The sequence below is a fragment of the Panicum virgatum genome, chromosome 1N (assembly GCF_016808335.1).
Source record: "Panicum virgatum strain AP13 chromosome 1N, P.virgatum_v5, whole genome shotgun sequence".
Lineage (NCBI taxonomy): Eukaryota > Viridiplantae > Streptophyta > Magnoliopsida > Poales > Poaceae > Panicum > Panicum virgatum.
In genome coordinates, this window is record NC_053145.1 from 42,114,398 (window position 1) to 42,184,603 (window position 70,206).

The following is a 70,206-nucleotide window of genomic DNA, read 5'->3' on the forward strand; positions in this document are numbered from 1 at the left end:
AGATACACTCGAAGCATGACGCGGCCTGAAAGAAATGAAACAACGAGAAGATCTTCAACCTGAGAAGAGAGAGAAGGGACAACACTATTTACGTCCTACTGGCTACACTCTCAGTAAAGAGGAGAAGCAAAGCATGTTTGATTGCTTGAATAGTATAAAGGTACCGTCCGGGTACTCGTCAAATATACAAAGAAGATTAAACATGAAGGAAAAAATATTCACAAATTTAAAGTCTCATGACTGTCACGTCCTGATGACACAATTGCTTCCAGTTGTGTTGAGGGGTATTCTATCGGAGAATGTTAGATTGGCAATCGTGAAGTTAGGTGCTTTCCTCAACGAAATTTCACAGAAGTCAATCGATCCGGAGAAGCTCATACAACTACAGAATGACGTTGTGCAATGCCTAGTCAGCTTTGAGATGGTGTTTCCACCTTTGTTCTTTAATATTATGAAACATCTCTTGGTTCATATTGTCAAAGAGATAAATATTCTGGGACCTGTATTCCTGCACAATATGTTTCCTTTCGAGAGATACATGTCAGTTCTTAAGAAGTATGTTCGTAATAATTCTCGACCAGAATGTTGTATCGCCAAGGGCTATGGAACAGAGGAGGTCATTGAGTTTTGTGTTGACTTTATTGATGATCTTAATCCAATAGGGGTCCCCATGTCACGCCACGAGGGGAGATTGAAGGGAAAGGGCATACTAGAGAAGAAATCTAATATGCACATCCCAGAGAGTGAAATCCGCAAAGCAAACTTCACAGTTCTACAAAATTCATCCCTCGTGGCTCCATATATGGATGAGCACATGAATATCGTAAGGTCTGAAAACCCGGGGAAGCCTGAGGCCTGGATTACTAAGTATCACATTGATAACTTTGTTGTTTGGCTTAGAGCAAAGTTGATGGGTGACGTCACGATTGCAGAGCAACTTCAATGGCTGGCAAGGGGCCCATCAATGACAATCATGCAGTACCAAGGGTATGAGATTAATGGGTATACATTTTACACAAGAGCTCAAGAAGAAAAGAGCACCAACCAAAATAGTAGTGTGCGTATAGACGCAATAGGCAATGATGGAAATAAGGATAGCTACTTCGGAGTCATAGAGGAAATATATGAACTAGAATATGGGTCTTTGATGATTCCTTTGTTTCGGTGCCAATGGGTCAACCAAGTTGGAGGCAGCATAACGATAGACCGGTATGGGATGACAATTGTGGACTTCAAAAAAATTGGATATAAAGACGAACCATTCATCCTAGCCAAGGTTGTCGCACATGTGTTCTACGTGAAGGACATGTCAAGCAAGCCTAGGAAAAATTCAGTCAAGTCCGACGACAAGCCAAAACGCTACATAGTTCTTCCAGGAAAACGAAAAATCATTGGAGATGAGGATATTTCGGACAAGTCAGAAGACTTTGATCAGTTTGATGACCGTCCTCCGTTCTCGGTTGATGTTGACCCAAGCATCTTGTTAGCTAAAGAGGACGCTCCTTATTTACGTCGCGATCACGACTAAGGGACGTTCGTCAAAAAGAAAATTGTAAATGTTCCATTAAATAATGTTGAGTCATAGTATTGTGTATCCATTATGTATTATTTTATTGTCATTTAATGAAGTGATTTTTGTAATATTTATTTGTATTTTGTGATCATATAAAATATAGATTAGTATTGTTTACCTATATATTAATTACTCGTTCAGTGTAATTTTCCTGATTTTTTTAAATAAATAAGTAACATATATTAGCATATATATATATTTTAAATATGTTACACACCAAAAACAATTAAAACGTAAATAAAACAATTTTCAATAATTTTCCAAGATGTAAAGTACCCAACAAAATTTTCCAAGATGCAGTGCCCTACAAAATTTTTGCATGTTCAAAATATTATATCATTCTATTTTTTAATGCCTTTGTCAATTTCTTACACAATAGAAATGCATATTTCGTAAATAAAATAATTGGTGCAAATAAATAATTTTGGAGGTTTAGTACCGGGCAAGGCCTTTGCCCGGTACTAACTTGTCTCCTCGAAAACTTCCCGCCAGTGGGAGCCTTTTAGTACCGGGCAGGACCTTGGCCGGTACTAAAGTCACCAATTTAGTACCGGGCCTTGGTTGCGCTCGGTCCTAAATGGCCCAGGAGCCAGTTTAGTACCGGGCGGAGGCATGGCCCGGTACTAAACTGCCCTCCCTATAAATGGCCTGGGACTTTAGTCCCCTCTCGATTACCCTCGCTCTCGTCGACGCCCGAGCTCGATGACGTAGGGTGGCGCGGCGGCGGTCGAGGACCAGCGGGACGACGGCGCTTCGTCGGTCGCGCCCGCCGCCGCTGCCGCCTCTCGACGACCTCCACCTCCATTGCTGCTGCCCCGTCGCGCGTGCAGGACCTCGACGCCGACCCGACGCCGGACCTCGACGCCGACCCGACGCCGGACCTCGACGCCGACCCGCCGACCGCGCCGCCCCAGCCCCCTGGACGCTGACCGCGCGCCGCCCTGCTGCCTCCCCGGCCCGAGCTCGACTGCCATCCCCTCCCCGCCCCGCCCCGACCCGCGCCGCCCAGCTCCGGCCACCGCACACCGCCGCCCGACCCGCCGGCCAGGAGAACACGTGGGCTGACGAACACGTGGGCTGACGTAAGCCCTTTGCTGACATCAGCACTGCTCAGTGCTGACGTCAGCATTTTTTATTATTTTAGAAATAGTTGTAATTAGATATGAAATAGGTAGAAAATTAGAGAATTAGATAGAAAATTGTAGAAAATTATAGGAAATAGTTTGGAAATTGTAGAAAATTATAGGAAGTAGTTAGAAAATTGTAGAAAATTATAGGATATTGTAGAAAATTATAGGAAATAGTTAGGAAATTGTAGAAAATAATAGAAAAACTACTAGTAATTGTAGAAAATATTTGAATATTATAGAAATTTATGCAAAAATTGTATGACTTTCTAGAAAATCATAGAAAATATATGGAAAATCGTAAAATCATTTTCTTGTTGTTGAAAATTGATAGAGAATCATGAAAAATCATAGAAATTAGATGGAAAATCGTAGAATCATGTTGTTATTGTTGAAATTTGTTGGACAATCATGGAAAATCATAGAATCATGTACTTATTGTTGAAAATATGATGTACTTATATATGAGTTTAATAATTTTCATGTTGTTGCATTATAATGTATTTAACTTATATCTGAGTTTACATAATTTTCATATTTTATGTAAATTTTGTTGTTGTTGGATTGTGTGTCACTTCATGATGTATTCAGCTTATAAATTTAAATTCTAATTTTATCTTTTTTTGTTGCTTTAATTTCATGTAATTCCATACAACAAAGTCGCGTCATTTATAACTCCGCGTATCACACGTAACTCCGCGTATTATATATGTTTGCATAGTGATCGAGATGGATCCCTTTCAATGTGAATTCCAAGACGAGTGCGTCCTCCATGAAATGATCCAGGTAGGCACCGAGGCCTCAGGGTCTTTCCAAGAGGAACAAAATGAGGATGATGGCAGCCAGTATCTCAATGATACTGGAGATGGCGATGCTGAAACTAGGGAAGAAATGCACGTGGAAGATGACATCCCCGAAGTAATCAGAAAGTCGATCACAGGATATGAGAGACTAATGAATGTCAAACGTGTAGTAACATATATACATATATATAATTTCAGGCTTCCAGATCGAAGAGCTCGAAACGTAAACGAGGCTCGAAGAAAAAGATGGAGGGCCGTACCACGATCACCTCGTTGCACCCGGATGAGGAACCCAAGTCTCCCAAGGGGGTTAAGACGACTGTGGTGAATCAGTACGGATGTTATGTCAGGGGGGAGAACATCCCCATTAGCTTTAAGCTCTGGAAGAAAAACAAAAGCATAGATAATGATGCTGACATCGTCCCTGAAACAGAGAAGCAAATGCTATGGGCAGATGTCAAACAGCACTTTAGTTTCCCAGAGGACAAAGTAGAAATCTTTAAGGATTGGGTCATGAAGAAGATGGCTATTTCTTTCCCGACATTCAAGAAGAACTTGAACAAAGACTACATAAAGAAGGGCCGCGTGCCAGACTTCGAGAAGCACTTCAAGAAGCAACGTCCTTTTTGGGATGTATTTGTGCAGTACAAACTATCCGAGACTAGCGAGAAAAGGACAGCACAAGCCAAAGAGAACACGAGCAAGAAGATACACTTTCATCATCTTGGGCAAGGAGGTTATTCGACGGCGATCCCCAAATGACAGAAAATGGAAGATGACCTCACTGGAAGGGGAATCGTACCGGCGACTTTCGACTGGCCGCAGCGAGCAAAGCATTTCTTCTACGCTCATGGAGGCACCCTAAACCCGGAAGATGGCTCGCTTATTACTAGCGACGCCATAAGAGAAGCGGCCAACAGGCTGGATGAGGCACTAAAGGCCGTGTCCGAAGGCAGTTTCATGCCGGACAGAGAGAAAGATGAGCTGACGTACGCTCTCGGGACATTGAAACACACAGGACATGTGCGAGGTATGGGTGTAGTTCCATGGAAGCATGGCTTCAGTGCTGACATTGAGACCTATCGAAGCCGATCCAGGAAGAAGGCTAAATAGGAATATAAGATGCGTGCCCTGGAACAATGGATAGCTTCGATTGAAGGGGTAATGGCAGGTAGCAGCCAGGCACACCAACAAGAAGCCAAATCAACCGCCAGTTTGGAGAACAGCCCCGGCTCGCAACGCCATAGCAGCGTCGCTTCCACGGAGCACCCAGCCGGAGGTCAACCCACAGTGGTTGCGGACGAGTCAGAACATTACCCGGTGGATGACATCAGCGTGAGGACACCCTGCGAGCTTCTGTATCAGCAGAGGAAAAAGATCAAACTGGTCACGCACGGCATTGCTGAAGTGCCTATCCAAGGTGGGACAATTCATGGCAGGCCAATTCCGGAAGGATATGCTACGGTCATGGTCGATCGAGTCGAGCCAGGATGGGGAGACCTCGACCTCGAGATCCCTGGAGGTGACGGAGAAGAGGAACTCGGACACGCCGTACACACATGGATCTGTTGGAACAAGCGGCACATATGATTGGCCTCTGGGATACAATTTGCCGATACATCAGCATCCCAAAGAGGTCCCAGTTAGAGTCCAGCTCCGAGATCACCACCGGCAGCACATAAGAGTCCCAGTCCAGCTCCGAGATCACCATCGGCACCACAAAGGAGTTCCAGTCCGGCTCCAAGCTCAGCACCGGCAGCATAAAAGAGTCCCAGTCTGGCTCCCAAGGATGCAAAGGACTCAAGTGCCAGCTCAAGGCCTTGGATCCCACAGTCGACGCCTCCGAAGGCGAAGAAGGAGAGCGCGAACCCTTCGGTCCCACCGCCACCGCCTCTGAAGGTGAGGAAGAGCACAAAGGTCACGCTGCCTCCTAAGAAGAGGAACACCCCCAAGAAGAAGAAAGAAAAGCCTCCACCACCGAAGTTAGCATATCATAAGACTCAGGAGGAATTGGAAGAAACTGTGCGCGAGCAAGTCAGAGCTCATTTCGCGCCAAAAAAGCCTCCACCGGTGCATCAATGGTCAGAGGCAGATAAGAAATACTTCAGATCTTTACTCCAATCGAAGTACAATGCACCCCTATCGGACTATGACCGCCAGATCACAAAGTCCTGGGAGAAGCCAAAAAACCGTCTGCGCAACCAAGTTCCCCAGCTCGAACAACAGTCAAAGCAATCGATACCCCCGCTCAAAGTCCTCTCCGACCAGGATGCAACAACTGCTCAGTTTGTGCTGGAAAGCGGTTCACAAAAGCTTAGCTGCTCGAAGAGGCTCCAATCGAGGTTCACCCAGGGGCAAATAAAAAAACTTTTGTGTTGGGCGAACCTCTTACGTGGGAAGAGTTGATTCCGACACTACCAACTAGGATGCGTGAGTTGCATGCATGGTATATGAAAGCAAGTGGATCGAAAGATGTATGTTTTCGTGGCCGAGTACAAGATAGGCATTTCCATCGGGGGTTGTATGACATATGGATTTATTTTGAAAATCTTTATGATCTGTACCATCAATACGCCCTAGACAAGTCTCTCCTCTATGTATTTTGTATGTAAGTGTACTTCGTCCTACCATTTGTATATAGTACCATAGCTCTACTAATTATGTGTTTTCTCATCCTCTTCCTTCATTTTTAATCGTGTAGGATGAAGGTTCAAGAATGCCAGAGAAAAGGGATATATCACGTAGGCTTCATAGACCCATGTAATATACATGAGGAGAGTGTCAGGAAATGGCCTAATCGGACTGAGAACAACATACTTAGGGCCTTGCATAAGCAGAATACTTGTCAATTCATTCTGCTTCCGTACAACTTCGAGTGAGTTCTTTATCTTTTTTCTTGACTTCACTGTATATATGTGTATATATATCCAACATTTCTTATACATATATGTGCATGAAACAGGTTTCACTGGATCCTTCTTATTATCGAGATCGATAGATGTCGAGTTCGGGTGTACGACTCTTTGAGGAAGCCAACATATTATTACCAAGACCTCATAAACATCATCCAAAAAACATGGGCTCGCTTCCTCCAAAAACATATAGGAATATCGTCATCTCCAGCCCCGCTAGAATTCACAACTAACTGGCCGGTACGAATACATATCGCACATCTACTGTCGTTTCTTTAATCAACATCAATATTTCATAACCCATATATATATATACATACATACATACATACATACATATGTATGTATGTATATATAGATTTTGAGACAGGCGTAAGGAAACAACCTATGTGGCTACTACGTTTGTGACTACATGATGGATTTTTGCTGCCGCAGCTTGATATCACAACATGAATTCAATGTACGTAGAACAACATTACTAACAATTACTTGCATTTAGTTCCGTCTAGGTACTAATTCAAAATATTGGTGTTTGCACTTGACAGATTTTTTGCATGGAGAATGCCCTCATCCAACCGGAAAGAATCAAAGCAATTCAAGAATCAATCTATGGATTCCTCCTAGATACGGTCATAAATCCAACTGGAGAATTTTACGCGAAGCCTAGGATAAGTGTGGGTCGAGCGGATCCGAATAAGGACATCAGCGATGATGAGGCGCCTAAAGACCCTTAATATCTTGTAAAAATTTGTCGGACAAAAATTATGTGCACGACGATTTGTAAATATATTATGAATCCCGAGTTTATTATTAACATATTTATATTAGAAATACATATAATATTTCAAGTTTATGTAATTATAATAAAGGTATTCAATTGTATGCTAGATACGAATATATACGAATATGTAGACGTGCTAGAATGTGAATACGTAGATGTACACGAATACGAATACACAAACATATACGAATATGAATTAGATGAAACACAAAAAATGGAAAAGCAAAAAAGAAAAAAAGGTATTTAGTACCGGTCGGTAACACCGACAGGTACTAAAGTTCACTTTAGTACCGGTCGGTGTTACCCACCGGTACTAAAGTGTACCTTTAGTACCGGGCGGCCTGACCGGTACTAAGTGGCGGCCCACTTAGTACTAGCCAGGCGGTACCGGGCGGGCGCCCGGTACTTATGCGCTTTTATCTAGCAGTGAACAAAATCGGGTAGTTTCGTTTGTACAACAGCTAGTTCTACGCCTATTCGGATAGTTAAAAGAGAAGTAAGGTACATCTATGAGTTATCCCTGCTTATTCTAGAACATTCTATGTCTATAAGCAGTCCCGTTGCCCCGGGTCTGACAAGCCCCCGAGCTCTTCGTAGCCGAGTCCTGCAGACGTCGAGTACTTGGCTGGGCTTCTTCAAGTACTTCAAGTAGTCAGAACATCCTTCTGGTTGCTTCTGGGCCTTCCTTCAGATACATCGAGTAATCCTCCAAGTACTTCCGGTTGCTCCAAGGCTATGAGGTGCTCAAGCCCCGAAATTTTGATCATATATGGTGCGTGAAGTACTCGTGCTCCATACGGAGTAGCCCCCGAGTCTTATGTTAAATCGCAGAATCAGGCTGAGGGACACTTCAGTCTTTTTCCTTCATTATTTTCCAAAAGATTTAAAAAATAAATCTCTGATGCACATATCCCGCAGCCCCTGAGCCTTAAATCAAAATCCCTTATTCTGCGGGTAGCCCCCGAGCAAAGATTTGGAATTAAGAATCTAAGACGTAGCATCATATTTTATTCTTCAGAATATCTGCAAGTTTAATCTGATCCGGTATCCGAAAAGACCTCTTTTTCGGGTAAAAAATACCAGAAAAATGATTCAATTGGATACGCCACACTGATTGCACCCAAGATATCCTCAGAAATAAAACTCGGGATGTATATCTCTTTACTGTACGCTCACATGGGACTGTACTGTATGGAGAATTATTGCACCCGTGAGTGCTGCCACTGTAGCATCACGGGTTGTCCTCCAGTAAGACCTCTTGTGTCTATAAAAGGTGTATGAGAGGCTTTTGCTAAAAGCACCAACATTCTGAAGCTATGGCTTGTGTTTGGTGTTCTTGCTCTCGCCCTTCTGAAATTTGTATAGTCCTTTCCAGCAAAAGATGCTAGAAGAAAACTTGCGAGTGATAGGAGAAGTCTCTGCTACCTCATTCTGCAACCCCAATGCTCTCATCGGATCCATTCTGGACATCATGTCCTTGCATATTCCAATGAGGTAGGTTCTCTGTGGATTGGTTGCAGCTAATTATGTCGTACTCTTGGGGTTCCCGGGTTGTGAATGCCCAAGAATTGACATCTCTGGTGAGGAGACTTAACCTTGTCACAACGTATTTAGGGAGAAGGAGAAATTTCTCCGCAAGATGCTATAAGAAATCTTGCGAGGCGAATGCTGTAATCTGCCTGCAAACTCTTAAAACTTTTCTCCCAGAATACGAGCATCATTATTCCCTTAATGGGAATAATAAGTTTGTACTTTGTCACGGCCTCGGGCCGATCTAGCTGCAGCAAGCCTCGACTAGAAGCTCCAATGGATCCAGAAGGTGTGTGTGCAGACCCGAGTCGTTGTAAAGTTTTTAGAAGGAAGTACTCGAAATGTAATATCTAGTAGTTGTATTGTGTCGAGTACTTCTCCTTTATTCTGGAATGTAATCCCAGTAGAAGGAAGTAAAGTCGAGTAGTTGTCAAGGGATGTGAGTGTTTTATTTTTCCAAAATGTAATCTTAGAAAAAAGAAATGACCCAGAAAATCCCTTTTTCGCAATTGGTAACTGACTGTTAACCTTCTGGATATTTACCGTGTTGCCACCGCCTACTATAAAATAGAACGGTAACTAGGTTTTTACCCCACCGGCCGCCATTCCCTTTTACTGTTTAGATCTGTTCTTGCCCTCAAGCTTCTTAGATCTAAAATCCTTAATTTGCCTTCCCTGAAGAAGCCTCTTGATACAAGCCAAATTCTAGAATTACTGGAAATGATTGCAAGTTTAAAGCAGAAAGGAATAAGTGGAGAGGCTGTGGCCTTTGACTGGATGAAGCGTAGGATCCAGCTTCTCCAAGCTCGAGTAACTTTTGGCTTCGAGTATCAAGGAATAAATGATGCATCGCGATAATCAGAAAAAGAGATCTCCAATGGAGAAGTTCTTCGTCGAGTGCAGCGACTTTTCGAGAAGATGGAACATGTTCCGCACCTCCTTAACACATTTTCAGTGTTGAATCCTCCGAAGGAGGTAAGTGACAAGTAGTCGATTTGCAATTTTGAGTACTTGTTTTTGTAACTGACAACTTTTCAATTCTTTTGTAGGATGATGTGAATGTATATAGGAGTAGTCCTCCTCTGCCAGGCATATTTCGCCCATCCTACCTTGTTCCGAGTGCTCATGCCGAACCTTTGCCTGGTTTTGAAGATTCTTCAGAAATTGAAGGCTTTAGTTCTGATGATGAAATTACTGATGCAGAAGCTGGGGAATCAGCCGGGGATGATGGCAGGGCGCATAGTCCCAGCCCAAGCGAAGATACCCATGCGGGTCATCCGAAGGTGCTCGTTCGACTGTGAGAAAGCGTAGTAGCTCCTCACAAGCTACAAGCCATAGGTAAGTAGCTAATTGGTTGCAATTGAGTACTTTTGATAAGTTTGTCGATTTGCTTGTTTGATTTGAAACATTTGCTGTGGTGGGACAAGCTGTCCCTTCCACCATAGCGGACCTGTCAAAGGGGACTATTACTACTTGACCAGCGAGTAGTTCCAGTATAGGTGATGCCGGATGTTCGGGTGGCAAGGCCATGATCGTTTGGCCGCCCCCTAAATTCGGCGCAAGGAAGCTTGCCTTGACAAGGGCACCTATGTAAGTTCTTCAAAACTTGTATTTGTAGGGTTGTCTTTGTGTCGAGTACATCCTGACTGATTTATCTTTTCAATGATGCACTCCTGGAGGCTAGAGGGAAAACTGAAGATGATTCAGCCCCCAAGACAGCAATGGAGGAGCCCCCGAGCACTGCAAAAATGAATGCTCATGAGGCGGAGGAATTGGCGAATTCTATGATGCTGAATTCTTCACTCCCTGATGTTGAGAGGGGCAATGAAAGGCTCCCGGAGAGCGGTGGAAGCGACAAGTTTCCAGAGGAAGGAGGCGACAAGAAGGATCCTGAGGAGGAAGACGGCAGAAAGCTGCCTGAGGAAACTCCAACATGTAAACTTATGATGCCTTGTACTGATAAAGTACTTCCCGTCGCTTGTAGTTTTGGTTTAGTAACCCATTTTTCCTCTAGGTTCCCAAAACCTAGGGGATACTGTAGAAAAAGTTGAAGATGTGCCACAAAAGGCAGTCTCTGTGGTGCAGACGACTACTTCCCAGATCTCATCGGGAAGTGTCGTGCCACAAGAGAAGCTGAAGCTTGCCTTCAAGCTGTTGGGGGTAAGTAGTCGCGTATCTCGAGTACTTATGTATAGATCGAATAGTGTATACTGATCATTTTTCTATTACTTCTTGGCAGGAAGTGTTGGAGCAGGGGAGTAGCCATCCCCCGGACAATTCAGAGCTAGATGCTCTGGGAGAGTGGGTGAAAACACTTTCGTCCGAGAAGGCTGCTCTTCATGAAAAGATCAAGAAACTCTCCAAGGCCAAGAAAGGTTAGTCTCTAGCATATATGATGTAATTGACTAGATTGTTCTGCCTGGTGTTTATAAATTTTTCTTTTAATCGAGTGCACAGCTTGCTCAAAATCATTAAAGATTGAGGAAAGCTTGGTACTAGATCTAAATATTCTTATGTACTGAAATGCAGATGAAATCAAGAAGCTTAAGAGGATCAAAGAAGACTCTGACCGGGAGGCGGTGACAGCTCTTAAGCAACTGAAAGACCTGTCAGAGTTTTGGGACTTGATGCAGCATGAGCTCGAAGAGCTTAAAGAGGTGAGGGATGATGCTTAAGACGTGGCAGGGCTTGTGGAGATCCCAGAGGGGAATGAAGACAAACCGCTCATGTTGGCGGGGAAGCTTCGCAAAGTACCCGAAAGCTTCGAAAGGTATGTCTCCACAACCACCCGACAGCACGTGGGACATGTACTCGGGTTGGTGAAGTCTTACTAGCCACGCACTCCTCTTGATCCGCTTAGGCAATGCACGAAGGCTGATTGTACTGATGACCAGTTCAATCAGTATCTGAGAGAGACCTCCCCCATAGCGGACAAGATAGTGGAGACCTTGAACAAGTCCGGATCCCCTAGAGTTGCTCGAAAAAATTGTTTGGCGTGTGGGCCACAAGTACTTTGTACAAATGTTTAATATTTGTGTAATGTCAAGTACTTGTTTTATGGTAGTATTATGCAATCTTTTGGTTTGTCGAGTAATTGATACTCGAAAAGCATGAGTTCTGGCAGCATCGCGCCTACTCAAACTTGATAATAGATACCAAAAATTGTATCAATAAGTGCCTCAAGAGGCGGAGTATTCTCGAGTAGGATCGAGTTGTATGGTTCTAATTTGAACTCTAGTGCTGATCGGTTAGGATTGAATCCCGCAGGATTAACCAAGTGGGAAAAGCACTTTGCGAGAGGGTATTTTAAGCCGTAGCTTAATGCAAATTTCCTTTTGAAAAGAAATGGGTCAGTTAGAGCGGTGCTCTTATGGACTTGATTGTCCAATCAAATAAGGGAGAACTCTTATCGAGTACTTGGAGAGTTAGGAGCTTGAAGGATGTTCTTTGATACATAGGTGAACAGGAGACTCTCAACAACTACTTAGATTACTAAGGGAAAACAGAACACTTTTGGTATCTCAAGCAAGCGAGTAAAACCCGTCAGGTACTCGAGGCAAAAAGTTCCATAGTTGAAACTCCCTTAGTGGTCCAATCAAGTGGGAGACTCGTGTCAACCTATTTAGGGTATCAAGAACTTGTTTTATGCTCCTTGGAATAGCTTTCAAAGTTGGCCGATTAGGATAGACCTTATCTGGTCACCCAAGTGGGAAATTTTTTTGTGAAATTATCCCCAAACTACTCGATCCAGCGAGTAGCATGTCCTATAACAGGACTGGATTGATTTCTAAAATAGACCTGTTAGGATGAACTCCGTCGAGTTATCCAAGATGAAAATATTTTAGAAATATCCCAAACCTACTCGGGCAAGGCGAGTAAGGTGTCCTACCCAAGAACTGGAGTAATTTCGAAGATAGATCTGTTAGGATGAACCCTGTCGAGTTATACAAGACGAAACCATCTTAAAAAATATCCAAAACCTACTCGAGCCAGCGAGTAGGGTGTTCTAACCAAGGACTGGAGTAATTCTAAGGACAAGTCTGTTAGGGTGAACCTCGTCAGGTTACCCCAATATGAAAATGTCGAAAGAATATCCAAAACCTACTCGAGCCAGCGACTAGGGTGTCCTAACCAAGGACTGGAGTAATCCTTAAGACAAGTCTGTTAGGATGAACCCCGTCGGGTTATCCAAGACGAAAATGTCGAAAGGATATCCAAAACTTACTCGAGCCAGCGAGTAAGTTGTCCTACCCAAGGATTGGAGTAACTCTTAAGACATGTCTGTTATGATGAACCCCGTCAGGTTACCCAAGACGAAAATGTCGAAAGGATATCCAAAACCTACTCGAGCCAATGAGTAGGGGTGTCCTAACTAAGGACTGGAGTAATCCTTAGGATAGATCTGTTAGGGTGAACCCCGTCGAGTTAACCAAGACGAAACTGTCGTAAAGATATCCAAAACCTACTCGAGCCAACAAGTAGGGTGTCCTAACCAAGGACTGGAGTAACTCTTAGGACAAGTCTGTTAGGATGAACCCCGTCGGGTTACCCAAGACAAAAATGTCAAAAGAATACTCGAGGTAAACCTTAACAGACTACTCGATTGCTGCTCCATGTTGGGCAGAGTTCCCAGAGTAGTAAAGGTGATGGGGTGTATGTCAGATGAGCGAGAGCGAAGTAGTCGATTTATGAGATAATCAACTTTTATTGAAGAGTTGTCGAAATTATAGTAATTGTAAAGTGACGGACTCTGACTCTTAAGACCTACCCCTTGCTCGTATACATGAGCAATGGTTTACACAACTGAATAAAATTATTCGCGGGTAAACTAATCGATACAGCGATCGACTAGATTTTCGGTAAAGTCTCCTTTACCAGTGGTGCCCCAATGGCTTTGCAGAGTGAGTTGCACTCGAAGATCGTGTGAGAGCTCTTTGGGTGCATGAAGCACTTGCGTAGGAGCGTATTGTTGATCTTGTCTCTGCCAAGAGGTGTTTCCCCATGGTGTTGGGTGCGAGGGCTTACCCTGAGGAAGGGTACTTGCCGGCTTGCGTTTCTTGAAGGACGCAGAAGCATTTGCTGGGATGTGGTAGTTGGAAGAAGGGCTATAAGCCTCTATTTCCTCACGCTCCTTTCTCCTGGAGATGATGACATTATGCGCGTCACGACCAATGTTGATCACATTGCGAAGGTCGCTGTTGGAGTAGTCGTAGTTGTCGCCTTGCTGTTCTTGTTGGCGGTTGGTAAGGCGCTGGCGCCTGAACGCCCTTTTTTGGTTAAGCAGGCGACGATGCTCGTAGAGATCCTCTGTTGCGTGCTACTCCTCCAGTTGGACGGTAACTGTTACTGCTGGAGGAGGTGCAGGAAGGTCTTGCTTGGTAGCAGCTTGAGTTTCTGTGACCGTGGGGGAGTAGTTTCTATGTTGTCGAAAAGATACTCGTCGAAGTCATCAAAATTGTAGTCGTCGAGGTTGAGATGCTCCGTGGAGTCATCCTCTGGTTCGTGAACTTCAGAGATACGAACCATGAGGATTTCACGGCAGAGATCTTGAATTTCTTAGTCTTGGTTGCTTGAGGGCGGGTCTAGTGGAGTGCTCTGCTGGAAGGGAAGATCTGTTGGCTGAGAGCCGAAGGCATTAGGACCTTGTGTCTCCTTCAGATGCACTATCCGTCCTTACGGCGTAGCATATATGACCAAGTATTGGAGAGAGTCCTGGCCGGACATGGAATTCTTGGTCGAGTTGGATTCGACTTCCTTGGTGTACTATATTAGGTCGTCCTGTTCCTCCTCCGGGTCAGAAGAGTATTCGGAGTCGGAATTGGTTAAGCCACCAATTTTAGAGTATGTGTGCTTTGGGTGAGCGAGAAGCCATATGCCCATCTCTATGCGGAGGGCGTTCTCGTTCATCTAATGTAGCCATGATTGAGTGGGAGTCAGTCCCTCAGGCTCCTTAATCCAGGGCTTGTCGAAAATCGACTTGCTAGGATGTTCTGGAGCTTTGGATTTTCCCTTTTTTTAGCTTGGCCAATTCCCAGAGAGCGTTGGCACTCTGGGATGGATGGGCCATAGCGTCCATGAACAAATCGATGTTGTCAGACCACTCTTTTGAGATCATCGAATGGTTCAAAGTTGTCAAGGTTGTTCATGAATTGGTCGAAATCCTGGTCGAATAAGGAATCAGCTGGTTGAGGAATCTGATTGTGAGCAGGTTTCGGTGAAGGATTCTGAGGCTTCCTAGAGAAAGACGGTCCCATCCGAACAAGCCGGGGGTTTGTCCTTCCAGATCTCCCGCAGGTTCTTCCTCCCAATTTATGCTTCTTGTTTTGCAGAGTGCCTTCAACCATCTTAATGCAGCCAACGAGCTTGGAATCTACTCGATCGACCCCTGAGAGTGTATCACCCGACCGTTCTTGTGGTGGGTTCAAAGCTTTTGGGTTGTGCTGTGTTTTGGATGAGCCAAGAGCGGATTCTGCAAGTTTAATGCATCCCTCTATTGATCGTGAAACTCGATCTACTCTATCGAGTAGTTCCGAGTTGTTGATCTCGGGGCGTTTGATTGACTTGAGATGAGTCAGGTATTTTCCGAGGGTTTCAGAAAATTGAAGATTTCCGGGGTCAGAGTTTGTATCGGACTCGGCTAACTCAAGAATTTGAGTTGGAGTCGACACATTTTCTGGAATATCCGATCTAAGCTCGAGTGGAGCTTGCTTTCCGTCGAGTTCTGCAACCTCGCAGACGTCGGTGGTTTGGAGAATGGTTTTCGGTTTAGGCGAGTTGGGCGTGACAAGGTGGCTGGAGAAGCCGCCCGATCCGTCAGCCGTGCAAGCCCAGAACCGAAAACAAGGGTTGTGCCCTCAAGCACGTTGTTGGCGTTGCTTGATCCGGCCATCGAATTCACTGATGAACTCGCCGAATCCCCTACCTGGTGCGCCAGCTGTCGGTGTTTACCGCCAAGCCTGCTCAGGGATACCCTTAGTAGTAAGATTTGTAGGTAGGGATCGACTGCTCTGGAACTACATGGTGCAACGAACACAAAGATTTAGACAGATTCGGTTCGCGAGTTGCGTAATACCCTACGTCATGTGTGGTTGTTTATATTGCCTTAGGTATTGATGATGTTTCAAGGGGGTCCATGCCCGCCCTTATATATCCGAGGGGACAGGGTTACATGGAAAGTCCTAGCCGAGTACAGTTGGAGTCCTACTACAGCACAATCGGGCAGTTTCCTTTGTACTGCAGCTAGTTCTACGCCTATTCGAGTAGTTACAAGAGAAGTAAGGTACATCTATGAGCTATCCCTTATTCTAGAACATTCTATGCCCATAAGCAGTCCCGCTTTTTTATGTGTTTTGCCATTTGTTTTGAATTAAATGAATTTATAAAATAAATTTAAAAATTATTTGTAGAGTCTGTTGTTGTAGTAATTCCGCTCCATTTGTAGCAACGGATTAAATTTTGGTCCGTCCCTAAAAAACTTCGAAGCGTTGCTACAAATCGTTTTTATAGTAGTGGTAGATAGCATTTCTGGGTGGGGTCTGAGCTCATACAACAAGGTTAAGAGCAAGTATTATGGATAGCAGGGATCCAAAGGAATCCGACGAGGGAGAGAGAAATTAGGATAGAGAAGGGAGCGAACACCTCGCGAGACGCCAACCAGAAGCGGGTGCATGCGCACGCGGGGGGCTCCTATTCGCTACGCTGCTGGCCTGCTCGTCGCTTATTGGCCGCTGCCACTTGCACTGCTTGCCGCTGCAACATTAAATGCTGGCCATGCTGGCTTGCTTTTCGCCTGCTGCTGCTGCATCCATTAGCCATGCTCTAATAATACAGCCGGCTGCCGGGTACAAGAATCTCTGTAGCTCATCTCTTAGTCTACTCTTATAGTAGTTAGCTTGTCACCATTCATACATAGCTTGCTTATCTCTCTCATAAAATTTCTTTGGTTTGTATGTCGAAGCGGAATGTAAGCATACAACTCGCTTCTCCTCTGTCTCCCCCCTCCTCTCTCTCCTCCATCTTAACATCCAGCATAGTTACAGTCTGTTATATTTCATCTTAACATTCAGCATGGTTACAGTCCGTTATATTCCATCTTAACATTCATCATACTTACACTCTATTATATTGCTCTTACCAAGAGACAAGGTTGTAATAAATATAAGCATGTGTACACCTACCGTATATTATATAGTACAACAGTGCAATGTACGGACGACGGATCCCAACAGATCCCAACGGCCGCTGCGGCATTCACGGCCTTGATTGCCTGATTCCTGCCGGTACACATACTATATAAGCTGCGAGCCGACACCTGTCGATCTTCCGACCGTTCTTTTTTTTATTTTTAGTAAGTTTTTCGTCGTTTTCTAATGAAAAAAGTTTAGAAAAAATTCAAAAAAAATTTGAGAGCAGAAATTTTTTCAAGGAAAATTCGAGAGCAGAAATTGTTTTCAAGGAAAAAATCATGAAAAAAAAATGGAGAGCAGAAATTTTTTTTAAGGAAAAATTAGGGGAGAGGGAACTTTCAAGAAAAAATTTGATAAAGTTGTACGAAATAAATTAAAAAATTTGAAGAGAAAAATTTTTACATTCAAAAAATAAAAAATCTCAGGTAAAAAATGAATTAAAGAAAAAGAAAAAAAATTGGAGATGCCGGTGGCGGGGAGGCCGCGCCGCTCGTCGTGCCTCCCCGCCGGCGGGGGAGGCGCGGCGGCCCAGGGAGGCGGCGGGAGGCGGCGGCGGCCACACAACCCAGTGGCGGCGGTGGGGAAGCGCGCGGCGGCCCAGGGAGGCAGATCCAGCGGCGGGGGAGCGCGCATCGGCCCAGGGAGGCGGGTCCAGCGGCAGGGGAGCGTGCGGCGGCCCAGAGAGGCGGATCTAGCAGTGGCGGCGGGGGGAGCGCGGGGGGTGGGAGGGGGGAGCGCGCGGCGGCCCAGGGAAGCGGATCCAGCGGCGGCGGCGGCGGGGGGGGGAGCGCGTGGTGGCCCAGGGAGGCGGCGGCAGGGAGCGGCTTCAGGGGGAGGCGCCGAAGGGCCGGTGGCGCCAATCGGATCCGCCGCAGGGGCCAGCTACCCTGCCGCCTCTCCCCCGTTGTCGTAGGAAGGGAAAAAATTAGAAGAGTTAAATACACCAGCGGTCCTCGAACTTGTCATCAGGTGCCACTTAGGTCCACGAACTCACAAAATCAAAATCTGGCACCATAAACTTGTAAAGTTGTGCCACTTAGGTCCATAACCTTTCAAGGGGTATGAATATATGCAAAAAATCTCTTCTTTTTCCCCTCCTCTCACCACGCCCCCTCCCCCATCGGCCACACGCGCACCACTCCTCCCCGCCTCGCCGCACCGGCCCTCCACGCTCCCTCTCCCCCACCGCGCACTCCTCCTCCCTCCCTTGCTCGGTACCCTGCGCAGGAGCAGCGGCCGGGCGGGTCCACTGCGCGGCTGTCGAGATCCGGCGCGGAGGCCGGCCGAACCCCCCCTCTCCGCCGCGCCTCCCTCCTCTCCGGCGGCGAATACAGGCGACAAGGGCCGCGCGCGACCTTCCCGGCCCCCTCGCCTCGAGCTCCGCCGGTCCCCTCGTCGCCGCAGCCCCACCTCGAGCGCACGGCGGCGGCCGTGGCCTGCGTGCGGCATGACCAGGGCCTGCGCGTGGCCATGGAGGTTCGGCGGCTCGAGGTTCGCTTCCCGCTGGGACCAGGCCCCGTCCCTCCGCATGGCGGGTGGATCCAGCGGCGCGCAGGCGGGCGGGCGGAGTGGGCGGCGCGCGGGCGGAGTAGCACGCGTGGCAGCACGGAGGAGCAGGGGTGCGGACAGCGTCAAGCAAGGCGGGCGGTGCGCGGCGTCAGGCAAGGCGGGCCGGCCGGAGGTGAACGGCGCGCTGCCGGAGGCGAGCAGCGCGCGGTGTCAGGTGTAGCAGGCCTGTCGGAGGACGTAGATATAGAAGATGATAAAATTCAAGGGCTTTTTTGCATATATTCATACCCCTTGAAGGGTTATGGACCTAAATGGCATAATTTAACAAGTTTAAGGTACCAGATTTCGATTTTGCTAGTTTGTAAACCTAAGTGGCACTTGAGGACAAATTCGAGGACCGCTGTTGTATTTAACTCAAATTAGAAAGATGAGGAAAGGAAAAGAGAAGGAATGGGGAAGGAGCAGGGAGACCGAAAGGGAGGAGCGCGCCATGGGTATCGACCGTGAGTTTGGAAACTCACGGTCGGTTGTAACACCAACATTGGCCTGCCAGCCTTACCATAGTAGCTTGATCGAATGGGCGGCACAGGGAAGCCCAAATAAAGTGACCTAGGAAAGGACCGTACCGCTGGAATAGAAGGTTATTTGGGTTGGAGCGACGCAAAAGTTTGGTAAGGTTAATTAAGAAAAAGAAAGGGTACAGTACTAATCCTTCTATACTATAAGGATTCATAAAAATTGAAACTCTTTTTACAAAGATTAATCTACTCATACCCCTCACAAACCACCCACCTGTAAGAAACAACGGTCGACGAAAGGTGGTGGCAGACGGATTTTTGTCGACTGTGCCGGACAATCCCGCAGGGTCATCAAATTTTTTGTCACCCCGCCAACCTTTACCCGCCTCCTGGTACCCGCATCCTCATTGGTCGCCTAGCAAATCAGCATGAATCACGCGCCGCAGGACGCCCCGTCAATCACGCGCTGCGCTGCTCCCCTTCCTTCCCCTTCCCGGAGCCCTTCCCCTCCCTGGCGTTCTCCCCAGTCCCCTCCCCTTCCCCGCAGCTGCTCCCCAGTCCCCTCCCCTACGCATGGAAGGGACTATCAGACCATCAAGCCGACTCAGAACAGCTTGAACAGCTTGGCTTTGCTTGTAGGTCAGATTTGGATATCACTTCTGAATTTAGATTTTATCGCTTCACTTCTGAATTTGTATTTCTCTTTCAGTTAAGTACAGTACGGGCAGAAACACATTTGATCTTAAATCGCTGATGGAAACCATTTCTACTCCAAATCAATTGGACACTACGCATTGGTGATGGAAGCCTCTAGGTAAATTCTATTGCCTAATTAAATATGGTTTGCTCTCTGCTACAATTTGATGGATGATGGCTTGATTCTGATGTATGCCTGGGAATTGATGCGTGATGGCTTCATTCTAATGTGATGCCCGATTGAATCGCAGCAAACATCATTGCCCAGCACCAGTTGCTTCGCTGTTCTGTGGTGGCTTGAAGGATGTTTGCCGGTTATCTCTGCCCGAGGGCCCTGCACTAACATTGCTAATCATGCCGCGATGTCAACTCCACCTAACACAAGGTTGGTGATCTGCTAATCATGCACAGTTGCACACCAACCATCGTTAATTTATTGTAGTGATTATCATTCTGATTTTCTCTGCTCACTGTTATTTCAAGATATGCATATTCTTCCTTCCGGTTTTCAAGGGAAAGACATTTTGTTACTAAAATTAAGATTCTAAATGTCTGGGTGCATCCAATAGGTGTGTTGCCATGATCTTTTAGTAGAATCTGACATAGTTGCCTTTTACCGAGCCTTGGAGTATCTATACAGCATGATATCACAAGTTCCTCTAGCGCCATCTGTTCTGGAGCCATCTGACCTATCTTCCACTTATGTTGGGATCCCTGTGATTTCTTGTTCAGATGTTGCTCGTCTAGGGCTGCATCGGCCAATGCCTGAGAAGCACCTCTAGGATATGATTGCATCAGCCACAAGGTACCATTCTCCTGTTAATGTTACTGTGTGAACGTGTCCCAATGGGCTGAATTGAATGTTAGTTTCATTCTTTAATTGCATGGTTTTTGTTCTAAAAGGAATGCAGTTAAGAATAACCAAATTTGAGCTATCTGTGATTCAGATTGAGATTTATGTCTTTGAACCTACCTTTTGGAACAGAATGTGTGAAAGTTTGTTTAAGAGAATTGTTGATATTCATACTTCCCTGTCTCCTTTTTGTTAGTAGTACAAATTAGTCCAACTGCTCTCGGATAATTACTTGAAAAAATATTTCATTAATTGTATGTGACATTAATGGGAGTTTTTTTAGCTATTTATAGTGATTCCTGACATTGCAAGTCACTCTGATGTTGATTTGTAGAGAACAGCTTAACGTGAAGGTCCATCCTAGGAAATCAATTTTATATTAGCTTTCTGATTCGTAGACCGCCTTGGTTTTCTTTGATTTGCAGTGTTGACACAAAATCGCCTAATTGAGGACACTGACCATGAGGGGCTCACGGCTGAGGTATTTGGTTGGAGCAGACAATATCGTCTTGGAATAAATGGCCTGTCTAGCATTGTACCCAAATCATAAAATCTAGAAACTATTTTTTTCTTCTGAAACAATTTTTTATTCCCAAACAATTTTTTTATTGCTGGAACAATTAAAAAATTATTTCGAAACAATTTTTTTTGTTCTGGAACAAATTTGACTGAATTATATGTGTGGGCTTGTTTGTTGGGCTAGTTTAGGCCCAAATCATAAAATCTGGAAACTAATAAATATACTAAATTTTTAGTAGGTGTTTGATACAATTCAGTTATTTTTAGATAATTGTTTTTTAAAACACGTGCCCAAATCATAAAATATGGAAACTAATAAATATATTAAATTTTTAGTAGATACAATTCAGTTATTTTTAGATTGTTCTTTAAAACACGTGCCACCCTACTAGTTTCTTAGAAAAATCCCCATCCTGTACTGTCCTGTAAGGACATGGGGCGAGCAGTTGTTTTCATGGCATCGCGAGAAAAGGCAAAAGGCGCAGCGAGTACTGCAAGATCCGCGCCGTGGCTCAGCAATATGGCGTGCAGGGCTGCAAGTAGACGACCAAATACCCCAACCCCCTCACAATTTCTATCAGCACGATAGTCATCGCACGCACGCACCGTAGAGTAAGGGTAAATGGAGGAAAACCCTGAAAGAAAATAGTCATCGTGCGGCATTGTGTGTGTGCAATGTTATCCTAAACATTAAACAGTAAACAGTTGGTCACCCTTTGTTTAGAGTTTAATCTGTTTAAACGGTGTTTAGACGGAGTTAAACGGCCTAAACGGTTTGGCATAATAATATTAAAATATACATATTTATGTACGTAAATGTCAAAATATGCTAGAAAGTCTACATATTTGCACGTATAAAAGTAAGCATTCTACCAAATAATTTTTTTGGAAGAAATCTAAATTTCACAATAGTTCATATACTTACAATGCTAGTTAGTTCGGTATTGATTGTGGTAGTTGTAATCCTCCTATTGACTAAATTATAAATTAAATGGTCATTTAGCTCATTTAATCATATTTAACTCAACTCTATTTAGCCGTTTTAGATGGTTTTTAACGGTTTAAATGGGTTTAAACGGGTCAACTGTTTAGTTCACCGTTTAGGGCCTAAACAACACGGGTGACCTTTGTTTACTGTTTAAACGTTGTTTAAACGGGCTAAACGGCCGTTTAGGCTAACAGTGTGTGTGTGTGTGTGTGTGTGTGTGTGTGTGTGTGTGTGTGTGTGTGTGTGTGTGTGTGTGTGTGTGTGTGTGTGTTTACAACTTAAGTGGGATCTTTAGGGTTTTTGTTATTGACTTGCTAATATGCCCGTTGTTTTTCTATGGGAGGTCATATAAATATATTGATTATCATAGTATGTGTTGATCGAAGATTTTAGTTTTTTCTATTTTATTTGCCAAACGCTAATTCTAAACAGTCTCAAACCCTTAACTCAACAAACGGTCACCCGGATTCTGATTAGAACTTCAATTGACGGAACAAGAAAATAATCCTTGCTTTAGAAATAGGTAAAGATTATTATATATATACTACACAAAAGCTAGCAATGATTCCTTGGTCCGTCAATCGGAGTCCTAATCCAAATGCCAATCTCGATGACTGTATGTTGAGTTAAAGGTCTGAGACTGTTTAAAATTAGCTTTTGGTGAGTAAAATAGAAAAGATGGAAGTCCTCAACCGACACATATTATGTTATATAAAATACATATGATATATAACTAGTATTTCTCGTTGATTTTATTCCTGCGCTGCGATCCATGGTTGAATAATAAGACATCCCTCTGATGAGGGATGAGGGAGGCATCCCGAAGGGATGGATAGTGGCATCCTGGAGGGATGGTTGCTATTAATAGGAATTCCTCCCTTTGGTCGGATACTTGGATCATCTATTTTAGTGGTGCCTTTGGTCACCTCTAAAATTATAGGATTGTCAGGTGAAATACAAAATAAAAGGGATTGATCTAGGACCCCAACAGGGCTTCTAGCTCTATTTATTAAGCGATCCGAGCATTTTCCAACTCGAGGTACAAACACCTTAGGACCTATCCAAACTCGCGATAGAGAGCTCACTAGAACAAGGCCCTTTTTGGGGCATTTAACCGTTGTGAAAATAGATTTCATTGAAAACAGGCAGTGGATATCAAGAAAAGTCGATAAATCGACGATTTGAGGCCTTACAGATCGGTTTTTCCAAACAGATTGGCCATGAATCAATAACTTAAAGTGGTCTGTGAACCCGATGATGCAACATTGGTTGTTTCTGTTCAAGAAACCGATCATTGGATTTATCTTCCTCTGGATGCCATAGAGCTCGGGGTTCGATTCCCCAAAAGAGGAAAGACCAATACTAAGTTTCGACCTTGCCGATTGCCTAGCTTAGGAAGAGCCATAAGAACCTATCCGCAATCATCCCCCGGGGATAACGGCTATTAACCAACCTCGTTCATCGAGTTATACATTTTTATATGATAATTAATATATTCATTGGGTTCCCATTGCAATACACTGTATTAGTCTCGATGTGTCTGTTCACCAGCAAGACAATGACTACGAATTTGAACAGGGAGCAAACAAGATGCCACAACCACACTCTTGGGTCAAGATTAAAACTGAACACCGGAAAATCATATATAAGACTTATTATCATCTTTTCTTTAACATCCACAGCACTATCAATCGAATCATCCATTTTCAACTCTATACAGGAGCATCACAAGCAGAATAAACCCTATAAAAACAAAACAATAAGCCCTAGAAATAAAACAAAGTGTGAATTTGCTTCTTTCTTCAGTGAAAACTGATGAATTTCCGTAGCTAACAGAAACCTCGTCTCATCCACCTACATAATGAACTCTATCACCTTCAACAAGCTAGGCCCAAACCTTGTCATGTTGAGCACAATGTCCTGTGTGGACATATAGAACTCCCCAACCTTCTCCCATCCACTGTTCCTGATGGCTTCTGGATCTTTGATTACCGTATGGTTCCAACCATACTTTTCCAGCAACGTGCTCTCGTCCGGACTGATGCTGTACTGCACGTGTCTGAGGCCCATGTTCCTTGCAGGTGCACCGTAGAATCCATCAGCCATGAACTCAATCCCATATGGTACAATGTGTACCAACACTGCACCTGACCGCAGGAACACCATGTTAGACAATCCTGCACCGTGAACACCCATGATTGCATCACATGAGTCGACCAAACGCACAAATTCATCAAGATTGGAGTCAATCCTCGGGTCTGCCTTAACCACCTCGAAACCAAACCAATCGAGCCCTTGCAAAACATCAGGAGCATTCATGAACCTCCGAGTCTTGCCCCGGTCGATGAGCAATATCCGAGGCTTCCTCTCAGGGTCATCTTTGTCAGCCCTGTATGGTATATCCACTTCTGGTGCAGGCAATCCATAGGATTCACGGACAAACAAGCGAAAATCCATCATTGTGTAGTTATGTGGCGAAACATTCGGATCAATACCAAAGTCCCGGTGGCTCCAGAGTCCAACAATGACATGTGGATAGCATCTGATCTGGTTATCTGTATCAAAATCAATAATTTTGTGCTTTGTGATGCGTTGAAAGACCGCTGAGTACTTCTTGATGAACCAGGGCTGATTGTTAGTGATAAGTAATTGGACATCTCTGTCAAACTGGTGGGCAGTAAGAAACAGAGGGAGAAGAACATCACTGATGTCATGCCAAATGTTCCCTGTAAACCCACCTAATGCAAAGACAATGGCCGGTATGGCATGCCTGGATGTGCAACTTGGCTCCAGTTGAGAAGCATTTAGGGATTTGACAGTCACCTTTTTGATCCATGGAAGGCTTTTCCGGGACTGTGCCGGAATGCTCCACTCTTCACCATTGGAAGTGAGGGACTGTGGCACATACATTACAGTGGAGGAGTGGCCGATGGTGCGAGCATCACCACAAAGCTCGCAGATATCGTAGCGCTGGTTGGAGAGATCACAGATAGTTGTTCCAGTTCCAGGTGTGCATTTTGTGTACTGAACTAAACCTGTTGATAAATAATATGAAATCAACAGTTTAAAATGTTAGTACCTGTCATTGGGAAATAATTGTGAATTTTTCTGTTTGGACATTCAATGAACAATTGCAATTGCGACCAAAGAAAGTATTTGGCTGCTACAGAGTTGTTCCATTTAAGGATTCTATTATAGGACATGAGTATAAGGATAACACCATATCATGGGAGCATCTAGGGGAAGGAAAAGGAGGAACTAAATGGAATAAGCTGTAATGGTGTATCAGGATAAAGTTGCCATTTACATTAATGGTCATTAGATCATATCAGCAACAAAACATCTGATGGAGCAAGATTTTATTTCATTGTGCAATATCATATGAGATTGTGTCATACTACTGTAAAACACAACCAAACTGAACCAAAATGTACAGCTGGAATTGATTGGATTAATATCTCCAGTGCAAAATACATTTCATCTTTAGATTGTGTGCAATGTAACTTTTAAATGTTGATTGATCGAAAAGCTCAAACTCAAAAGTCCTTCTATTTGACTATGATTTTGTTAATGTATATCTAGATATAGAAATGAAAATATAGAAATGAAAAAAGAGTGAGGAAGTAAACATGTCCTAAACTATAAGAAAATAGAACTGAGTCAGTACCAAAGTATAAAATAAGATTTTACACCGAAACAACTCAAAATGCAATATCCTTTGTATGAGTATATGACACATCAAACAGTGGCACTGATCCCCACACCCAAATTATTGATAGATATTTGTTGGACAGCTTTGAAGTGGAAGGGTGTAAGTTTGCGAAGCCACATGCATTGTTTCAATAAAAGTTTCATGAAAAAGGCATGTTTCATTTGCATCCTTTTGAAATATAAATAGATTAGGAAACATTGAATATGTTAATGTATTTGAAGTAGATCTAATCCAACAAACCAGCAAAGCATGGATGCTACTGGGATCCTACTGGTTGTACAACTGTATATTTGTTTCTTTCAACGAAGCACCATACCATTGTTTGATAAAAATAAATGATCCTATTTTTCAGTACTCTTGGATCTCTGTTTTCCTCTGAACCATGATAGGTGAAGATTGTGCTATATTTAGAAATAAAAAAGAAAAAGAAAAAACAAGCTATGTTTTGCAGTGACAATTTCACAAAATAACTTCATAAAAAGTACATTTGGTTGCCAATCAAACTTCTACTTTTCAATTCACTAGCGACAGGTTAATTCTAAGCATATTTCTGTAAGTTGAGGTTTTCAAAAGGCAACTTTCATATGGAGGATCTCAAGCAAATATAAATCGATCCAGTCATCATATTTAGTCCTTAGAGTAACTAAATAGTCATCCTCAGATAAACAAGCAGACTGTTATATCTAAAGTGTGCTCCCATAGGTAGATATAAAGAAAATTATCACGATCTCATCCTCCAATTCTTTATACAAATGTAGCCAGAATCATGAAACCTATTTAGTTTTCACAGGTATTTTCCTCGAACAAATTCTGGCGGTCTGTAGCACAAGCCTGCCTAAACGTGGGCCTCCAGTACAAACATTGAGCTGCTAAATGTAAAAGAGATCTACACCAAATTCCAAAACCCCTGTGGTCCACCTACAGCATATCACTAGCCTTTATCTTTATCTTTACTCCAGTGCAAGGAAGAGCTTTACCCCCTTCAAGAGACCTTTTTACTATCTCGTGGTGCCGGATAGCACGAGTGAAGTTGGAACACTCTCTCTGTGTTGTACTAGTTCCGAACTTAAGGAGTTACCCAGAAGTGTATTCACAGGCATAGAAACAAACATTACAAAGAAATAGTATATGTACAGTACTTGAATTAGCAGGTGATCCTGAAGGCTGAGGGGAAGATTGATTTTCTCCACAGGTTCTAAATGTGAATCCAAACTCCAAACAAAAAAAAAGGAAGTACAGACAGTGTGACCTGCACTAGTAGCATCTCCAAACTACTTCAGGATCAGATCAGGGATTCAGGGAGACATACCAGATCCTCCTGTGCCTTTTTCTCCTTGGTCCGGCACTGACGTTGCTGTCCCTCCTTCGCTCACTGCAGGCGTGGTTTCTTGGAAAGCTTGATTGGGCTCTACATTTTGCCAATTCACAAGAATCAGAACTTCAAATTACCTAATCCCCTCAGGTTGGGACATGGGCAGTTGTGTGAGAAGTAACAATGCCACACCAGAATTTCCAGCATCGAGTTCTTGATCAGATGTCGATGTTGCAAGGTCCTCCTTGTTGGGAGAGCCTCCGGTGTCTGCATCTTGCAAAGCAAATCATCAAATCCGACCAATCCGGTCTGATTCCAAGAGCCCCCACATAAATTCGATTTTTTTTTCTTGACTTACCTGTAGGTTCCGACGCATCGCGCGCTGGCCGGAGGGTGTTGAACTGCGAGGAGGCTACGAGTCCCAATAAAGATCTAGTAAGAACGCAAATACACATTCGGTGACAGCCTGATAGGGGAAGAAGAAAGCAACAGAAGAAAGATGCACTAGCTGTCATTTAGCTCTGTAACCATGGAAAGCTCACCGCTAGGATCCTGCGCGAACAGGTCGGAGAAGACGACGACAGCGAGGACGGCCGCGACGAGGGCGGCAGAGAGCAGCGCACCGAACCGGCGACGGCAGATGCGCTGCTTCACCATGCTCTTGGCGACCTTGGACGACCCCATGCCGTCACTATTTTTCCTTCCCGACCTCGTCGCTAAGCTAGTCAACTTCTGGAGCTCTGTTCTGTTTCTGATTTTACCTCGAGCTCCTCTGCTTTGATTAGCGTTAAGTCCCTCCCGCAGCCGTCCGAACGGAAACCAGCGCCCAGATGGGCTGCTAAGTACTTTTAAGCAGGGACGGTAGCAGCCAGGGGACGAGGCACATGTTGGTCTTCTTCTCCCCACCTTCTCTCTTGCACCTTTCTTCTACGATTCTTCTCCCAAGACCAGCCAAAGCTCCACGAGAAATTAGAAAGGTTAAAAGTCAAAACAACATGCAAGTCGCAGCAATTCGAGTGTTATCTTTTGGCATAGCAGTATGTGATATTGATGCATGTAAGGCCTTGAATGGACATAGAGGCGCAAATGGGTATCCCTCTATCCATTGCCCCTTTTTAGATCAAAATTTTGTACTAATTATTTAAAATGAAATTTTATTTTGATAAATTAGTCTAATTTTTTGAACTAAAGAGGAGTGGTGGATACCCTTACGTGCACCTATTTGCACCCCTAATAATCTTAATGATTCAGATTAAGAACACCGGAGCTACCCTCATGAAAAAAAAATGATTGATAGATCCTAATCTCAGGCTTGCTTTGATAACCAATTCACCATATAGTTCATCGAGTTTATTTGCCGAGGTGACAAGAGTTGGACTTGGTTGAGGTTAGAGCTGAATAGTTTCATCAAAAAAAGAAGTTAGAGCTGGATAACGAGCCGACTCGGCTCAGCTCGCTCTAGCTCGTTAGATAACAAGTTAGCTCGGTTCGGCTCGTTATTATAATGAGCTAAAACTTCAGCTCAGCTTGGCTAGTAATCCAGCTCGAGCCATTGGCTAGTAATCCAGCTCGAGCCAGCTCGTGAAGCTCGAGCTCGGTGCAAATACATAGTAAATACACAGTACCAAATGTCGATAGAATTTTTAATGTCAAAATTTTCAAGCAGAATACTTATATTGCATCACCAAAAACAAACAACGTTGAAGGGAGTAAAACTTTTCAAATCTAACAAAATCTCTAACATGGCATCCCAATTCTTGAACAAAGAAGCATGCCATCTTGATTCTCAAGCAAACAAGCTAGATGTGGCAGCACCTTCCCCTCGCCGCACAGGGGCCTCAAGTAAGGATGGATATGGATGGCTGAACATTCGAATTATCGTATTCGTATCCGCTTAAAACGTCAATATGGATATTCGTATTCATATTCGATTTTATTATGGATGTATCCGAATTCGATTTTTAGAACTTTTCTCTATCCGATTAAATTTTTGTATACAAGGAATATCCGACTATATCCGTATCCGTAAAGAAAAAGTGACTATCGAGACAATTTTAAACTTATTTCTATACCTAATTACTTAATGATGTGCACTATTTAAATTGTTTAGAAAGCTAGATGACTAATAATATATTTTTTAAATTAGTAATGATATAAACATTAACTTTAACTATTTAATATATTTATTTAATGACACAATTATTTTATATGAGTCAAATTAATTATTTGTTTAATGCTAAATTTTTTTATATATTTAATATAAAAGTTATACATAGATAATTATATTCTTTTTTATTAGCTATCTTCTAATCATTTACTCCCTACTTGTATAATGATTATGATCTACTATAAAATTATTGATAAAATAAATTGATACCCGTGATAGCTGTATGTTTCAAATTGAGAAGATATTCAGATCCGAATCCGGATTCGAACTATCCATTTTATATTGGTATCCGATAAGATTCGCATTCACATTTGTAAACGAATTAAAATGTGGTAAAAAGTGACATCCGGGTATCCATCCTTAGCCTCAAGCACAGAACACCACAGGAATTAGTTGCTCGGTCGGAAGTAGATGGCTAGCCTGGATCAGGGTTCACCTTACCGACGGTAAAGCGATTTTCGCCAACTAGCGGTATCGGTAAACCGGCGGTAAATCGCCGAAAACCACTAGAAACCGCTCGAAATGACAATTCAAATTCAAAAAACCAGTAACCGTTGTTTACCGACCGGTAATCGATGTTTACCGACCGGTAACCGTCGTTTTTAACCGGTAAACACCGTATGACTTTGGAAAATTAAAAATTTTGGCAGCATTTCACCGTAATTTTGTAAATATCATTACTGATGGTATATATCAAACAATTATATAACATTTACACATACATAGAATAGAAGTTCATATCCATAAAAATAGAAATTCACATCCATAGTCCATATAGATCATCACAACAATAGTCCATGCAAATCATCACAACCATAGTCCTCACAAACCATCATCGTCAATATATATAATACATAGTAGTGGTTTCCGGTCCAAATGAACAAATGAAAATATATGTACATATTTGAAATATGAACACACATATATACATATAGCTAAAATGAACAAATTAACATCCAACTACCATGAACAAATGGATCCATATAGCTAATATGAACACATGTTTTTGAATATAGCTACACAACAAACATCTAAAAATCAATGTAAAATCAAGAAATACTCACAATGCAGTGGTTTCCGGTCCAAACGCGCCGATTTCCGCTCGGAAAACGCCGAATACCGCTCGGGATTAGAGGATACCGCTCGGGATTACCGGTCCGAAAGTTTTTTTTATTTTTTTGAGTGCCCAAACAGTCAAATATTTGAACATGTTCTATATTAGAATGATGTATGTCATCTCTACTTTCTTACCATATTTTTTCCTTTTCTATTTCAAATATTTTTGAAAATTTTAAATTCGGGCGAAATTTTTCGAAATTTACCGCCGGTATGGGTTGCCGCCTAGTAGCGGTATCGGTAAAAATCGGCGGTAACCGGCGGTTACCGATCGGTAAAGAAAACACTAGCCTGGATACGAAGGAAGGCGTCAGTTGCAAGCTCCTACGTCGTTGGGTGGGGTCCACACTCCACAATGATGGATGGCCGCATCCAGCTTGAGATTGTGTGCACTCGTGACCCTCTATATCAATCTTGTATATAAAATATTCCGTCCCGTTCATCTAAATTCTTTACCCTATACTCGGTTTCGCTGCAGCCATCTATACTCTATATATTCCTCTATCCCAACTACCCATGAATAAAGTCCACACTAGAACATTGCGCGGCGTTGCCACGCAGAAATATGCCATCCAGTTCAGGTTTAGTTTAAAAAATTGATCTGCAAAAAGTCCGGGGGGATTTTCGTAAAATTGGTAGACTACGGGGGTTATTTGGTATATTTGGTGTCGACGGAGTACCGGTCGATTACTGAAAAGTTCAAGGGGTTTTTCATAAAATTGATGGACTTCAGAATCATTTTAACAAAGTCCAGGGTTTTTTACAAAATTCACGGAGTATGGCACGATTACTAAAAGTTCAGGGTTTTTTTTGTAAAGTAAGACTCCACGAAGTCCGAGGGGTTTTCCGTTAAATTGATGGACTCCATGTTCATTTTAATAAAGCTCGAAATTTTTTTACAAAATTTACGTCCCTATTTATTCCTGACCGTCCGATATCCGACGTGGCCCCTTTCCCTAGCCGCGAGCGCGACGAGGTTTCAGTAAATAAAGATGTCAGTCTCCCCTTCTATTTTTATCTCCTTTCTCTCTCTCCCATCTTCCCCACACGGCGCACCGCCCCCTCCTTCCTCCCTCCTCCTCCCCCGTCCACATCCTCTGCTCCCTCCCTCCCCCTCCTGGCGAACGAGCTCGATGGCGGCGCTAGATCCCCACCCCCACCCCCGCGCGTGCCACCGTGGCGCTCGGCTGGCCAGCGGCGAAGCCCCCCGCGCGGCGGAGCAGGGTAGGGCCTCGCGGAGGAACTCTGGGGCGGCGTGGCAGATCTGGAACGGCGCAGCTAGGAGCTTCCCGCCGCGGATCCACCCTCCCACCGAGCGGCAGAGCTCTTGAACGACGGCGAGCAGCGGAGCTCTGCAACGACGGCGAGCGGCGGCGGGCCCCCTGCGAGATCCATCCTCCCGGTGAGCGACGGAGCTCGGGCTCGGCGGCCTCAGGGCTTGCCGCGTTGGAGGTGGCCCGCCGAAGCTCCAGCTCGCACATGCCGCGGGGGCAGAGGTGGCACGTGCAGGCGCTCGCAGTGAGGTGGGGTGGTGGCAGAGGTCGGCTGGCGGCGGAGGGATGGAGCGACCCTGGCAAGGTGGGACGGCGAGCTCGTGCGCGGCGGCTGAGGCCTGGCGGAGGCCATGGCCGAGCTCGCGCGTGGCAGCGGAGGCCATGGCCGGCGACGGCAACGCGGGCGGGCCCCTCCTCCGGCGGCGTGTAGCGAGCAAGGCAGAGGCGCGACGGCGGCGCGGGCGGCGGCGGTGGCTCCTCTCCTCTCTCTCTCGGGATGACAACAGTAGGACAGGCGATGTGGGACCGGTGCAGGGTAGTGGAGTCCCGCTATTCCGCTTCATTTGGAGGAAACGGGGAGATAGCGGACGGGGTAGAGTATCCCGTTGCAGCTCCTCCGTCCGCTATTGACGTTCTGCAGGAGCCTGCGGGAGCTTTTACCGTCTGTTTGGATGGACGGACGAGTTCATCCGGGTCGGGTCGAACCCCTTTTTGCGTTGCTTGGATGGAGGGTGGGAGGGTTGGAGTGGTCTCGAACCCCTTTTTGCGTTGCTTGGATGGAGGGTGGGAGGGTTGGAGTGGTCTCGTGAGTGGAATATTCCACCTAGATGCGGGTTCACCATGCCCCTCCAAAACTGGCGGACGGAGCGAACCCAGTTTTCTCCGTCGGGAGCGCCGTGTCCTCCGTCTTCTCTACGCGGGCCGACAGCAAACGTTGGCTTCAGCGCGCCAACCTTCGGCCCGATGGCCGACCTCCGCCCCCGCGAGCTCGAGGCGAGCATGGCTGAGGGAGGGCGCGGCCACCGCGCGAGTGGAGGAGGGCGCGTGGATCCGACGGCGGCGGGGCTGCCCCGCGGCGGCGGGCTCGCAGAGGGAGGATGCCGGCCATCGCACGAGACCTCCATTCCAAACCAAACACGAGAGCTATAGCGCCCGGAAAGTGATTAGTGACTCGCTTCATCTTCAACAACCAGCAAGCAGGCAAGGCAAGAGAGAAAGCAAGCAAGCAAAGATGTGCGGTGGTGCGATCCTCGCCGAGCTCATACCGAGCACGCCGGCGCGCCGCGTCACCCCGGGCCACCTCTGGCCCGCGGCCAAGCAGCAGAGGGCCGACGACTTCGAGGCCGCATTCCGGGAGTTCGACGGGGACTCCGACGAGGAGGTGCAGAGCAAGCCACTCGGGTTCGACGCTTCCTCCGCCGGCGCCGCGACCAGGAAGCTGAGGAGGCAGCAGGAGGAGCTGCTGGCCGCGCCGGCGCCGAGCAGGCGCCGCAAGGCGGCGCAGTACAAGGGCGTCCGGCGCCGCCCGTGGGGCAAGTGGGCCGCCGAGATCCGCGACCCCGTCAAGGGCGTGCGCGTCTGGCTCGGCACCTTCTCCTCCGCCGAGGCGCCCGCAGTCGCCTACGACACCGCCGCGCGCAACATCCGCGGGCCCAGGGCCAAGCTCAACTTCCCCTCGCCCGCCGACGCCGCTCCTGCCGCCGGGCGCAAGCGCGCCCGTGCCGACGAGTTCGTCGACCTCGTCGCCGACGAAGAGGACGGCCAGCAGCGCTGCGCGGCGTCCGGCGTCAAACACGAGAGCGAGACCTCCGAGTCCGGCGGCGCCCTCCCGGACTTCTCTTGGCAGGGCGTGTCGGCGTACGACGAGGCCCCTGCCCCGGTGGCCGTCGAGGCCGAGGACCAGAGCCCACTAACGGAGTGAGGGTTGCCATCCAACTCGTATTCCCAATTCCCTCGACCAAACATGTAATGGGTTGACTCCTCCCCAAAATCAGAGCTGCAACCAAACAATGGATGGGTTGGCTCTGTTTTCAAAATGAGGGTTGGATCCAACCCAACCCACTAATCCCGCAACCAAACACACGGTTAGAGTTGGCCGCTGTCTGAGCGCCGGAATGCAGGCGGCGGCGGAGCGGCAGAGAGAGAAGGTCTCGCCAAACGCCTGACTCGAGGATTATCGGGCTGTTTGAGCTCGCTTGTGGGCTGCTGGCCTACGCTATGTCTTGCTTGTTTAGCTCGCGAGCTGTTCACAAGCAGCACGAGCCAGCTCGTTATATGACAACCGAGCTAAAAACATAGCTTTTCTCAGTCAGAAAATATAACAAGCCGAGCTGAGTCGAACCGAGCCAACTACGAGCTGAGCGAGCTAAGGAGCCAGGAACTTTTCGTCCAGCTCTAGTTGAGGGTTTGTTCTGACTGCTCTAGTGTTGACAGTTGTTTGCTTAACAAATGCTGAGTTGGACTTTGGCTAAAGTTCTGTTGTAGTTAGCATTACATATGCACATCTCCTATTCTTCATACGCTTGGAATCTTCAAAGATCTCAGGTGACCGAGGAAAACAGCAAGCCACCAATGGAGGTCAGAATTAGGGTTGATGGGTTAGTGATCCGGAGCAAACGAGAAGAAAAATGGTTTGTTGGCCTTAGAAAGGATGGTTTGGGGCAATGGAGGACCGGCCGCGGTGGTAGCTCAAGGAGGGCGGGGCAGCAAGCATGGGTGGACGGCTAGCCATCTGGATGGGAAAGGGGTGCTATTGTTGCTGAAAGCAAACAGAAAGAATCATCATCCCACTTGTTTGCCCCTGCGCCGTCCTCCTCCACCGTCTTCGGTGGCTTCCACCGCCAGATTCCTCTCCACCAGCTACCGCCATCCTAATCCTCGTGCCCATGCCTAGTCGCCCTCGGGCCACCCTCCTCTATCGTCTCTGGTGGCTCCTGCCGTCGGATTCACCACCATAGGCCACTGCCGCCCCAATCCGACTTTACGGGAGAGCTCACTGTCACGCCCCGCCTCCTCCACCACCCACCGGATATCTCCCACCACACGCAGTCGGTGGCGCCCTACCCACAAGCTATGAACTGTTGGAAATAAATATTTCAGTTAAGATATTGTGATCTTCACTATTAAGGAAGCGTTTAAACCATCTAAACGCGATTAAGAAAACCTAATGATAAAACCCTAATGGGCTGTGATCAGCAGGCCCATTAGGCCCGTTTCCAGAGGCTGGCCCCCAGCCCCACAGTGCCTATAAATATAAGGTCGTGGTTAGCACCTTAAACACTCATTCACGTCATTCTAAAACCCTAGCCACCGCTAGTCTGATCGCTGAAGGCACTGGAGGGGTTTGGAAGGCCAAGCACTCCCGTTTGGCGCCCGGAGGACGCCGATTTGCCGCTGCATCTTCTACACCGACAAGAACGCCTACTTCCTCTACGGATCAGGCGTAAATGGCTGCTGCAACTGCTAACGCTGGTATAATGTTTACCAATTTATTCCGCATTAGATTGATTTGTCATGAACTAGGTTATGTTCAGATCTTGGGTTATTAGCCTCTAATGTTTAAGCCTGGCTAATTCTATCAATCGGTATCAAGAGCCATCTTAACCTAGTCATGCACGGTCAATTTTGAGCCATGTTTACGCCTCTGATTTTCGTCGGTTTAAGATGCAATTAGATCCTGCATAATGGCTTTTATGTGTTAATCATGCGTGATTAGATCTAAATCATGGTTAATTAAGTTTCTGATCACGAGATTAGATCTAATCTAATTCGGTTTAGGTCAAGTTTAAGATTAATCTTGATCTATTAATACTAAGTGTCTCGGATTAGACGCAAATCATTAATGTTTATGCTAATTCATGGTTAAACCGAGACAAATTGATGATTAGCTATGCAATTAAGGTTAGGGTTTGCTGCTACTTAATCTGTTCCTGAAAGGCCCTTGTTTGGTTTTGGTAATTGAGTGACAACTTATGTGGACTAATAAGTGTTTATGTTGAGATACACAGGAGATTAGTCCACACAAAGACACTAGTATGAGCAACATGTGCCATGGAGGAGAAATGACTAAGTGTTGATGCTATGCTCATATAGTGTGATCGAGGAGCTCATTGCATATGAGACATGACATGGAGTTATGTGACCAAAGTGGAGAAGATCAAGACAAGGCTTGGCTTGATGGACCGGTTGCAATGGAGAAGGGCAAGTCAAGACTTTGAAGCGAGGGACCGCGAGGCGGTGAAGCTTGGGCAAAATTTGGCGCCGATGGACCGAGGCAACGGTGAAGAGCGAATAAGGTCAAGATCGATGGACCAAAGAGGTCATGTGATGATATGGAGTGGATCATATCATTTAAGAAAGATCAAGCCAAGTGTTGACTCATGATGATGATCAAAAGGCTTGATGGAGTTTGGTGCTTGTGTGGCATCAACATTTGGGAAGATGAAATGGAATGCGCAAGGCAAAGGTATGACTTGTAGGGCATTTCATTTCACCGGTCAAAGGTTGTGTAGAGAAGTGCATGACCGGATTTAGGATAGATGGCCGTACTATCAAGAGGGGCAAACTTGTTTGCATATCGGTCATCTAGTGCCACTTGAGCGATCTAACATTGCGATGTTGCTAGGATCGAGTGGCGTGGTGAGATCAAGTAAAAATCCTTTGAAATGATTGTGAAATGCTAACACACATGCACATGGTGTTGTTCATGTGGTGGTGTTGGCACATTTGCAAAGGAGAAAGAGTTGGAGTTGATGTTGATCAACTTTGGGAAGCAAGAAAGGTCTTTTGGTTTTCTCCGGAAATTAGGTTGTCTCTTGGAGTGGAATACTGTTTTGATCCATTGTGTTTTGGATCAACAATTCAGTTGGGTTTTGTAGCCCTCTGAATTAGCTTTCCATAGAGTCCAAGATCACCTAATTTGGACATCGGAGCTAAGAGTTATGGCCGTTTTACCGAGGTACATTTCTGCTGGAAATAGACCTGCGGACGGTCCGCCCTAGACCTGTGGACGGTCCGCCCTTGAGGGGCGGACGGTCCGCCGTTATCTCAGTTGAGCTTAAACAGAACCGTTTTTGGCTCTGTGGGTGGTCCAAAATGACCTGCGGACCGTCCGGTCCATGGGGGCGGACGGTCCGCCTTTAAAAGTTGAAACGGGCGCAGAAACTTGGTTGTTCTGTCTTGGGTGCCCAAAATGACCTGCGGACCGTCCGGTCCTTGGGGGCGGACGGTCCGCCTCCTACTGAAATTTCTGGGGCAGAAACACTGAGGTTTCTGTGTGTGCTCAAGTTTTGAACTGCGGACAGTCCGCCCCTGGGGAGCGGACAGTCCGCCGGTAACTTCCAGATTTAGTCAGAGACGTTTGCAAATTGGTTGGTTCGAAGTTTTGAACCGCGGACAGTCCGCCCCAGGGGCGCGGACAGTCCGCCCGGGGCTCTAACGGTCGACTCTGACACATAATCATTGCAGTTCTAGCCGTTGGTTTTAAATGGCGGACGGTCCGGTTTTTGTGAGGCGGACAGTCCGCGAAAACTCAGTTTTCACGGGATTTGAGTGTAACGGCTAGTTTGGGGCCTCCCTCTATAAATAGAGGGTGTGGCCGGCCATTTGTGAGTGCTGAGCACATTGGGGACTTAGTGTCCATATGTGAGAGTGCTTGAGAGCCCTCTACTCACTCTAACTTGATAGTGATCATCCGATTGAGTGAGAGAGCGACTCTAGTGTGTTTGCTTTGAGAGATTGCATCGAGTGGCACTAGGTGATTGTGTTGCAAGCCGGTGCGCTTGTTACTCTTGGAGGTTGCCACCTCCTAGACGGCTTGGTGGCAAGAGGCTCCGTTGAAGCCCTCAAGAAGTTTGTGCGGTGCTCCGGAGAAGAGTTTGTGAGGGGTTTTGTGCTCACCTCGCGGGAGCCGCGAAGAGTAACTCTAGTTGAGCGAGACGTGTAGAGCAACAAGTGGTCCGGCCGGATCATGTGCTAGAGCTCGGTGTGAGCACTCCACGTGGGAGAGTGTGACTTGAGAGTCACCGCTAGCAAGAGGATCGGCGGCAACCTTGGAGCTTGTCTCAACGGGGATTAGCTTGGTGGCAACCAAGTGAACCTCGGGATAAAAATCACCGTGTCAACTTTGTCTACTCTTCTCGGTGGTTTGCATTCTCCAAATCACAAGCATTGTATTTACATTCTTCTATATCTTGTGCTTGTGTAGTTGCTCTCTAGTGATTAGTTAGATTGTGTAGCTTGCTAATCATCTTCTTGCTTGTGTAGCTAGAAGTAGAGATCCTAGTGTATCTAGTTAGCTTGTGTAGCTTTATTAGTTGCTCTTGCTTAGATTGTGTAACTAAGCAAGTTGAGCTCTTGGATTTGGATTGTGTATCCTTGTCCTTGAGCATCTAGTGAGCTTAGGTTGGCTTTGTGCTTTTGCTCATTAGATTTGTGTAGGAGCTCCCCCGGTTTGTGAAGTACTAGTGCTTAGACTTGTGTGACTTGGCATTAGAATTATTAAGAGAGCTCTTACTAGCTTGGCACTCCATTTGCTTTGTGTAGGATCTTTTTGGAGGTGCCTTAGAGTTATAGTTAGAGGGGTGTAGTCTTGGCTAAGCGAATAGTTTCAATTCCGCATAAGTTTCGGTTAGCCGGCGCAATTAGTTTTAGAAAGGACTATTCACCCCCCCCTCTAGTCCGCCATCTCGACCCTACAAGTAGTATCAGAGCCGAGGTCTCTCATTTGTGGTCCTTACCGACCCGAGAGGATGGCGACTTATGGGCTAGATGTTGAGTGTCCACATATTTTTGATGGCACACACTTTGCACGGTGGAAAAATTGGATGATATGCAATTTTAAATTTATTTGCCCTCAAATGTGGTGGATGGTGGATGTAGGTTTTTCTCATGTGTTAGATGAAGGAAATCTAACTCCAACACAAGAGAAATGCCTAGATCTAGACATTTAAGCTACTAACATCTTGTTTAGATCTTTACATAATTGCATTCTTGGTGAGATCATGGACAAGGAAACCGCCCATGAGATTTGGAGTTATCTAAATGAGAAATATGGGGCGGCCTCCGATGATCATGATGATTATAAGACCAAGGAGGAAGTGCATGAGGATGATGAGCACATCCATGACATGGTGGTTGTGGAAGATTGCTCCACCTCATGGTCAAGTGATGACGATGATAATCAATCTACAACAAGTTCACTTGACATGATTGATGATGATTCAAGTGTTGCAAATTATGATTCTACTCCAAGCATACTTGATGATCAAGTTGGCTCATGTATGGATGATATTGCTATGTCAAGCTCATCTCCATCTCCACATTGCTTCATGTCACAAGGTGACACAAAGGTATCAAATTGCAATGTGATTGATCTTAATTCATATGATGAGCTCTTGAGTAGATATGCTAGCTTGACCAAATTATTTGAGGAAGTGTTAGCCAAAACAATCAAATTTGAAAAAGAAAACTCTTTTCTCAAAGACACATGTGAACAACAAAAGCATCTACTTTATGTCATGAGTTGTTCACATGATGAGCTAAAATTGACTCATGAGGAGCTTAGTGTTGCTCATGAGAATTTGGTACTAGACCATGCTTTACTCACTAACAAATTTTCTAGTAAAGGAATTAAAACTAGTGAGAGCTCATCACATGGGTTAAAAGATCAATTGCAAAATGTTGCTAACCCTTGTGATGTAGGAAAGAAACATGTATCCACCTCATGTGATGATTTATTGTCTATGCCATGTACTTCACATATAGATGCTTGTTCTTCTTCTACTATGCAATATGAGACTAAACTTGTAGAAGAAAACAAAGAGCTCCAAAGTCAAGTGAAGTATTTGAGCAACAAGATAGAGAGATGGACAAAATTAAAAGTCACCCTTGAAAGCATAATCAAAAATCAAAGAAGCTTCGGTGACATGAGTGGCATTGGTTCCAACAAGAGCAAAGCCAAAGACAAGAAATGGGGCAAGAATAAATATAATAGGAAGATGAAGAAGCAAGAAGAAATGAAGCTATCTCATTTCATGTGCTTTCAATGCCATGAGATGAGACACTTTCCAAATGGTTGCCCCAACAAAGAAAAGCTCAAGTTGAAGAAGGAAGAAGAGAAGCTTAAACATGTCAAATGCTTCAAGTGCCGCACTTGGGGTCACCTCACCTCAATGTGCCCCACCAAGCAATTGGTGAAGCAACAAGAACCTCAACCAAAACCACAAGTTGAGCAAGAGAAGGTACCCCAACCTCAAGTCAAGATCAACCATGATGATCAAGTTGATGACTTGAAGATGATGAAAAAGAGAACAAGAAGGGGTGGCAAGGCAAGAACAAGGCATCCAACTCATATTCAAGATGCCAAGATGTTAAGCAAGAACAAGATTCAAGATAAGAATCCACATGCTCACATCAAGTGCTATAGTTGTGCAATATTGGGTCACCAAGCTTCGGGTTGCCCAAACAAGCTTGAGAAGAAGGCTCAAACAAACTATGAGAAGCAAGGCAATGAGAAGCATCAAATGAGTAAGAAAGAAAAGGCTCAACAAAAGAGAAGATGCTACTTATGCCGGGAAAGGGGACACATGGCTTATTCATGTCCCTTAGGTAACAATTCTAAGCTTATTTCAATTGATGCAAATATTATGCTTAGAAAGGATGGTAATGGTACCTCATTTGTTACTATTGCAAAACATCCCGCTATTCATACTAAGGCTTTGCCAAAGTATGTTGCTCCTAACTTGAGAGGACCCAACCTAGTTTGGGTACCATCAAAACGTGGATAAATGTGTGTAGGTACCAATGACATTGGAGGCTTGACTCAATTGGTTTTATCTTGTTCATCATGTGATTGAGTCAAGTAATCGAAGCCTAGTGCTATTCTCATCCCAATGTCAAGTCAAAACAATGAAGTCCAAGTTCTACAACATTCAAGTATCTTTTTCTAGTTGTGAAGATTTATTGGAAATATTTGATGGCTTGCAAATTTATTTGAGTTGAATCTCGTTTTTGGATGAAAATCAATTTGCAAGTTGAGAAATGAGCTACTTGTCATTTGACTTCTCAAATATGACTTGAAAACTAATACTTATGGCATTTGGTTCATATATGCACTTCTTGTTTCATTTTTCTGAATTTTTAAGCCATTTATGAGTTTTCATGATTCTACTCGATTTATTTTTGAATTCTTGTTGAAACTTGCTCATATGAGTCTTTTGAAGGTTTTCATGCAATATTTGAGATTTTTGGATTTTTATATGAGCAATGATCACAAATTGAGGTTGGAATTGAGAAAGTTGGAACAAATTCTGGAAAGTCTGAAATTTGGTACTGCGGACAGTCCGCGGGTAAGGGGCGGACAGTCCGCCGTTCATGGGACTTGCTCACCAGAGGCTCTGCAGAGAAATTCTCAACCGCAAAAATACACTGCGGACAGTCCGCCAAAGGACCGCGGACGGTCCGCCTGTGTTGGGCAGTATTTGCCAGAGGCAGTTTCAGTCGGGCGGCGGTGTGAAAATTCAAAGGCGGACGGTCCGCTAGGATATCGCGGACAGTCCGCGAATGAACAGAAAGGAGGATCCTGACAGCTAGACTTATCATCAGCTACAAAGGTATATCTCTAGTTGATCACATTCTTTTGGGTGCATATAAGATATTTGAATTGGATATATATGCTCTTGTTGCTTGCTACAAGATGATTGAATGGATTAAATGGTTAGTAATCAAAATTGAGTTAGTTTGAATGGATATGATCATGAGATGACTTTCAATATGGGATATGATTAGATATATGTCTTGTGAGTTCATTCAAATAAGTTAACATCAAGTTTGATTCAATTTTATGAAGTATAGCTCAATTGCTCAAAATCTGTCCTTTATTGAAAATCTGAGTAAGCTGAGAAGATAGCCATAGTTGGATGATCAAATCTATTTGGACTGGCTTGAAATATGGTATGCATGCCCTACACTTATGATACTAGCTGTTGTACAAGTTTCATGAGAATATAATGAGGGATACTTCGGTTTTGGAGTGGATCTTGTCAATGCATGTGCAGCAGTTTTCAGCATACACCTATGAGGAAGATGTGAAATCTGGTAGCAATCTAGAAATGCATTGAAGCTCAAATTTTTATGGCTGCTATATGACTTAGTGTCACACATCTCCACAAAATTTCGTGGCAATTCAACTTGTACTTTGAGAGATTTGACATATTCTTTGAGAGGTACAAAATCTGCCAGAAAAGTGACAAATATTGGATTGATCTTGAGTCACTTAAATTGAAAGGTCCTCAAGTTGAAATCATCGTTACAAGTGGTTGAGGAACCTAGGTTTGGTTTTTAGAGGAGCTAGAAGTATGACAAGAAGCATGACAAATATTAAGTACAAAGCCATTTGATTGTAGTGTGTATTTATCATATTTTTGGTACTTAAATTGGAAGATCAAGAAAAGCAAGCAACACCCAACATAGAGAGATTCATGATAATTCAAGTGATATTCAAATGGTATTCTCTCATGAAAGCAAGGATCAAAGAGATGAAGCAAGCCAACCACAACAAAATAGTGCATTTCATGATAAGTGGTATTCATTTCATATGGGTAAAGAATGGTTTTCATATTGGTATTCATTGTCTTCACCAAGCTATTATAATTGGACTTCATGATGCTATTTGGAGAGCTACATTGGAATCTAATGACTATCCTCTACTCCAACATAGTAAGGTGAAATTGCTTGACATATGCATTCATACTATGCTAAGGACATGATTAGTGCATATAGTCATATATAGTGATCATTCATGAAAAATAAAATAATTTTAAATGTTTTATGATGCCACTATTGCTTCTATGCTTGATATGATCTAGTGGTAACATATGACATGTTCATGAGCTAGTAACTCAAGTAGTTGATCTAGAAAATGAGTTTTCAAGTGTTTAACTCAACATTGTCAAGATAACCCTTTGAATGAGGTGTGAAGAAGCTTGTCATTGGTTCAAACCGAGTTGAATTATTTGGGCAAGTAGTCTAGATCAAATCAAAGAGAAAGAAACTCATGGAAACAATCTAGTTCAAGAATTGGTTATCAATGTCAAATTCAATAAAGTGGTCCATCATGATTTTACAAGTGATACTAGATTCAACAAAAGGTATATCATTGTATCTCTACAAGTGATATACATGGTCATACAAGTAGTATTCATTCAAATAGATCTAGTGCAATAATGTTGGTTCCACAAGTGATCCTCAACTTTAAGTGATCAATTCAAATCAAGAAAGCTATCCTCATCAAGAAGAGCTCAAGATTCAAGTAGATTGACAAAACACTTTGACATAGGGGGAGGAGCCCCACTACAAAGTATCAAGGTCAAGGATCCTACTAGTATCCTACATGTGGCATTTCAAGGTGATCTTCATGCTTCCACATGTTGTTGTTACAAGTGGTGTCAATTCCAATCAAATTGAAAGTGTCCATCAAAAAATGAAGATTCAAGACTCAACCATCTACCCAAGTCCAACTCTTTGTATCAAACCACAAATGCTTCATATGATTGCCTACAAGGGGTGTTCAAGTGGTAACCCTATAAGTACAAGAGGTACAACCTCAAGTGGTAGCCATTGATCTTCACATGGCCAATTTCATGTGGTTTCGGCCTTTTTATGGTCATTGATGACAAAGGGGGAGAGAAATGAACAAAGATATGAATTATCCTTGGATGACAAAGGGAGAGATGAGATGAGAGTGCGATCATGGACATGGATCAAGAGGAGCAATATTGAGGAGGATCAATATTCTTGGACAAGAGGAGCACACAAGTAGGGGGAGCAAGCTCATGAACTTAGTTGTTTGCATTTGATATGTGCATATTCATGTGCTTGTTTGCATTTGCATAAGTTTTAAAATTTATATATGTATTGCTTGTGTGTGATGTATGCTAGTCATAGAACTTGGTTGATGATTTGATAACTAGCATGCATAGATTGTAGCTAGACTTTTTTTTACAAGTGAATCAAGAGCCTTGCTAATATTGTTGATCTCATGAGGTATCTTGAGTTTTTTTGATAAATGTCTAGTTACTCATTGATGCTAAGGAATGAACTTCAAGGATGCAACTCAAATTGGTATCACGCTTCGAAGGTTTATCCTATATACCTTAGCATCACTTAGTAGTGATAACAATTCCACAAATTTCATATTTATGCATGTGTGGGAGTTTAAAACTAAATCTCTTGAGCACACATGTAGGGGGAGTTATCACTACCAAGTTGGATTTTTATGGTGCTTATCCAATCTTTTACAAGTGGTCTTAATGGTGGATAAGAAACATAAAATCCAAAACAAGTTAGCTATTTACACGTATGTGAAGTGCTAGCTTGGAATATCCTTAATTTCCATATCTTTGTAGAGTTGTCATCAATTACCAAAAAGGGGGAGATTGAAAGACCCTTGTTTGGTTTTGGTAATTGAGTGACAAGTTATGTGGACTAATAAGTGTTTATGTTGAGATACACAGGAGATTAGTCCACACAAAGACACTAGTATGAGCAACATGTGCCATGGAGGACAAATGGCTAAGTGTTGATGCTATGCTCATATAGTGTGATCGAGGAGCTCATTGCATATGAGACATGACATGGAGTTATGTGACCAAAGTGGAGAAGATCAAGACAAGGCTTGGCTTGATGGACCGGTTGCAATGGAGAAGGGCAAGTCAAGGCTTTGAAGCGAGGGACCGCGAGGCGGTGAAGCTTGGGCAAGATTTGGCGCCGATGGACCGAGGCAATGGTGAAGAGCGAGCAAGGTCAAGATCGATGGACCAAAGAGGCCATGTGATGATATGGAGTGGATCATATCATTTAAGAAAGATCAAGCCAAGTGTTGACTCATAATGATGATCAAAAGGCTTGATGGAGTTTGGTGCTTGTGTGGCATCAACATTTGGGAAGATGAAATGGAATGCGCAAGGCAAAGGTATGACTTGTAGGGCATTTCATTTCACCGGTCAAAGGTTGTGTAGAGAAGTGCATGACCGGATTTAGGATAGATGGCCGTACTATCAAGAGGGGCAAACTTGTTTGCATATCGGTCATCTAGTGCCACTTGAGCGATCTAACATTGCGATGTTGCTAGGATCGAGTGGCGTGGTGAGATCAAGTAAAAATCCTTTGAAAATGATTGTGAAATGCTAACACACATGCACATGGTGTTGTTCACGTGGTGGTGTTGGCACATTTGCAAAGGAGAAAGAGTTGGAGTTGATGTTGATCAACTTTGGGAAGCAAGAAAGGTCTTTTGGTTTTCTCCGGAAATTAGGTTGTCTCTTGGAGTGGAATACTGTTTTGATCCATTGTGTTTTGGATCAAGAATTCAGTTGGGTTGTGTAGCCCTCTGAATTAGCTTTCCATAGAGTCCAAGATCACCTAATTTGGACATCGGAGCTAAGAGTTATGGCCGTTTTACCGAGGTACATTTCTGCTGGAAATAGACCTGCGGACGGTCCGCCCTAGACCTGCGGACGGTCCGCCCTTGAGGGGCGGACGGTCCGCCGTTATCTCAGTTGAGCTCAAACAGAACTGTTTTTGGCTCTGTGGGTGGTCCAAAATGACCTGCGGACCGTCCGGTCCATGGGGGCGGACGGTCCGCCTTTAAAAGCTGAAACGGGCGCAGAAACTTGGTTGTTCTGTCTTGGGTGCCCAAAATGACCTGCGGACCGTCCGGTCCTTGGGGGCGGACGGTCCGCCTCCTACTGAAATTTCTGGGACAGAAACACTGAGGTTTCTGTGTGTGCTCAAGTTTTGAACTGCGGACAGTCCGCCCCTGGGGAGCGGACAGTCCGCCGGTAACTTCCAGATTTAGTCAGAGACGTTTGCAAATTGGTTGGTTCGAAGTTTTGAACCGCGGACAGTCCGCCCCAGGGGCGCGGACAGTCCGCCCGGGGCTCTAACGGTCGAGTCTGACACATAATCATTGCAGTTCTAGCCGTTGGTTTTAAATGGCGGACGGTCCGGTTTTTGTGAGGCGGACAGTCCGCGAAAACTCAGTTTTCACGGGATTTGAGTGTAACGGCTAGTTTGGGGCCTCCCTCTATAAATAGAGGGTGTGGCCGGCCATTTGTGAGTGCTGAGCACATTGGGGACTTAGTGTCCATATGTGAGAGTGCTTGAGAGCCCTCTACTCACTCTAACTTGATAGTGATCATCCGATTGAGTGAGAGAGCGACTCTAGTGTGTTTGCTTTGAGAGATTGCATCGAGTGGCACTAGGTGATTGTGTTGCAAGCCGGTGCGCTTGTTACTCTTGGAGGTTGCCACCTCCTAGACGGCTTGGTGGCAAGAGGCTCCGTTGAAGCCCTCAAGAAGTTTGTGCGGTGCTCCGGAGAAGAGTTTGTGAGGGGTTTTGTGCTCACCTCGCGGGAGCCGCGAAGAGTAACTCTAGTTGAGCGAGACGTGAAGAGCAACAAGTGGTCCGGCCGGATCATGTGCTAGAGCTCGGTGTGAGCACTCCACGTGGGAGAGTGTGACTTGAGAGTCACCGCTAGCAAGAGGATCGGCGGCAACCTTGGAGCTTGTCTCAACGGGGATTAGCTTGGTGGCAACCAAGTGAACCTCGGGATAAAAATCACCGTGTCAACTTTGTCTACTCTTCTCGGTGGTTTGCATTCTCCAAATCACAAGCATTGTATTTACATTCTTCTATATCTTGTGCTTGTGTAGTTGCTCTCTAGTGATTAGTTAGATTGTGTAGCTTGCTAATCATCTTCTTGCTTGTGTAGCTAGAAGTAGAGATCCTAGTGTATCTAGTTAGCTTGTGTAGCTTTATTAGTTGCTCTTGCTTAGATTGTGTAACTAAGCAAGTTGAGCTCTTGGATTTGGATTGTGTATCCTTGTCCTTGAGCATCTAGTGAGCTTAGGTTGGCTTTGTGCTTTTGCTCATTAGATTTGTGTAGGAGCTCCCCCGGTTTGTGAAGTACTAGTGCTTAGGCTTGTGTGACTTGGCATTAGAATTATTAAGAGAGCTCTTACTAGCTTGGCACTCCATTTGCTTTGTGTAGGATCTTTTTGGAGGTGCCTTAGAGTTATAGTTAGAGGGGTGTAGTCTTGGCTAAGCGAATAGTTTCAATTCCGCATAAGTTTCGGTTAGCCGGCGCAATTAGTTTTAGAAAGGACTATTCACCCCCACCTCTAGTCCGCCATCTCGACCCTACAGTTCTCCAAATTAAGCCTCTGTTAAATTAATTTCCGCAAATTAGATCCAAATTCATGAGATTGGATGCATCAGTAAGCATGTAGAAGAAGAGGATTGCAAATTTCAGATCGCATTAAGAAAATCTCCAAATCTCATGATGAGCCCTAACCCTAAGATTGAGAAGCACGAGTATTTTACCTGGACCGCACTGCGGGCACGAGAATCACCAAAATCGCTTGTCAGCTGCACCTGCCGCCATGACGAGCACCACAATGGAGCCTCCTGACGAAACCGCGCGCGACTAGATCGCACGCGGCGCCGGCGGGAGGGCCCATGGAGGCGCATTAGCGGCGGCGGTCGCGGTACTGCAGTGGCCACGGGCCTGACGCGGCGCCCACGCGCGCGTGGCTACACCCAGCGCCTGGACCCGCACCTGCAGAGCAGGGCGCGGCGGCTCCCACGGCGCGGCGCGGGCCCACGCCCTCCACGCATGAGGCGCGCAGGCGGAGGCTACGGGCACCCGCCGGCCGGGTCCGCCATCACCCACCGCGCGGCGTGTGGCCAGCGCGAGGCCCGACGCGGGGCACGCGGCGCTCGCGGCCGGAGTGGGCGCGCTGCCGGGCCCGCGCATCAGGTGGCGACGGCCCCAGGCTCCCGCGCGCATGAGCGGGGCGCGCAGCTGCCGCGCGTGGCCCAAGGCGGCGGCTTGCAGGCGCAAGGCAGCGGCGCTGGATCTTGAGAGCCAGGCGGCGGCCGGCCCGAGCGCGTGAAGGGGCAGAGCTGCGGTGGTTCGTGACTGAGGAGAAAAGAGGAGTGAGGCTGTGTTAGGGTTTTCCGACCGGGACTCCATTTATATTAGTTGGCGTCAGTTTACAGCCGTCCGATCGGAACAAATGGTCCAGATCGTTTCACGTTAGCGTTTGTGGGCAGTTGGGCCAAATGGGCTGACTGGGCTTAACGGGCCGCGCGCATGGGATGTTTTTGGGCTGTTTTTTCATGAGTTTTAGCCCATTTAATGTTAAAGCCTTATTCTTTTACTGTTTCTTATGATTTAAGCTCAATTTTAATTGCTGTTATGTTTAAAGGCTTTAATTATTTCTGTTGCACTTATTATTACCAGCATTATGTTAATTAATTTCCATGAGTTATTTAAATGCTTTTAATCATATTTTAATTGCATTTATTCACTGAAAATTATGTTCATCCACCATAAGCAATTAAGATGCACTCTATTTAAATGGAACCATCGGGAAGTTTATTTAGAGCACTTGTAATTAATTCTGACCATCGTTGATTTAATTACGAGTTTTAATGATAAATTTCGTTTGTTTTCCCCATCGGTGATGCAAATTGAAATTTATGTATGATTTTAATCAGACCATCGTAGGGTTAATTTCATACTTTTTATGCGCATCTTAATTGTGAGTTTAATTAAGTTATTATTCTCATGATTTTCAGTGAACACTATGACGGGCTACCTGAAATCCATTGAGCCCCTGAATGGCACCAACTATCCAAGCTGGTATAAAGATGTTCAGGTGGCCATTGCTGTGTGCGAGTATGATCTCGCATTACGTCAAGATAAGCCAGCAGAGCCCGCTGATCCCAATGGTGATCGTACTGCCATTGAGAAGTGGGAGAGATCAGACAGGATGGCTAACATGATCATTAAGAACACGATCACTCCGGCCATCTGTGGTGCTATTCCTGATAAGGACCAGGATGGTAATGAGCTGAGCGCCAAGGCATACCTTGCCAAGGTGGAGGAGAACTTTAAGAGTTCTTCCAAGACTTATGCTAGCACCCTGATCATGAAAATGCTGACTTCACAGTATGATGGGCAAAGTGGAATCAGGGAACACATTATGAGCATGTGTGACATGGCAAATAAGCTGAAGACACTGGATATGGCTATCTCTGATGGTTTTCTGGTGCACTTCATCATGACTTCTCTGCCAGCACAGTACAGTCCCTTCAAAATAAGCTACAACACTCAGAAGTCGACTTGGAGCATGGCTGAGCTCATTAGCTACTGTGTTGAGGAAGAAGAAAGGCAGAAAGCTGAGAGGATGAAGGATGCTGTCAACATGGTCAGCGAGCGCTTTGGGCGTGTTAGCATGAGCAACACTCCTAAGCATCAGGCTGAATCTGGCAGCAGCAGGTAGCATAAGAGAAAGTTTAAGGGCCATAAGAGCAAGGCCGTGTCACATAAGAAGACCTCTAATGAGAGGCTGTGCAAGTTCTGCAAGTCACCTAAACATGAGCAGAAGGATTGCCATGGATTTAAGGAGTGGCTTAAGAACAAAGGTACAATTACTGATTATGTATCTTTTATTGATGAATCATTCTTAGTGAATTTTTCTCCTAATACTTGGTGGATTGACTCAGGTGCCACTGTGCACATTTCCAATTCACTGCAGGTATTCAGTTCGATCCGAACTATAAGAGAGGGGGAGCGAATTCTAAGAGTGGCTGATGGCAATGAAGTGAAGGTTGAACCAGGCGGCTTCAACCTTAGTTTGCATGATGTTCTTTATGTTCCCAGTTTGAAGAGAAACCTTATTTCTGTTTCGCGTTTAGATAAGTCGGGACATATTTGTGAGTTTGGCAACTCTGTGTGCAACATTAAATTTCATAATTTAAGTGTGGGCCTTGGTCATTTGCAAGGCGATCTTTATTTGCTCTCTCTTGATAAAGTTTATTCTGCAATGAATGTGGATGATGTATCGCATAAGCGTAAGCGTGATGATGAGACTTCTTCGAAATTGTGGCATTGTCGTTTGGGCCACATTTCGAGGGGGAGAATTGAGCGTCTTATAAGAGAAGAGATACTCCATTCATTAGATCTCTCAAAATTAGATCAACAATGCGTTGATTGTATTAAGGGGAAATTCACTAAGACAATTAAGAAAGGAGCTACTCGGAGTTCGGGCCTATTAGAAATAATTCATACTGATATTTGTGGCCCGTTCCCAGTAAAGTCTGTTGATGGTTTTGACTCATTCATTACTTTCACAGATGACTTCTCTCGTTATGGTTATATTTACCCCATTCGTGATCGATCCGAGTCATTAGATAAATTCAAAATATTTAAGGCTGAAGTGGAAAATCAGCATAATGTCACTATTAAATTAGTGAGATCGGATCGAGGTGGTGAATATTATGGGAGACATGCTCCATTCGGCCAAGTACCTGGACCATTCGCTAAGTATCTTGAAGAGAATGGTATAAAGGCCCAGTACAGTATGCCGGGCGAACCACAGCAAAACGGAGTTGCTGAGCGTCGTAATCGTACACTAATGGACATGGTACGTAGCATGCTTAGTTATTCTACTTTGTCTGTGGAGCTGTGGATGGAAGCATTAAAAACAGCTGCGCACATACTTAATCGTGTTCCTTCCAAATCCGTGCCAAAAACACCTTATGAGTTGTGGTTTGGGAAGAAACCATCGCTTAATTATTTGCGTGTGTGGGGCTGTCCAGCCGAAGCTAAGTTATTTAATCCACAGCAAAAGAAATTAGATGATAAGACGGTGAGCTGCTATTTCATCGGATACCCTGATAAGTCTAAGGGATACCGATTCTACTGTCCTGATCGTTTCACTAAGTTCGTTGAGACCAGGCAGGCTGTATTCCTAGAGGATGCAGGAATCAGTGGGAGCTTTCCGAGGAGGGAAATAAATCTTGAAGAAATACGGGCTGAGCTTCCCATCCCGATGATTCAAGAAACAGTAACACCTCAGTTAGTGCCGCTGTTCGTTCCTTCCGTTCAGAGTACACCATCTGTTCAGATTACGCCTCCTGTTTAGAGTACTAGCGCTGCTCCGCCTGTTGAAGTAACTCCTGATCCTGCGAGCGAACAACAAGCTGAGCAAATGGCGCCTAATGCTGAAGTTGAGAACCCTGTCGAGGTGCCTCAGACTGCACCTCAACCAGCACCTCAGCCTATTGAACTATTAAGAAGATCACAGCGGGCTAGGAAACAGACAGTTTTCCCTGATTGTGAAACATACTTAAGTGAAGACATGTATGATATTGGGAAAGCTGATGATCCTAACTCATTTAGAGAGGCAGTATCATGCGAGAACTCTGCCAAATGGGTTGAGGCCATGGAAGAAGAGCTTAAGTCCATGAGTTCCAATGATGTTTGGGATCTGGTAGATATTCCTAATGGAGTCAAACCAGTAGGCTGTAAATGGGTCTACAAGACTAAACGTGATTCTAAAGGGAATGTCGAACGATTCAAAGCAAGGCTTGTAGCCAAAGGTTTTACACAAAAGGAATGGGTTGATTATAATGAAACTTTCTCCCCTGTGTCTAAGAAAGATTCATTCAGAATCGTTATGGCGCTAGTGGCTCATTATGACTTAGAGCTACATCAGATGGATGTTAAAACTGCGTTCCTTAATGGTGACTTGGATGAGACCATCTTCATGGCACAACCGGAAGGTTTTGTTGTGAAGGGCAAGGAACATTTGGGATGCAGACTTAAGAAATCCATTTACGGGCTTAAGCAAGCGTCAAGACAGTGGAACCTTAAATTCGATCAAGTGATTAAGAAATTCGGATTTAAGGAGAATGATGTGGATAATTGTATCTACACTAAGATAAAGGGTGGTAAATTTATAATTCTAGTGCTTTATGTGGATGATATCCTATTAGCGAGCAGCGATAAGCGTATGCTGCATGAAACAAAGGGATTTCTTTCATCCAATTTTGATATGAAAGATCTTGGTGAAGCCTCTTATGTTCTGGGCATTGAAATACACCGAGATAGGACCAAAGAAGTACTAGGATTGTCTCAAAAGGCATATATTGAGAAAATGCTTAAGAGATTTAATATGGATAAGAGTAAGGCCACACCTGTTCCATTAGCGAAGGGCGATAAGTTTAGTGAAGCCCAATGTCCTAAGAACCAATTGGAATCAGATGAGATGAAGGACATACCTTATGCTTCAGCTGTCGGAAGCCTGATGTATGCACAGTGACTTGAATGGTTGGGAAGAAAAAGAAAACAAACAGACCATTAGATGGAAATCAGACAGATGAGATTAGGCAAAACAATCAGTCACCTATAAACTAGCATTGAATTTTAATTTTTTATCCTTTATAAAATTTTAATATAAAGTTAACCCACAGGAATAAATATTTGCTTGAAGAAGGCCGTCTCGGAGGCAAGGAGTCGAATGTATGCGAGGGATGAATCGCCGGTGGAGGGCTTGTGAATGCGCTGTCACCATTGGGGGCTCGGCAATGTGCAGTCGTTGCCATTACCTGTGGAACTGGTGGAGAAATTCTCAAATTTTAAAATATATTCTAGATTTAGTTGAAAGTGATTATCTATTTGCTATGGTTTTGAATAACAAAATCAGTATGTGAGTAGGATTTAATTGCATATGAATTAAAGTAGAAGTACATAACAATATAACACCTGTCGACAAAAAATAGTTCGCTGAAAATTAATTAATTTTGAATAATAAAATATAGCAACAATAAATAGAATTGTTTTAAATAAGGAAAATTTTCAATAATTAAATAAATTAATGTATATAGAAATAATTTTATATAGGACAGTGTTCCGTACCCGAGGCAGCCCGCCCACCGTCCGCGCCAGCGCACCGGAAGGCAGGCGAGCGCTGGTTTTCCTCCCTGGGGGCGCACGGTTTTCTTCTCCAGCCAACCGCTCCATGGTTTTCCTCCCCACCCAGCCGCTCCCTGGTTTTCCTCCCCACGTAGCGCGGTTTTCCTCGCCCACGAACCGATCGCTGGTGTTTTCAGATGCTGTATCTATCTCGCAATCGCTGGCGCCCCTGCCAGGGACCGTGGAGGCAGACCCGTTCCTCCCTGGCGCTTCACGCGATCGCCTGCGCCCCTGCGATCCAGGGCCATCAGCCAGACGCCGTGAAGACCGAGCAATCCTGATCTCTCCCGGCCCTTCCCCGCGAGCGTAGCGGAGAGCTCGACGCTGGCTGCCGTCGTTCGCCGAGTACGTAGCGTCGTCGGTCGCCGGAACCTGCGTCCCCGTCTCTGGGGTGCAGCACGCATTCGAACCCCAGCTTCCTGGCAGTGCTGCTGCAGGACGCGCACGCCGACGGCGGCCTGCAGGCACGCCTCGGCGGACGGTGGGTGGACACTTACATCGCCTGCGCCACGTCGGAGAATTGGCGACCTCCTTGTCTCCTCGAGCTGGTCAGCCACGGGCGGTTCGGGAGTAGTGAGCATCGGGTGCTGGCCAACCAGAACCAGATCCCGGCGAGGGTGTCCGTGGCATGCCTCGGCAACACCAGAATTAGCTGCTGAAGAGCCTCCTCCAGCCTCCAGATGGCACTGATCATGCTGCCTTCGAACACTTGAGTCATCTCCATGATTTGGTAGAATTTCGACCCTTTGGCCCATGAATACACCACTTCCATTATGTCAGGTCAGAAAGAATTCACAAAGCTTTCCGCGTCAATTTGGATCTTCCATTAGAACACAGATTCGATATATATACACAGCACTACAAGCTCACATATCTGTCCAAAAAAAAGAAAAAGAAAACGAGGACAGGCATTTGCCATATATGATGAATTACTAGTATTAACTACCTTGCACTCCAGCTGAAGGTTAGCAACCCTTCTCTGTTTCCTGCAATTGGTAGAAGAGCAAATCAATCTGCTCCCTTGGCTTCGGGGCCATCCTGGAGCTTCTTGATGGACTTTATATTAGCTGATAATTCTTGCTTAGCATGAAAGACTAAGTTTTTCCTGGATATGTGCAGAACTATGGTTATCATGCTTCTAAAATAAGCCCTCCAGAGCTTCTATTCTTCTGGTAGCTTTTCGAAAAGATTTTGATTGTATTGTACCTAAAAGGAACATGTCATATTAGAACCGCATAAACAGAGGAAATCTGACAGCATACATCCTTGGTGTTTTCTTACCTTGATATCCTCTTCATGATCCAATAGAGATATCCCATCTTTAGCAAACCTTGATGACACTTCAACTTTTCTCAAGGTGTTTTCTAGAGCTTCTACAGGCAGAAGATCCTCAGGTATGTACATCCAGATGCTGCTTAGTTCTTCAATCTGTTCTACTCAGGTTACCCCCATGATTAGGAAAAGGCAGTTTAGCACAAGATAGAATGATAAGACAAAAACTTCACTGCTGAAATGTGCAAAGTAAATAACCTATGGAAGTGGCGGTGAAATAACAACTGGTTCTCCACGTCCTTTCAGAGGAATAAACTTCATTGTTTTATTTCCGCTGCTATCCTTACTTCCAGAACATCTACTAAGTACATCAACTTATAATCAGAATCCTCAGGCCTCCTACCTGCAAGAGCAACACCAGAAGTAATTAAACGGATATTTTCCCTTTCAGCAATGACCTTTAAAGGCATAGTTAGAATCACAGTAATCTGACTAGTTTTAGGAATGAAAACCAGATGTAATTGCTGCATGAGGTTGAGAATTAAACATCCACTTAGGTATAGTTACATGTTAAAAGCGTCTAAAAGTTCTGCACTTCAAACTGATGAAGTTAAGCCCTACAAATAGTTAATCCAAACCTAACTTAAATCAAGCTTTTTTTAGATCAGCTTGTCAAAAGAAAAAAAAAAGGTAACTGCATCGATGCATCTATATAATTTTCGTTAAGTCCAAATCATTTGAGATCAAAGTGGTTTTACAGAATTATGTGTAACCCTAAAGAGGCACTTGCCTGCCTGTCAATTCATCACCAAGGTAAGAGACCCAAAAGACACTGACAGGGCCACATGGGTTATAACACCTGTAACAACTGGTCAAAGCTCATGAACATGAGCAAACCCTAGAAAAGCTCTGAATGTGCTTCTCTGATCGTCCGAAACTGAAAGCATGGCATGTCATTCTGCAGCTTTGTTGAGGCAGCCAAAATGGGGCCATCTGGGGGACCTGCACAAAGCCATCAAGCAGGTCGAGCCAGCCCTTGTCGCCGGCGACTCGACTGTCCAGTCCATCGGCAACTATGAGAAGGTCTTGAGCCGGAAAAGAAAAGAGAAAATTCCATCACATTCCTCCTCTGTAAATGTTCAAAGTTGCTCATGTCGAGCGATCCGTTGTTTTTCAAGGCATACCTGTCCAGCTACAAACTCCTCCTGTTCAATAGTTGCTGCCACAATAAGAACATGCCCCAAGCTTGGGAGCATTGGGGGGCTTAGGTGCTCATCACAACATTTGTAAGATACAACTACAATTCCCCACCTAGATCGTTGCAGCATGTAATTAGGTGCCTATAACTTTGATTAATTTGTTATCCTACAACGTTGCACGTTTTGTGCAAGCATCCAATAATCTACAGCTTGGAGACCTAACACTACAAATTGCAAATTGAGCAAGGATTTGGAGCCACCATGGGCATCCACTAAATTTGGTGCGGCCAAAATAATGTTCTCTGAAGTTTTTTTCCCAGTACAGTGATGAGACAATGAAGTAGGGGAGGGGGGCTCACTCTGGAACTCCTGGATCTGCTAGGGGGTGAGCTTTGCAGAGAACCTTTGGGCTGCGTGTTTGTAGTGGTAGAGCAGCACGTCCTTGGCCTTCTGCTCACTGCCAAACCAAATCCAAATAAAATCCGTGCATCAAAAAATCCCCATCGTGCCCAACATCAACAAATTGGTAACCCCAGTGCAAATTAGAACGGGTCGAGCCACAAATTTCATCCCAGCAAAAAGGGCAAGCCTGATCTGGTGCCCACGAGAGAAAACATCTAACTTCCCGCTCGAACCGACGATTAACTATAAGAACAGCAAAAGAAGAGGAAATCAATGGGCCGGTGGGGGAATCACCTGATTGGAAGGCAGGCTGGAGGAGGATTGACGGCGACGGGCACCGGATCGGTCTAGTGGGACGGCGACCGGAGGTGTGAGTGGCGTAGGGAACGGGACGACGTCCGGGGACATGCAGGGCCTGGCCAGCGTAGTGTGTGGCAAACCCTGAGTTATTACTACAATAAAAGGCAGCAGTTTAGTTTGGGCAATGCATAATGGAATCTCTATGAAAATATCAACAACTGGCACACCTGTGGCAACTTTGGCCAAGACCAACAGTGTAGCATCTGTCCCAACCAATCATGTTTACGTTCCAGCCTTGGAAATAGGTATCTTCGCACCTTGAAATAGCTTCATTAATAATTGTGACATTTTGACCATGTCGACGGTGCACACTAGAAGTGCAACACCTCATCATGAGTGGGTCTAGAACATGAATTCGCTGCTGCTCAAAGTTCCAAAAGTAGCAGCTGCATCTCCCATCACGAACAACTGGTACAACAAGCTGACAATATTCATGCAGGAAGTGTGGTTAGATTATTGAGGAGGTTGAAAAAAGAAATCAAAGGTTGGTTATTGATGAGGGCATGAGGCTACCATGCTACAGTCTTCAATGTTATAGGTGATGTGGTTCCCAACAAAAGATGAACGGATGCGGTTGTCACCAAGGTAGTTATCTCCATTCAGAGCTAGCTCCTGCATGAATCATTAATATTTTTGAAGAATGTGTTCAAGGATATTGACATTTTTTATGAGTAGTTACCGCAAATGTGGCTGGCATGAAATGCCTCCAACGGTTGAAGCCAGGCTGGTACATTCCATCGTCCAGGGACTTGAAGAGCCTCATAATTGCATCACACATATCGACTAGAACTGACCATCTTCACCCCCTGACCTATCCGAATTAGCTTGATTAGGATAGTTCAGCACACACCAAACAGCAAACACGAACAGAGCAGCAAAAGTGGCAAGTGTCTTGCCCCAGCTTGCCTGAACCTGACGCAAACTCTGCACCTTGTGCTCTGACTCTTGCAGCTTCACTTCCAATTCCTGGACTTTGGGCCATGTTTGGATGAGGGGTGAAAATATTTTGATGAGAGAGAAACGATGCTTTGACCACTAATTAGGGGTATTAAATAAAATCTAATTACAAAATTACCTCCACAACTATGGTACTGTAACAGTTGCTCTAGCTAATGAGGTCTTTGACCGTACGATTAGAGGATGATTGAGCGCGGTTACTGTAGCATCACTGTAGCCAATCATGATGGAACTTGGCTCATTAGATTCGTCTCGAAAAATTACACCCATTTTTTGCAAATAGACTTCATTTAGTACTGCATGTGGGGATTCGTTTTTAGTGCAAAAGTTTTCGTGGATTCATCCAAACACGGCCTTGAGCACCATTTTGACATGCTCTTCCTCAGCTTCCTGGCGGATCTTGTCAAGCTTCTCCTCATTGCTGACCAACGCTTCGCGGGCCAAGGAAAGTTGTTCATGCAGGCAGTCAAGGGTTGAAGCGGTGCAGTACTCCACCATTTCATCAACAAATCGCATAAACACATCCTCCCAAATCCAAAGCTTGCAGCCCTAGTACACGCAGACACAGATCTGGGCTCAGGGGAAAGATTTACAGTAAAATAACCAGTTAACCATGGAGATTCATGCCTTGCGGAACTTACCCTGCCGATTCCTGCCTTGTGGCAGATGTAGAACTTGCGACCAGGATTCCGGAGAGTTCCTGAGGTTACAGAAAAGGCGGGATCCCCACAGAAGCAACGGAAGACAGGTTCTTCTAGGGGCTGCACACAACGGGAGGCGCATCCAAGCCTCCTGGTAAAACTGGAAGAGGAATCCATGGAGATAGTGGGGATTTGGATACTGAAAGGAATCTTGGGAGGGCGAATGATGGGGGGGGGGAGTCTGGTCGGAGATGGGATGAGCGCGAGGAAGAAAGAAAGGAGGGGGCGTGCCGGGGAAGGAGAAAGAACTGACACCTGGGGCCTAGTATGGGGGCCGAGCGTCGAAAGATTCGGCGGGTGGGAGAACCGTGCCCGAAGCGCGAGGCAAAAACAGTGGACCCAACTCTATCACCAGGCACATGCACAGATCTCCAAAAAATGATCGGTCGGTGGAAAAAGTGCCGGCCCGGGCCGGCACCGGCGGTATACATTTCCCTACCCTATAAGAGCTCGCGCTGCTACCCTGCTCCTCCCACCCGGCCACCCCTCGCGTACGCGATCCCGCCACGGCCGTGCCGTTTGTCGTCGTCGCCCTTCCTGCAGCGACACCGCCCAACGGCATCCCAGCCCCACCCGCATCCTCCTCGTCGCGTAGGCGTCGTCCGGGCGGATCCGCGGATGGCCGTGCAGGCGCAGCACCTCGCCCACGCCTTCCACCACCATGACTACTCCCGCGCCATCAGGTTCGTCACCACCGCACGCGCTCCTCGCCTTGCCTCCCCCTCGCTCATGCGTCCTGCGCTCCCCGCCTTCCCCAGCACGCTCGGGGCTATTTATCCGCGTCTCGCGGCCGCTCGGTCGATCGATCGATTCATCGCTTGCGCGTGTCGTGTCTCGCAGCAGGCCAGCAATGGACGACGACGCGGCGGCGTTCCTCGGCGAGCCCGCCGCCGGCCACCTGGTGCTGCGACCCCCCGCGCCGCCGCCGCCGCAGCAGCAGCGGCAGCAGGTGGGCGGCAACACCGTGTTCAGCGACCCGCGCAGCGAGCTCACCTGCAACAACAACCTTCACGACAGCGTCTGCTTCGCGCCGAGGAAGCGCGCGCGGACCGGCGACGTGGCGGACGACGGCCTGACCATGGAAGGGCACCGCGCGCTGCTGCCGGTGCCGCAGCCGCTGGCGTTCGCGCCGATGGACGACGAGCAGGGCAGGGTCCTCTGCTCCGTCGACGCGTCCACCAGCGGGCGCCTGCCCGGCCCCGGCTCCGCGCCGGCCTCGCACAGCGTCCTGTCGCATCTCTACCGCCACAGCGTCGAGATCGACGCGTTCGTTCGCATCGAGGTGCGTTGGCGTTTTGTTATCTCATCGAGGATTCTGCTTGGTCCTCCTGCCGTGAAAGCGTCGTCTACTATTATCCGTTGTGATCAAGCTGGACTTTCGCGCGCGTGCAGAACGAGAGGCTGCGGTCGGGGCTGGAGGAGGCGCGGCGGCGGCACGCGCGCGCCGTGGTGTCGGCCGTGGAGCGTGCGGCGGCGCGGCGCCTGCGGGCGGCGGAGGCCGACCTGGAGCGCGCCCTGGCGCGCGGCGCGGAGCTCGGGGAGCGGCTCCGGCAGGTGGGCGCCGAGGGCCAGGCGTGGCGGGGCATCGCCAGCGGCCACGAGGCCGCGGCCGCGGGCCTGCGCGCCACGCTCGAGCAGCTCCTCCTCCAGGCGCCGCGCGCGGGGGCCGAGGCCGAGGCCGAGGACGCGCGGTCGTGCTGCTTCGGGCCGGCGCAGGAGGGCGCCCAGGCCGCCGCCGGGAGCCGGGGAGCGTGCAGGTCGTGCGGCGCGGCGGACGCGTGCGTGCTGCTGCTGCCGTGCCGGCACCTGTGCCTGTGCGGCGGGTGCGAGGCGGGCGCCGAGGCGTGCCCCGTGTGCGCGGCCGCCAAGAACGCCTCGCTCCACGTCCTCCTGTCGTGACTCGTGACCTCGTCGGCCCCCGCGCGCAGGCCGACGCATAGTTTCGTTGGACTGATCGTGCATTCCAAGGTCGCGTCCTCTTGTTTTTTCGCCCCTCCTTTTTTGTTTCTCAACGTGATGATCAACCAGTGTTCTTTTTTATGGGTTGGGTTGCCTTCAGTTTGATGCCTTTTGCGGTGTTGCTGTCTGTATGGTATCAGTGTGGAGTTGTTGAAATGGTGAACAGATTCGGTCGATTTATATTGGCTCCATCTGAGGCAATCCAATGCGATCACATGGTGCCTCCTGGCCTTTTGCGTTGACGTATACGTACCGTGCGTCCGGGCGTGCAGGTCACCCAACATTTTGTACACTATACAAGATGCAAGAGCAAGGGAGGAATGAGCTACCTTAACAGCATCATCACGGGGTAGTAGTAGGTGACTGGTTGCTGTGATGAACTGATGACATCACTCTGTTCATCTGCCTTGTCAGCCAGCCAGCCAGCAGTGCTTTTCTTTCACAGTAAATCAGTATCAGCCAACAGGCAGCAGCCAATCAACAGTACTTTTCTCTAATAACAAATCAGCACTAGCTACCAGGCACAACCAGCCAAACAGAGCCAATGAAACCCTCGACGCCTGGCGTTTCATCGTACAAGGTACTACAACTTGATTGACACGAGCTTCCGCTGATATGAATATATATGATACCTGCTTTCGCATAAGCCGCCTTTTTCCTTAGAAAGAGTGCCATTTGCAAAGTAGTCCAACACAGGAAGAGCAATAGCAGCAAGTTGGCCCAGTTGCCAGGGTCATGAAACCGCGCCACATGCACGTACAACGGTTGCAGTTTAGTATGGAGAAAGGTATTCGGCCAGCATCTTTCTCCAGCTGCGGGCGCTGTCCTGCGGATGCGGAGTCGACGCGAGCGCGAGCCGTTTCACTCAGAAAAAAAAAAGACACCAGAACAACATGGCATACGCAGCAGCAGTCGCATCTTCGCCACCGACGGATCGGTGGTGGTCTTGCAGCCGGCAGATACGGAGAGAGCAGAGGAGAGGTAGAGCCTGACCTGGAGCGAGACAAGACTCAAGAGGCAACAACTACTACTCTACTTTGATCGACAGGAAAACGTGCGTGTAACTCGTAGCAGCTGCCACGGCCAGAACGGACGGGGAAAATCCGCAATGGGCACCAGCAGCCAGCAGGTGGGCGGGAGGTGGCACCCGATGGACCAGGAACTGGGCGCCCTGCGAGATCCGCTGCTGCCTGCTGTTGGAGATCACGCGCACATAAGGGTGTGTTTAGTTGGTAAACAAATTTGAGTTTTGGTATTGGAGTACATTTCGTTGTTACTTGATAAATAATATCTAATTATGGACTAATTAGGTTTAAAAGATTCAGCTCGTGCTAATCAGTTAGATTGTGTAATTAATTATTTTTTCAACTATATTTAATGTTCCATACATGCGTCCGAAGATTCGATGTGACGGTTGCTATAGAAAAAAAATTTGGAACTAAACGCCCCCTAAATAGCTCCGGCCAGGACGCCGGGGCAGATGCTTCTGTCCCCCACCCCCACCTAGTATGCATCGGCCATGTTTGGTTCGCGCTACAATTATAGCGCGCTAGGAATAGTAATAACTTTGACCAATAATTACGGTGTCAAACAAAGTCTGTTTACAAAACTAACTTCAGAACCCCCGCGCTAGTGACATTGAAGAATCTAATGAGGTCTTTGAACGCGCGATTAGAGAATGGTTACTGTAGCATCACTGTAGCTAATTATCGATTAATTACTGTAATTAGATTCATCGCGAAAAATTACACCCATCCCTAAAAAGATTTTGCAAATAGACTTCATTTAGTACTTCATGTATGCGAGATTCTCTTCTCGAAAAACGTGCGCGCTAGTTTTGTTGCCAAACCAAACAAGGCCATCATCTGGAATTTTTTTATTTTAATTCTTTTTAATCTAATATTTTAATAATAATCCATCCAGATCTAAATTTCTAAGAACTAGCCGTTTTGGTCGCGCCAAGTCCCGTGGCGCGACTCCCTGAAGGGTCACGCCACATGCTTCGGCGCGACCGAGCTGCCACTCTGGCACACGCGTGCCAGCGAGCCTGACTTGGCAAGGCCGAGTCGCGCCACATGCATTGGCGCGACTGAGTCGCGCCATGCGGCGTGGCGCGACTCAGCCTAATACAGATCCACCCGGCTAGCCTTCTCTTCCTTTTTCTCCCATTCTTTTTTCCTCCACTCCCGACTCGACCCGACCTCCATGGCGCCGCCCCTCCCTCTCCTCCTCTAGATCCACTCCATGCTCCACCCGATTTGAAGGGGAAACGAACGAAAACTGATCTTTGAAGGTAACTCATCCATTCTAACCAATTAGTTTTTTTTCCATTTCGCGGATGGGCACCGCCCTGCCTGGGCGGGGGCTGGCACCCTCGCAGAGTATAGCGTGGTGGGGACGGGCGGCACCAGCACGGCCGCAGGCCTGGCCTACCGGTCGCGCGGAAGCGCATCAGGTGCCGCGCGACCATTGTTGGGGACGAGAAGCACCGGCGCGGCCGCGTTCAGGGACGGCGACAGGTCCTAGGCAGCCGCGGCTGGGGACGGGTGGCGCCGGGCGTGCAGCGACGGCCATTGATTTGACGCCAGAGGCAGTGATGGAGATCGGCGAAATGGAAAAAAACTAATTGGTTAGAATGGAGGAGTTATCTTCAAGGATCAGTTTTCCTTCGTTTCCCCTTCGAATCGGGTGGAGGATGGAGTGGATCTAGAGGAGGAGAGGGAGGGGCGGCGCCATGGAGGTCGGATCGAGTGGGGAGTGGAGGAAAAAAGAATGGGAGAAAAAAGGAAGAGAAGGCTGGCTGGGTGGATCTGTATTAGGCTGAGTCGCGCCACGCCACATGGCGCGACTCAGTCGCGCCAATGCATGTGGCGCGACTCGGCCTTGCCACGTCAGGCTCGCTGGCATGCATGTGCCTGGGTGGCAGCGCGGTCGCGCCGAAGCATGTGGCGTGACCAGGGAGTCGCGCCACGAGACTTGGCGCGACCAAAAGGGCTAGTTCTTAGAAATTTAGATCTGGATGGATTATTATTAAAATATTAGATTAAAAAGGATTAAAATAAAAAAATTCCATCATCTGCCATCTCGCGACGACTGCGACCTCTGTTTCTTCTTCAGTTTAGGGTGTGTTTGGATGAAACGCAAAAAAAATTTGCGACGGAATCTTGCTAATTTGAAGTACTAAATGAAGTCTATTTACAAAACTTTTTGCACAGATGTGTTGTAAATCACGAGACGAATCTAATGATGCTAATTAATCCATGATTAATCAATAATTAGCGTATGGTTACTGTAGCACCGCTGTTGCAAATCATGGATTAGGTAGGCTCATTAGATTCGTCTCGCGATTTGCAGCCCATCCATGCAAAAAAATTTGTAAATAGACTTCATTTAGTACTCCATGCATGTGTCGAAATATTCTATGTGATGTTTTTTTACGTTTATGGGGTGAAAACTAAACAGGGCCTTACTCGGCCCGAGTGTCTCCGCCTCTTTGCTCCTGCACGCCAATGTGCCACGCGCCCGTTTTACTTTTACCTCTATGGCTGTGTTCACTTCCAAAATTTCTCTCTCCAAACTTCACTATTCATCTATCACATTAAATCTTTTACCTCATATATGGAGCATTAAATGTAGATAAATAAAAAAACTAATTGCATAGTTTTGATGTACACGACGAGATGAATTTTTTGAGCCTAGTTAGGTCATAATAGGACAACAATTACCACAAACAAACGAAAAGTGCTACAGTGTGCCACAGTGTCCGATGTGACCCTTTTTACCACTATTTTACAGATCTAAACACAGCATATGGGGTTTGGTTACCCCGTACTGTCAGAGGCACTGACTAAAATGGCCTAGGGTGTGTTTAGATCCGTGAAAAACTATTAGAAAAAGTCGCAGCGGATACTGTAGCACTTTTCATTTGTTTGTAGTAAATATTGTCCTATCATGACCTAACTAGGCTCAAAAGATTCGTCTCGCAACGTACATCAAAACTATGCAATTAATTTTTTTATTTACCTACATTTAGTACTCTATGTATGAGTTATTTCTTATATTTAATGTTTCGATGTGATTTCGATGCGATGGAAAGTTTGGAGGAGTTTGGGGGAAGTGAACACAACCCTAGAGTGAGACTGACACAGCCGGCAACGTCCTTTCCTCCTCTCGGCGTCGAGCCCATCCCTGCCTGCCTGCACCGATCGTCTATGCAATGATGCCGCCAGCCCTAGGCGCAGGCGCTGCCGGCGGAGACGGGCATACGGAGGATCGGTGCCCGGGTCTGGGTGAGTTGGTGGTTGCCCGCATGGCCAGTCCACCACCAAGCCATTCTCAAGTTGCTTCGGCCAAAGCTATGCTATACTCATGGACCCTGATCATCAACCTTGGAGAAGACATGCGTGAGCATGGCACTGCCCACTGCCTGGCGCTAGAAGCAGGATTATTACCGGCCGGCAGGCACGGAATCTCACGAGAAAAAGTTTCCCACGCGGGCACGACCCCTTGCTACTGTTCACGAACTCCAGTTGGCCGGTGTTTAGTACGTGGGCCTCACCAATCGAGAGGAGAGCCATTCATCCATCCAGCAGGCGATTATCATTAGACTGCTCAGCAACTACGAGCAGTCTAAAATTGTGCAATTGTATATCTGTGGGTTCAGAAAAAACTTCAAGGCCCTTTGGACTCGAAGTAGTGTTTCACTAAAATTTCATGAAACCTGTGTGTGATACATGTTAGACAATTATTTTAGCAAAATACACATAACCAAAATAGCTCTGCTTCAAGAATGGATGGTAGGGACCGGGGGCTGACTTCCTACCGGCCAGCGTTCCAGTCCTTCTCGAGGCTGGTTTCTCACTGGGTGTTTCCCCATTTCTCGTTGTAGGGACCTCAGGTACCTATGGACCATAAGGGGAGGCTACGCGTCCGTCGCTAGCAAAAGCTAAGGCTTCAGAAACATCTTGTAGGGTATGTGTGGTAGTATAAGGTTCTAGGTCTAGCGTATTACCTTAGTGGTGTGTGTCGCGTGTGTGAGTGCATGTGTTTGGTTGTATATTCAGATACTACAACTTGACCTGGGGAATAAAAAAAATTAGCTCTGCTTCTACACTCATACTTTTCATAATTGTATCCCTGCGTGATACTTTCCATGCACTTTGATAATTCAAGTTGATAGAAGAAGTAAATAATAAATTAATTGTTCCTAATACACTTCTTTACATCAAAGGTAATTGTATGTCGTCACAGGGAAAAGTGGAAGTGTTGCATTGCTCGTCAATGCACGCCTCTGTTGAAATGAATAGAGCGAATAAATACAGGAATCGAATGGAATAGAAAGGAGGGAGCCTACAAGTCATTCTTGTTGCACCATGATCACTCTAAAGAAGAGAAAGAAGAAATATCTCCCATGGTGGGGGTGAAGACAGCAGCAGAGGGAACCCCAAAAAAAAAAAAAAAAAAGAGGAGAAAACGAGGTGGTGGCCAACATGACAAAGCAATGCAACGTGATGCCTCATCAAATTGCAGACGAACTATCTTTTTCTCTCCCATGAGGCCATGCCCCATCTCTTTCCAAGCTGCTGTAACCTAGATTTCTTCATCCACTGGCGTGCAAGCCAAGATGTCATCCATATGTAAACGCACGATGCATGTACATGTGTGCCTGCCGATCGAGGGATGGGAGCCGCTCGTGAAGTTGCAACAAAGCAACGCAACCGCTTTGGATGGATGCAACAAGAAAAGGAGGAGAGGCAGCCCAACCGTGCCCCCACATGAGGTGGCATATTCCCCGTCTGAAAGCATGGGTGTTTGTTCGTGGCCTTTATTTAGGTCAGGCTCTTCTCTGACCAATGCAATGCAGGGCCTGGAGGCAAAGGAAAAGGGCACTTTTGAAGCACCCCAATGCGTGCTTGATGGGCGGTGACTCTTCAACCAAAACAAACAAACAAATCCTGATCTGGTTCAGTGCAGGCCATGGGCAAGCAGGAAATTATTAAAGAGAGCGCGAAAAGTGAGCCGAGGAGATCTCATCTTTTCCAAGGTTGTTCATGCCCCCACTTGAACGTGTCCTGGGCCTGATCATGAGGGCAAAGAGATGATGCCCTTGTTTGTCGCTCACCCACATCGATGATCACCGATGGGCACACAAGGACACACGCACATCTCCTCCATCTTTATTTGCACGTCACTTTAGTGACATGGTTCTTTTGCATCTCGCTCCACCCTTTTCTTTCCAGCTAGTAGCTATTAGCTATTTAGCAGCTGCCTGGGCGCCTGGGAATCTATGCGTCCATCTGCCAAGCAAAAGTCCTTGGAGAGACTATCCATCTCATGATGAAGGATCACACTCACGGTGACACCTTTGCTTGGCATTGTGGTGGTGGTGTCTGGATCCGTTTGGAATTGAATTCCTTGCCTCTTTTCTTGCAGCTGAATACTGTCTCCCAAGGAAGTTGCAGTAGCGTCGTGGTGTCACAGTTCCAACCGCCCCAGACCATACCTCAAAGGTAGTTGTCAGTGCATGTGCGTGCACCTAGGATGTAGGGCATGGACGGAATGGAATGGAGTGGACTGGATTGAGTTTGGGTTCGGGTGCCTAGCTGGGCTCAGGTCATCACAGGCCACTACGGCAGGATGGCCTAACTTGTTCCTGCTCGCAGCTCGCTGGTGGGGTGGTGTTGGTAGCAATCTACACTAGCTAGCATCATCAGCAGGGTGGGGCCGTGTGGAGGAGGAGTGGTGTTGCTGCCATTGCTGCTGCTAGCCACCTTCCATTCTATTAGTTGCGAAAGGAAAAGGAAAAGATGTGCTAGCGCCGAGCAGCCAGCAGCATGTGTCCACTGAGATGGATGGCCTCTCGTGTAGATCGAGTCCTATCCCACCGAAGCCCGCGGCATCGATGCTAGTGCTGCTACTTTCCGTGTTCTGTTACTAGATACTGTGGCCACATTTGCCACGATCGATTACACTGTGCCTGAGACGTCGTGTTTGTTTGATGTACGTGTGTGTGGGTACGGTGTAGCGGTAGTACTTACGGTACTGAGGCAAGGCTGGGGTGTGGATGTTGCGGAGTTGGAGCTGTTGCTATGACAACCTTGGCAACGATGAGTTCCAATGGTCTCTGTCGACGGTTGGTAGCAGTTGAAGGAACGTAGCTAGGTATTGTTGTTTTATATACTTCTCCCGATCCATTTTGAATTATAGGTCGGTTAGTTTTAGTTTTCTAAATATATAATTTTTGCTATATGTCTAGATACATAGTAAAAATATAAATTTGCTGAAACGATCCTACAATTTGGAACCGAGGTAGTCACTACCGGAAACCGGCTCTTTGCCGAGTGATAAGTAGTTTGCCGAGTGCATTCTTTCGGGCACTCGACAAATAATTTGTTTGCTAAGTGCTTCATAGAAGACACTTGGCAAAAAAAAATACACTCGGCAAACTTGCTTATATGCCGAGTGCTAAAAAAACACTGGGCAAAGAGCAAGTTTGCCCGTCTTTTTTAGCACTCGGCGAAGAAATATAATTTTTTCTTTTTCTACCCTTCAAACTTTTCTACTCTCTACATAGATACAACATTTGGTAAGAAATGTTTAAATTTAGTATATTTTTGTATTTGTTTGCTATATTTGATTACTTAATTGCATTTCAAGTAATATTTTGAATCAAGTCAAATTTAAACTGTAAGTGATTCACTAATAGAATAAAAATGATATTCGTGTTACTCAGCGCAGTTTGAGGCCTTACTTGTGAAATGAAAAGAAATTTTGAACATCTTGTTTAGGAAACATGGCCACGAACGTGTGGCCAAATGGTTTTTTAAATTTGAAAAAAAGCAAATGAGGTGAAAATCATAAGATTTGGCATGATGTGATGGTATCATGCATGGAGGCTGTGGTAAACAATTGAGAAGATTTCACACATTTTGTTACGTACGATATTTACAAATCGAAGCATCTCAAAGGAAGAATCGTAGCATTGAGAAGGATTCGATAAGATTTGGAGTCAAATTGACGGTTGAATTGTGATTTGACTACAATTTTTTTGTATAGCCAGTAGAGAACATAGATTGTTTGATGTGAAATTTTGGTAATTATTTGGAACCATTTGATAATTTTAATGTATTAAGTGCAATTATTGAATTTTAATTAATATAAATTAAATTTGATCTATAACTGTATAAAATAATAGAATAATATGCGTAGAAAAATTAAATACATATTGTTAAGTGAATTTGACAAGATATTTTCAAAGTGCATCGTAATAAATTTAGATTCAACACAAAAAAGAAGAAGAGAACAAGAAAAATGAAAAAAGGGTTTACCGAGTGCTACCCGATTGGCACTCGACAAAGAATCAGCTTTACCAAGTGTCTAGACTCAACACTCGGCGAACCAAATTTTTTCCACCTCACACCGACGCCCACGCCTATCTCTCCTCCCTTTATTTCAAAATCAACCTCCACTCCTCCCTTATCCTCACCACCGGCCGCTCCTCTCCGTCTCCACATCGGCGCGGCACGTGGCTGCCCCTCTCCTCCCCCCTTCGCGCTCCCCTCACTTGCTGTAGGGGACGGTGGCCAGGGTAGCCACGACGGCGGCGTAACCCGTTGGCGCGAGGAGCGGCGACGGCGGCGACCGACGCGAGGAGCAGTGGTGGCAGCCGGGCGAGGGGAGTGGCGGCCGAACGAGGGGCAACCGCGGCGGCACCGGTGAGTGCTTTTTTTATTTTTTCTGATTTTTTTGTCGAGTGCTAAATAACACACGGCTAAGATTTTTTGCCGAGTGCGTGAGAAAAAACACTCGGCAAAGAGCTGTTTGCCAACCCTTTCTTTGCCGTGTGGCCTTTGCTGAGGGTGGCCGTTGCCAAACGTTTTGCGGAGTGTTTGTTGGTTTTCGCCGAGTGTTTATAGCACTCGGCATTTTATGGGATTCCGGTAGTGAGTAGTAGATACTAGTGTTTGTACAATTTCCTTGGCCGGTTTCCCTTGTAAACTGGATGACCTCTGCAGTATTTTGGATCTTAAAAAATAATTACATTTGTGTATATTTATAAAATAGATATTATGTAGGAACAAAAATGTAAAATTTTAATATTGGATAGATACAACTAGAGAAGGGCTAAAATGTAAAGTTTCCCCATTCGCTGTTCTTCATGGCTACGATTCCTCTCCATCTCCGATCCACAATCCACCTAATAAACATCAATAATTTATTTTTTTATAAAACACATTGCATATATGCGCATACTCATCCCTACTCTATAAGGACCTCTTGCAAGATCATGATAATTGCAAACCTGTGCTACCAACAAGTGAAACTCTTGATCCCCAGTTGGCCCAGTGCTCGTATAGTCGTGAGGTCTGGCTTCGTTTGCTGCGGCCCTTGGACCTCCAAGCACTGGTTCCTACTTCTGGCACGTTCGCTTTTGTCTGGTGGCTTACATCTCCTAAGCGCTTGCTGGCCGACTTCAGGAAACTTTTTGACTCCTTTGTGTTCCTAGTGATTTGGCTGCTTTGGAAGGAGCGGAATGCAAGGTTTTTCGATAAAAGAGAAGGGATGCTATGGGTTCTTTTAGAGGGAGAGCTGTGCGCATCGGCTGGTTTTGCTGTATTTTGTGTGGCACGTCGGGTAGCTAGATCGCTGATTGGAACCATGTAATCGCTTTGTATGTTTTTTTCACCTCGGGTCTGGTTCATGCTCGCTTTCTTATCGTGTGTTTAGTTGCTGGGTTGGGGTGGGTTGGGACGGATCCAACCAATTGGACCCGGGTTTGATTTGGGGTTTGAGGTGGGTTGGATTGGATTCGAAAAGGTATATTCCATACAACTCCGGGTCGAAGCGAGTGGTCCACCCAAATGGAGCGGACCACCCCGATCCACTTGGACGCCATCCTGACTCATGTCTCGGGCGATCTGTGGGAGTGAGCTGGGGCAGACGGCAGGAGCAGCATGGCGGGGCGAGCGCGGCCTGCCGGCGTGGAGCCATGGCATGCGGCGGGGCCAGCAAGAGCTCGCGGCTAGCGGCGGCGGCTCGCCTGGGTGGAGCAGCTGCACGCGGTAGGTTCAGCAAGAGCTCGCGGCGCTCGCAGCAGTGGTGATTTGCGGCCAACGGCGGTGGCTCACAGCGCGGATAGGGGCGAGCGCGCGGGGCAGGGGTGTCGAGGATCCCGTGCGGCTGATCATGCTCGCGGCTGACGTCGGGAGGATGGATCTCAGGCGGCTCTAGCAAGGGATGAGGCAGAGGTGCTCTGGGAAGAGGATGAGCACATGAAAAAAATAAACTAAGGAGGATGACAGGTGGGGTCGGTGGATGGCTGTGAGTAATAGTGTGAAATCGGCATCCATATCATCCCTCCAAATCACACTAACCAAATAAAAAACTGGGTTGAACCTATCCTTCTAACAAAACACTGTATAAGTTGGATCTAACCGAGAGAAATAGGGATAGATCCAACCCATCCCAAACCAAACGTATGCTTAGGCTGCCTGCACTCGTGATCCTCTATATCCATCCTCTAAATGGAATATTTCATCCTAGTCATCGAGATTTTCTTCTCTATCCCCACTTCTCCCGCACTCGTCGTACTCTATATCTCATCCTCTATATCCTAGTCATCTACATTTTCTACTCAAATCTACCCTACCTAGTCACTAACAGGTGGGACCACTTCTCTCTCCCCATGTCTCTCTCCTCCCCTGTTTTCTCCTCCGCCAGCGCCCATGGCCGAACACTCCGCCGCGCCGGCCTCCCTACCCGCGCCGGCCACCGCACGCCGCTCCACCTGAACGGCTCCTCCCCGGCGGCGCGGTGGTGGCGGACAGCGCGACCGGCGGGCTCGGATACGGGCTGCTTTTCCGGCGGCGGCGCGGCGCGCGTCCTCGCCCTGGGCGTGAAGGCCGGCGGTGCTCGAGGTCGGCGGCGCAGGGCCTCGTGACGGCGACGCGGCTGGCG

The 70,206-nt window shown here is 46.0% G+C and overlaps 4 protein-coding genes and 2 long non-coding RNA genes across 10 annotated transcripts; 3 read left to right on the forward strand and 3 right to left on the reverse strand.

Moving 5' to 3' along the window:
• The first annotated feature begins 19,437 nt into the window (after positions 1-19,437).
• On the forward strand, positions 19,438-21,139 carry LOC120655892. 2 transcript variants are annotated; one of them, XR_005667753.1, is made up of 5 exons: positions 19,438-19,578; positions 19,649-19,753; positions 19,887-20,020; positions 20,368-20,440; positions 20,914-21,139. It is a non-coding gene; the product is annotated as an uncharacterized LOC120655892 (long non-coding RNA). The 2 variants fall into 2 exon arrangements; XR_005667754.1 differs by having other exon boundaries at positions 19,551-19,574.
• A 2,474-nt stretch (positions 21,140-23,613) lies between these two features.
• Positions 23,614-28,045, reverse strand: LOC120655893 (beta-1,2-xylosyltransferase XYXT1-like). 3 transcript variants are annotated; one of them, XM_039933872.1, is made up of 6 exons: positions 27,845-28,045; positions 27,562-27,806; positions 27,378-27,440; positions 27,212-27,286; positions 27,017-27,115; positions 23,614-25,030 (listed from the first exon to the last, which is right to left on the reverse strand). In XM_039933872.1, exons 2-6 carry the CDS (start codon positions 27,701-27,703, stop codon positions 23,850-23,852), a joined length of 1,560 nt encoding a protein of 519 aa, XP_039789806.1. In that variant the 5' UTR covers positions 27,704-27,806; positions 27,845-28,045; the 3' UTR covers positions 23,614-23,849. The 3 variants fall into 3 exon arrangements, with proteins under 3 accessions (XP_039789806.1, XP_039789808.1, XP_039789807.1); XM_039933874.1 differs by having other exon boundaries at positions 27,378-27,431; positions 27,845-28,044; XM_039933873.1 differs by having other exon boundaries at positions 27,562-28,045.
• Positions 28,046-32,714: 4,669 nt separating this feature from the next.
• LOC120653536 (ethylene-responsive transcription factor ERF071-like) lies at positions 32,715-33,497 on the forward strand. The gene has a single exon (XM_039931260.1). The coding sequence runs from the start codon at positions 32,808-32,810 to the stop codon at positions 33,495-33,497; it is 690 nt and encodes a 229-aa protein (XP_039787194.1). The 5' UTR covers positions 32,715-32,807.
• An 18,956-nt stretch (positions 33,498-52,453) lies between these two features.
• LOC120654090 lies at positions 52,454-53,736 on the reverse strand. Its single transcript, XR_005666982.1, has 3 exons — positions 53,682-53,736; positions 53,347-53,606; positions 52,454-53,220 (listed from the first exon to the last, which is right to left on the reverse strand). It is a non-coding gene; the product is annotated as an uncharacterized LOC120654090 (long non-coding RNA).
• A 1,392-nt stretch (positions 53,737-55,128) lies between these two features.
• Positions 55,129-57,600, reverse strand: LOC120655895. 2 transcript variants are annotated; one of them, XM_039933877.1, is made up of 8 exons: positions 57,232-57,600; positions 56,949-57,139; positions 56,540-56,609; positions 56,313-56,444; positions 56,147-56,245; positions 55,801-56,054; positions 55,568-55,725; positions 55,129-55,328 (listed from the first exon to the last, which is right to left on the reverse strand). In XM_039933877.1, exons 4-8 carry the CDS (start codon positions 56,409-56,411, stop codon positions 55,144-55,146), a joined length of 795 nt encoding a protein of 264 aa, XP_039789811.1. In that variant the 5' UTR covers positions 56,412-56,444; positions 56,540-56,609; positions 56,949-57,139; positions 57,232-57,600; the 3' UTR covers positions 55,129-55,143. The 2 variants fall into 2 exon arrangements, with proteins under 2 accessions (XP_039789811.1, XP_039789810.1); XM_039933876.1 differs by having other exon boundaries at positions 56,313-56,439; positions 57,232-57,599.
• A 43-nt stretch (positions 57,601-57,643) lies between these two features.
• LOC120655894 lies at positions 57,644-59,490 on the forward strand. The gene is made up of 3 exons (XM_039933875.1): positions 57,644-57,974; positions 58,132-58,573; positions 58,684-59,490. The coding sequence occupies exons 1-3, from the start codon at positions 57,670-57,672 to the stop codon at positions 59,188-59,190; spliced, it is 1,254 nt and encodes a 417-aa protein (XP_039789809.1). The 5' UTR covers positions 57,644-57,669; the 3' UTR covers positions 59,191-59,490.
• The last annotated feature ends 10,716 nt before the right edge of the window (positions 59,491-70,206 follow it).

Coding starts and splice junctions, on each gene's coding strand:
- LOC120655893 (XM_039933872.1), bottom strand. CDS start 27,703: ATGGGGTCGTCCAAGGTCGCCAAGAGCATGGTGAAGCAGCGCATCTGC. Junction 27,287..27,377: donor CGATGCGTCGGAACCTACAG/GTAAGTCAAGAA, acceptor TGCAAGATGCAG/ACACCGGAGGCTCTCCCAAC. Junction 25,031..27,016: donor AAAAGGCACAGGAGGATCTG/GTATGTCTCCCT, acceptor ATTTATCAACAG/GTTTAGTTCAGTACACAAAA.
- LOC120653536 (XM_039931260.1), top strand. CDS start 32,808: ATGTGCGGTGGTGCGATCCTCGCCGAGCTCATACCGAGCACGCCGGCG.
- LOC120655895 (XM_039933877.1), bottom strand. CDS start 56,411: ATGTGTGATGCAATTATGAGGCTCTTCAAGTCCCTGGACGATGGAATG. Junction 56,246..56,312: donor TCATGCCAGCCACATTTGCG/GTAACTACTCAT, acceptor TGATTCATGCAG/GAGCTAGCTCTGAATGGAGA. Junction 56,055..56,146: donor ACATTGAAGACTGTAGCATG/GTAGCCTCATGC, acceptor GAATATTGTCAG/CTTGTTGTACCAGTTGTTCG.
- LOC120655894 (XM_039933875.1), top strand. CDS start 57,670: ATGATCGGTCGGTGGAAAAAGTGCCGGCCCGGGCCGGCACCGGCGGTA. Junction 57,975..58,131: donor GACTACTCCCGCGCCATCAG/GTTCGTCACCAC, acceptor CGTGTCTCGCAG/CAGGCCAGCAATGGACGACG. Junction 58,574..58,683: donor ACGCGTTCGTTCGCATCGAG/GTGCGTTGGCGT, acceptor GCGCGCGTGCAG/AACGAGAGGCTGCGGTCGGG.